Here is a 72,089-nt window from a genome sequence, read left to right as displayed (position 1 = left end):
ACTTGAAATGCATTTGTGAATATTGACAGCAACTCTACAGCAGCTGTTAATGACAGTACTGAACTGAAACAACCTTCCTGCACTCAGAAAAGACAAGAGTCCCCGTTGTGCCCAAATTAATGAGCGTTAAAGGCTTGACTCATGGATATTGCAGGTTTTAAAATAATTTAACCAGTAATTTTAGCAGTCTCTATTATCTCCCATTCCAGTATACATTTATCTGTTTAATACACATGTAGTGGAAATGGAATTAAGTTGTTTTGTAAATGGGTTACATGTATATGGAAATATTTTTAATAATTAAGTTTTTTATTATATGGGATATTATTTTATTTATATTGGAAACATGAGAATACTAGAAAACAAACCGAATAGAGTATGAGGCATAACGCAGTTATAGGGACGTTTACGATATACACAACACACACATAGACTATATTGGTATACACAGGGTTGAAAATTCACATAAAACTCCTCATCGCCAGGAAGGCCAGTGTAAGAAAAACCTTACTGCATGGACCTTCTCAAATTAAACTACATGTAGCCCTCCAATTATTGCATCAAAATTTAACATGCACAGCCAAAATAAAAACTAGAATGTTCTTTGTTGATTAATAATCATGTGCACATTGTATATATAGGCCATTTGCATAAAAAAAAGGAAGCTATGAATTGGCAGTGACTTACGGTTTCGCCAGATGGTAAAATGAGTATGGTGCCATACCCAAATTTTTGCTAGATTTTTTAAATTTTTTTTAAGAAATCCAGTATAAATAAAATTATCATCAGATTATACAGATTAAATATCATTTTTAATACAGGGGTGACGACAGCATGCTAGAACAGCCAAGGTTTGCAGCTTCACTTGCATTTTCTCTGAAGTAATCGATAATACATTATACAGGGCACAGATTCTAAACGTAGAAAGTCTACGCGTACTTTACCATGGCTGTTCTATCAGTTACCTTAATACTTGTAGGTTAGTCGTTAGTAGACCTATCCATCGCTCTGGGCCCCTGCGCGTGCTGTAACCTCACCGTGGTGCACGGGTGTAACATTCTCTTTGAGAATGGCCAATACAGCACAAATTGAAGTTTAGAGTAAAATTCGGTGTCCGTAAAATTCTGTGATATTTGTATTTGTATTTTTGCACAGTTCTTTACACTGTTTTTGTTTAAACCTTGAATTTTTATATTGATGTTGATCATCACTTTATTTATTTGCATTACCATAGTTTGACACCCAATAGCCGATGTATTTTTCGTGCTGGGGTGTCGTTAAACATTCATTCATTCATTCATTCATTCATTCCATCGCTCTGGGTGGGAGCCGGTACCAGGCTGCAAACCCTGTACCTACCAGCCTTATGTCCGATGGCTTAACCATGACACCATCGAGGCTGGTTTTTGAGGCTATAGTCCATTTATGTTAAAAGTGAATTGATGAATTTGCATGTAACTTTATAACGAATAAATTTAGGTAAAACTCATGAATATATAAACATACATATATTATGTTTTAAACCCATACCAAATAACGTTGTTGTTTTTTTCTTCTAAAAGTCCATTGTACATAAAAAAAAAGGTGACAGACAGCTCTTATTGCTGAGGTGTGTGCCAAGGACACCGTGCTTGAACCATAACTGGATATAAGCATTAAAATAACTTGAAATTAAATAGCCTCAAAATTCATATTTTCTGCCTCAGTCAAATGTAATCTGTGTATGTGTGCATGTGCAAGTGTGTAATTTGCATATTGTAAAGGATACAATATTACTAATAAAATAAATATCAAAAAAAAAATAAGTCTGTGACAAAAAACCCAACCCAAACATTTTACCAAAATATAGAATGTACATTGTTGTCAAACTACAAAAGCATACAATCGTACTTATTGTTTATTACAGTATCTTGAGGCGATTAAAAAAGAAAAAAATGTTTTATTTAATGACTCACTCAACACATTTTATTTACAGTTATATGGCATCAGACATATGGTTACAGACCACACATATATTCAGAGATAAACCCGCTGTCGCCACTTCATGGGCTAATCTTTTCAATTAGCAGCAAGGGATCTTTTATATGCACCATCCCACAGACAGGGTAGTACACACCACGGCCTTTGATATACCACTTGTGGTGCATTGGCTGGAATGAAAAATAACCCAAAGGGCCCACCGACGGGGATCGATCCAAGAATGACTGTGCATCAAGCGAATGTTTTACCACTGGGCTAAGTCCCGCCCCCATATTTCTAGTCAATTAAAAATTTATTAGCAACTATAGTAGTCTGTACTGTTTAAAGTTTTAAAATTGTGTAGCGATCGATGAAACTTGCATTTAGCTAATCATGTCACAATATTATACTGAACAAAATATACCCTGATGATCTTCTACTCCCCCACTCTCGACTTCGCTACAAGTACGATTACTAGATTAGTGCCATGCATGCTGCTCTGAGATAATAAAAAAACCCCAAAACAAACCTAGCCCAGGATTATTATTACTGTGATTTTTATAAATTAACCCCACATTAGCACATTAAAATTATTATGGCATACCCAGTCCATTCCAATAAGCCGACAACTTTAAGATTAAAACAAATGCATGTACGGTACATGTAGTGTCTCCAATAAGTTTTTAGCTTTATTTTTAGAATGCCCTGGCCCAAAACCACAGATCTGGCCTGGTGCTTCAGTGGCAGAAATTAGGAAATATTTTCACTGGCCCGGGGGACTAGTAGCTGTGTAAAGTTACTAGTCCCCAGGAAAAATCACTAGCACCCCCACTTCATTACTGAAGTAATTTGAGAAGATGAAACCTATATGGGATCTAGCAAGTTGATCAAGGATTGAAGATACATTACTATGTTGCTTGTACTTTATCTTTAATGGTGCAAATAAAACTCAGGAATTATCTTTACTGTTACTGAATTATATTATTCTGTCCTAATATACTCGGATGTCCACTGGTAAACTCGGAACTCTCCACTCAAGATGTTTGGAAGCAGCTAGTTAAAATTGATCGATGGCAACATGATCTATTACAATGCATTTAATTAAAGACTGTATTTATTACCGACAAAACGAACACAAAGCACCAACACACAGACATACATTTTCCCTTCGGAATTCAGAAACAAAAAACGGAAAGTTCTGATTGTGTTTGCAGTAAATATCTGGATTTATCAAGACCAAATGAAACTGCGATGCTTTTGACTTTGTCACATTGTCAAAATAGTTTGACTGTCTGCATCATGAATCTGGGTCACAAATGTGCAGTATTACTTGCCCGGGGGACAAGCACCATTTAAATTATACTCGCCCCCAGGGATTTCTACTCGCCCGGGGCGTGGGGGCAAGCGTTTGCTTCTATCCCTGTGCTTATATATAAAACTTCTTGAGTCTAGACTCTGAGACAGTAACACCATGTCAACGCCATACAAATCGCATAAATGTGACAACATTTGCAATTGAGTCTGGACTGTAAAAGTTTTATAAATGCGGGCCGAGATACTGGCTCTGTCAAAATATAGGGCATGTTCTATGTTGTCTGCTGCCAGATCTGTAGTTGGCGTCAGCACAGACAAAGTGTGTTTTGTCACATTCAATTTCAGTGTGTTTCTTTTCTGATTGGTGCCATGCTCTAAAATCTATGGATGCCCTACGGGCTATCTTTGTCAAATCATAGCTGCCAGTAGCCAAAAAAGGTCGCCACGGGTGACCAGGTGACTGTAGTGCACAGGGCACGTTAAGTCAGTATACTTTTCTTAACATACACAGCGAGATGCTTCCCTCTACTTAGCAAACTTAACATGGCGGGGACATTTTTTAAGGTTGGTGTTGAAGATTTATTTTGTTAATAATGATTCAAGTACTTCGATCAGGATTTTGTGAGTACGGTAGGTTATACATTTTTGGTTTGTGTCCATTTGTTGCACTATTTCAGTTGAGAAACATGGTGCCACAAGTTTTGAATATAGGCTATATATAGGGTATGTAACAACATCCAGACGTCCCCTGAGACGGAAGTAAAAAACACACTTACTAATACTACGTCCCTCCGGATGAACTACGTCGATCTTGCCCAACGTCAATCTCGCCGTAAATCCTATTTCCTACTGGGCGAAATCGTGGTACAATTCCAAGTTAATAATTCATTATGTTATTATTTAAATTTTTGTGGCATATTTTATATCCTAATCGGTTCCTCAAAATAAAATGACATTTATCTTTTATTTTGACAGATTCAAATCTCACGCAGTGCGTGAGCACGCTAAATATCATCATTTCCTGTTAGGGCATGAAATGACATGATGCACGAATATTGAGTACACTAAATGAGAATAAGTCTATACATTAATTAATTTTAGTCATGACTATAAACATTTTAAGCATTGTTTATCCATTCCATTTAAATATAATATGTACGCCGACTTCGCCCAATAGGAAATGGGATTTACGGCTATCTCGCCACGGGCGAGATCAACGGGCTCCCTCTGGACTAAGGCAACTGCTAAATTTCAACCCTGTATATGAACATGGCTCCTAGATTGGCTATTTCGTGCCTACTAAAACAGAAGTAAGCATCATCTGGCTCCTGAACAGAAAAAAGTATCGTTGATGGCTGACTGCCCCTTTATTCATTATTGTTCAGTGTTCGAGATTAACAGTATCCCGATATCCCGGGGATACCAGAATTTAATTTTGGATACCAGACTTCAAGAACCCAGTATCCCACCGGGATACCATATAATACTAAATTTTCAGGTGGGATACCAGATTATGAAATGTTAGTATCCAACTGGGATACTGCCCCAAAATTTTAAAGCTGCACACCCTAGTTCCATCCAGCGAAAATAAATTATAATTTGGTTAATCTACAAACCTGTAACACACTTAGATCACGTTTTTATCAAACGGAGTGAAAAAGCAGGTTTTATATCGATAAATTCCATGGGAATCCCCATGTCCCAATTGCTTGAAATAATTTTGAAAGTTAGTATTTTGATGTCACCGGTAGATGTCGCTCGAAGCACAACAATGACTATGTCATGACAAATTTCACAGACTTGGGGTGCGTTTCTTTCACCTCTCCTGGACATGTTCCAACTGTTCTGTCCTGGTTGTATCCCCTCTCCAGATATCGTAAGACTTAGCAAAATTATTGGTTTTAAGGGTTTGTAACGTTTTGTATTGAGACACTTACTTGTCTGAACTTTATTGTTACTGAAAATGTTCACGAACTGTGAAGAAAAATCTCACAAATGAACAACAACAAATCGGATGTTGATAGGGCGAACCGTGCACGAGAAAACAAACCGAACCAAAATGATAACGGTCACGTGGTATACTAGTTACGGTATTGTAACGGAAACTTTCGCCTACGTCTCGGTTACCGTTATGGGATATGGATGCCATTTCTTCGTAGCAGCGCCGCCACAGATCACAGCGGCACGTTTCCCGCCAATATTATCGCACGTTTCGTTCAAATAAAGTTGTAGTTGTATACATATTGAAGTTTCTTCATGACTGACACGCATCAGGCGCCATAAAGATGTCTTATGTATTGGTAAGCCCTTAAAATTCGCAATGTACAATATCGTCTGGCTATTCTTATCCCTTGACTACCATGTTGGTTGTAAGTAGTTTTCTCCGCTATCTTCTTCGGAGCACCGCAGAAACTGCGTCGAGTAATATATATTTGTTTTTTTACATACATAAAATTATTTATTAACTTTTGGTATTTTAAAACCATATACTGTCCGAGATGAGCTCATGAGGAATATTTGGCGATCACTAATGGTAATACAGTGCTAATAATAACACTAAATTGATTAATTAAAGTCCAAGACTACACTACTAGCACAAAGTTAATATTATTTACAGTTCTTCATCTCAGATCTGAGATAAGCCACTGCAATAATGCACAAAATACACACTAATATTAAAATGACATTCTACCACTACACTAGCTACTAGCAAACGGCCAGCACTGTAAGTACTTTAAAAACAACTACGGTCGACGACGGTCACTTTTCGCACCCTTATTTTGGCTTTGTACACAATAAATATCCAACAGTAATGTCACTTGAAATCTATATTTCGTAAATAGTAGGGTTTTTGTTAATCACAAGATTTTCTTCAGAGTGAAGTGCATTAGTAATGTTATTAAAAAAAAAGAAAAAAAAAAGAAAGAAATTCTATAGCCAATTTTGTGTTGAAATATTTCCAGCGTTCTTTAAACGGAAACGTCATTCACCCAGTTTATTGTTCTTGTAAAGAGATGTAAAGTGACGTCATACAAAAAAAAAAAAAAAAATCTAAATTATTACAATGCTTCGCCACATTAAAATAAAAACTGGTCTACTTACCTTGACCTCTATCAAAAAAGTTCCAAGAGCAGACAATGCAGTTTAAATGTCGGTATGTTTTTATTTTTCATTATTTTAGACAAACTATTAAGTTTTAAGTTTTAAAAGATAAAACAAATAAAAAAATACATTTCGTCAAATATACCATAAAACAAAAATTACTCTAGTAGATTATATATTTTCATGTATGGATATTTCACATTCTCACGAGATTCTCGTATTACCTGTCATGGCTGCCGAAGAACGCTTTTAGTCTTGATCATTGTTAATCTGCATTGTATTAATTATATTTGCAACAACAATTAATTTAATATATATCAACGATATCGAGTAAGTGTTTCGAACAAAGTGTGAATGTGTTTTTTTACAGAACACTGAAGTTTGTTTTTGCTACACATGGGGTATATGCCTCATTTCGTAGCGCTGAACAGAAGACTGTGTCGATGTCAGTGCTACGTTATCGTATCTAGTGGTATACCAATGTCTGTGACATTGAAATGGAAATATCCCCTCTAAAAATAGATTAGACCTTGTCTGCTCAACGTTTTTTTCTCAAACGTGCGTCCGTTTTTAAGAAATACGAAAAATGTATTTTGTGGTATTACAAACACCAGGATTACCAGGATTACCAAAAAACACTTCAGGTGAATGGAAATGTATATTCTAAATAATAAACGGTAGTAAAGTGCAATTTTATTTGTGAAAAAATGGGTTTAATAGCGAAAAACAACGCCGTAATGGTTAACAACTAGCCGTAACTAGGGTGTGTCCCTTTAATCTCGAACACTGTTGTTACACTAACGGAATTTGGGACATCGAAACCGGTTCCATCTGGGAGAATACTTACCTACTAAAACAGCGATGATGATTCCGGGCACGATAAATACAGTATTGTCGATCGTCTCCTTTACTGGACCAGACCCAAATTCTACCATTTTCTGCCACAAAACAGAGAAACCTGGCAAAACCTGGTTCCAACAACACAAAACTGGCAGACGCTTTTCAAAACCGGACCCGGAAACAGGAGTTACACGTAATTACGTTTTTTTTCTTCTGTAAATCCCGCCTTTCTTCGCGAACCAAGTTCGTACCAAGTCATGCGGCGTCCTGAAGACTTAGTGCTAAGAGTCGTAGGATCGATTCACTTCAATAGACATGGGTTATTTCCCGTTCCAACCAGTACTCCGAGCCGTAGTATATACTGTCCTGTTTACGGAAACACGCATATAAAAGATCCCTTGCTAGGAGTTGAAATTAATTATATTACCACTATCCTAGCTCGAGTCACCTCCAGACCTCCCCTTATTGATATTGATATTTAGGGGAAGGTAGAGGAAACTCTATGTAATGCTTTGACAATCGCCGGCAACCAAGCTTCTGCGTCTAAAATGCACACTTTTTCCTAAATCTGATGCCACAACAAGTTAGTTTGATTATTCTCGGGTCCAGTCATGACATTAAACTTACATGTTGTTAAAGGGACAGTCCTGAGCTTGCTACAATTTTTAAAGGGACATTCCTGAGTTTGCTGCATTGTAAGATGTTTCCGACTAATAAAATATTTCTACGATTAAACTTACATATTAAATATATTTTCTTGTTTAGAATATCAGTGTCTGTAGATTCAATGTGTTTCTGGCCATCTTAATATGTGTAAGTAGCCCAAATTGGATTTTGTTTTCAAATAATTTCGTACGTACGAAAAAAATTATTTTAGGAAATATAATAAAATTTAACCTAGTACAAATATTACAACGACCAGAAACACGTTTAATATACAACTACTAATTGTTTTATGCAAAACAAATAATATTTTGTATGTAATTACAATCGTTAAAAAGTCTCTGTTAGTCGATAACGTCTTAAAAATTGCAGGAAACTCAGGAATGTCCCTTTAAGATGTTATCGACTAAAAGAGACTTTTTAACGATTGTAATTACATATCAAATATATGTTTCTGCATAAAATATTAATGGCTGTATATTAAACTTGTTTCTGATCATTCTAATATTTCTGATATTAAATTTCATTTTATTTCCTAAAAAAAAAATTTCTCGTACGTAGGCCCTACGGAATTATTTGAAGACAAAATCCAGTTTGCGCTTCTTACAAATATTAAGACGACCAGAAACATATTGAATATACAGACACTGATATTCTAAACAAGAAAATATATTTTGTATACAAGTTTAATCGTAGAAATAGTTTATTAGTCAGAAACATCTTACAATGGAACAAACTCAGGAATGTACCTTTAACTAGTACCAACACTACACGAAGAAACACACTTTGCTCTACGTCACCATAAGAAAGTACAGCGCAGGTTCGCTTCGTATAGGGGCGTCGGGTTTGTTTTGTTTAACAAAACCACTAGATCGCATTGATATATTAATCATCGGATATTGGATGTCAAACATTTGGTAATTTTGACAAATAGTCTTAGAGAGGAAACCCGCTACATTTTTCCATTAGTCGCAAGCGATATGCACCATCCCACAGACAGGATAGCACATACCACTGCCTTTGATAGACATGCCATAGTGCATTGGCTTGAATAAGAAACAGCACAATAGGCTCACTGACGGGGATCAATTATTATTAAATAACCATATTATTGTTGATATATGGCAACAAAATAATTACATATATATATAGAGGTTATTACAAGAGTGTTTTTGGTATCGTCAAGTATCAGAAAATCAACAATCATTATGATATGTAGTTTAGACCGATTTATTTTACAACTTTTATACAGCTAGGCCATTGCTATTGTAAGTATCCTAGGTATGAATGTTATTGTTAGAATTTGGGACACGCCCACCATATGCTTGCCAAACTTCATGAGTTAATATTATGTAATATTAACTATCAGGCACTGTTGTTTCACAATAATGCGATGGCACGATGTCACCGTACGTCAGTAACAAAATAGAGGGAAAGGAATCTTTCGTATCGTATTTATTTCTGTTCATATATTAAAAGATGGGATTGGCCAACAGGCGTAGCGTATATAATGACCTTTCCCTATTATACAAATGAAGTGATGTCTGGTCAACATGGACATGTTGAGAAAAATAGAAGATGTGCATTTAGTGCTGAAAAAAGTAAAACTATTGTATTTTTAATCTGTCAAAATACATGTATATATATATTTGTATATAAATTATACTGGGTTCGAACTGAACCCGAAACATAATGCTCGCCAGAGGTCTTGGACGTACAGTCGAACCTCCTAAACGGACCCATTGTATTTCTCCCCATCTGCTACTCGTTTGTTGTTTGTTTGGTGTGGGTGGGTGGGTGGGTGGGTGGTAGGGTGTGTGTGTGTGTGTGTGTGTGTGTGTGTGTGTGTGTGTGTGTGTGTGTGTGTGTGTGTGTGTGTGTGTGTGTGTGTGTGTGTTGTTCCTTAATTGCTTTAAAAAAAAAAAATAACTATATTTTTTTCTCATTTATTTACCTGAACACCCAACATTTTTTTTTTATTATCCTGGCTTGTCGTTAAACTTTCATTCATTCATTCATTCATTCATTCATTCATTCATTCATTCATTCATTCATTCATAGTTTAAACTATATTTATTCCCAATTATAATGCTGGTTGGGGATTGGCCAACAGGCAAAATGCCTATATCAAGGCCTCTCCCTACAATTTGAAAATGTAATTCAGGTTTACACAAGATGACAGACCGATGGCAGCCTAAATTCCATGATTCCAAGCATATTCCCACGGACAAGTTTACAAATCTGTTTGCAACCCCAGGTCTACCAAGGATTACAAATAAAAGTAACCTAGTTTACTACTGAGATGGAAGAAAAGGTGGGCTATTTCTATAGTCACGTGACAACCTCCCGGAAGGGGGATTATATGCCTTTAAACTCAAACTCAGAATGTATGTGTATTTTATTTAAACGTTTGACTGTTAGTGTAATTTTAGTTTAATAATAAAACAAAGATCTAAAAGGTAACAAATTCGTTACGCGGTTTTTTTGACAGACGAACGGGATTGTACGCCCCTCCAAAATCTGCATTTCCTTCGGCTGCGTCTCAGGAAATACAGATTTTGAAGTGGCGCACAATCCCGTGCGCCTGTCAGAAAACCGCGTAACTAAGACATGAGTTGTTCCCCTTTGTTTATAAATCGTCTGCTTTTGACATTAGAATGTCGACTGTTAGACTTAATACCCAATAGACTTCTTTCACATTCCACTGCGCATGTGCCCGTTGCGGAGTTACTCGAGGACGCAAACCGCGAGATTTCGCGAGATCTCGCCAAAATAGACCTATCTGCAAATTGTGGGGGGCAAAAGCAATGCGAGGCCACGACCATTGTTCAATTATTAACTGTTCCAACCGCATATGTCCGGGAAATTCGTTATCCTTCCATCGATATCCAGCCAATGGATATCGGAAACGATTGTGGGTAATCGTTTCACGTAGAAAACGATTTTAATGTTACTCTAAGTACGAGGGTTTGTTCGGCACATTTTGTAGGAGGGAAGCCAGTGAACGCATAAGGGACCAAAACCTTACCGGTTCTGTACAGGACGTTCCTACACAGGGCGGTCTAGTATACTTAAATATGGTGGAAAACACATTAACAGTAAAGAAAATAAATATATATTTTGTATATAAAGAAAATATATGTATATTTCGGATTATACTCAATAAAATATATAACGTGTGCGTGTGTAAATATATAAAAAATATATGTAGTCAGGACAGCTATGTACAGAACGTTCCTATACAGGGCGGTTTAGTATTCTCTACTTAGATATGGTAGTAAACAGTAAATAAAATAAAATTAATATCTATTTTGTATATACAGAAAATATATGTATATTTCGGACAATACTCAACAGAATATATATATATATAATATTACATATATATATATATATATATATATATATATATATATATATATATATATATATATATATATATATATATATATATATATATATATATATATATGAACTTTTAATGTTATTATTACTCAGTATGTTTCAAATTTAATTATAAGTATTGTCTGTTATTACTTTACGTTCATCTAGGTATGAACAAAAAAATCATCCGCAAACTTATGTGAGAACGGCTTCGCCGATTCACAAAATTTACGGATGATTTATTTTGTTCATACCCCGATAAACGTAAAAGAAATAACAGACACTCCTTAAATAATAATAATAATAATGATATATAAATATATATAGAGTGATGACGGCTCTGTACAGGACGTTCCTACACAGGTCCGTCTAGTATTTTATATACTTAGATATGGTGGAAAACACATTAACAGTAAAGAAAATAAATATATTTTGTATAATACTCAATGCGTTCATGTTGACACTGTATAAAAACGTGTGTATGGGTAAACAGAACGGCACCTACCTTCAACCCCCCCCCCCCATCCCACTTTTTTAAATTCCCACTTTATGGATATACACGTAACAGCATAATTTTTTTTTTTTTTTTAACTTTTCCCAATTAGATAGACACTAAGAAAAATGCAACAAAACACCTTCTGATAGTACCCATTCAGTCCCGACATCTCCACAGTGTATCAATTAAGGAAGTATGAATCTGACATGCATCTAATTGCCTCTGGGCAGGCTACGCTTGACATTTGTAGATTCACTTACTATAACAATACATCGCATGAAGTCGGAATTAAATAATTAAATGGAAAAAGAAAACAAACTTGTGGAGAACGGTTAATTTAATATATTCTATTTGCATTATTTTTGAAGGAGACAACATGTCAAAAGTTGATTTATAGTCAACTATGAAGCACACATCCGTTAATTAGCAGTACAGACGGTAAAATAAGAAACAACAACAAATGTTTTAAAGACTATATATGTGGCAACCTGTACTCAGCGGCCACCTGTCTTAAGCGGCCACGTTTATCTACTCCCTTGTCTGGCCGCTTAAGACAGGTTTGACTGTGTGTGTATATATATATATATATATATATATATATATATATATATATATATATATATATATATATATATATATATATATATATATATGTGTGTGTGTGTGTGTGTATATACTCTCTCTCTCTCTCTCTCTCTCTCTCTCTCTCTCTCTCTCTCTCTCTCTCTCTCTCTCTCTCTCTCTCTCTCTCTCTCAAATATATATATCGATCGATGCCATAACATGTCGATGCCATAACATATGGAATCTGTCAAATGTTTTGTTTATACTTTTTACGAGATAGTCTTTTAATCTGGCGTTATCAAAACCCTCGGATACAAGTCGCAGAGACTTTGTCCAAGTTGTTGCACTGCTTTTTAATTTGAACCATTCCGCTGTAAATTTCAGCGGACCGTTTTCTACGGCCATTATACCATCTAATTCGAAATATGTACATGTTAGTTGCCAAAGTTTAAAAGTCTCCTACGAAGCTACCCAAGTCGCCCATAACAACCTGTCTGTCACGCCCCCCAATTTGTAAATAGACTAGTTTCAGTCTATTTTGTCAAGGGACGTTACTCTTCGCGCGCATGCGCAATAGGAATGTGAAATACCTCTATTGTTAGAAGAAAAAAAAAAACATAAAGTAAACCCCCAATAAATTTTGAGGAATTTGTTGACATGTTATGTTGATAAAATATATTAGTCTACAACTCAAAATGTTTGTTTAATTATAAAAAAAGCAGATCTAAATTGTAATAAATTCGTTACGCGGTTTTCTGATGGCGTACGGGATTGTACGCCCTGTCAAAAAACCGTGTAACTAATATTATATCACTAGTTACGTTGTTTTTTGACAGGTGTAGGGGATAGTCCGCCCCTCCAAAATCTGTATTTCTTTAGCCCAAGTTCTAACACAGTAACTGATTACGCAATGCTATATTCTAACATCAGCTTTTAATACGTGAAAAACTACAATCTAGCATATTTTTGGGCCAAACGTGTTAAAGAAATCTTCAAATAAACAGTAAAAATAAAATTTACCGAACTGTGATATTCCCATTCATAATGAATTTAAAACTTTTAACACATTTAATCAGTTAGGCGTGTTGGAGAAAATTTCGTCGGTCTCATCTGCAGTTTTTATTTTCGTACAACCAGTAGAGAAAGTCACGTGACATTTCGTACACCCCGGCAAATTCTATATTTTCCCGCAAATGACACGGTATACTTGTGGTATGCAATGACTATTGACCAATCCAAACGGATGAAATTTACCTAAAGGGCAATACATGTGCATGTATGTTAGGGGAAAGTGCTCAAAAGGCACCCCCCCTAACATCGATGACATGTACACCCCGAAAGTCTCTGTTTATAACCACGCAAACTACAATAGCCCATTTAATTAATAATCATGTTTGGATCATGAGAATGATACGTGTATATTATTTTCTGTTCTTAATTAATGACAGAAAAACAGGATAAAGGTTTTGCATAAAGTCGGGCTTTTGTGAACATCGTTCTCAAGAGGCAGCCCTCTGTTCATAAGACACATTCCATCATATTTTGTATTACTTCAATATCATAACAGGTCCACTCTAGGCTCTGACCTCTTAAACAACACTTAACTCTTATTAGACGTCAGTAACCAACATGTTTTATCGTAAATTCATGTGACAATAAACACCTGAAACATTTGTTTTCTTGTATATTTACAGATATAACTACATTTGAGATTTAACCACACAGGTCACAAACGGAAAGCCCATTGCCACATGCTTCATGAATCTATTCTGCGCAAGACTGGCACTGTAGCCAATCTTCTGTCGGAGGATGACTGTACTTCTCGTGATAGAGAACCCACCTCTTGTGACTAATTTTCTTTTTAGCCTTTCCTTTTTTTCTACCATAACTCTTGCTGCCCCAATACCACTTGCGTCTTCCCTCCCTCCTGTCTTTCATCTCCCTGACCCCCTCCACTACTTCTTTCTCTCAATGCAACTTTCTCTGTCAATGCGTTTTTATATGGAGATGAAGTTAACAGCTCAGCTGCCTGGGCTCATCGGTTACGTGGTTCGGCCTTAGGAATTGGGGAAAGTGCCAGTATTGAAAGGACTCGAGTACCCGTGCAAGGAAGAACACTTTCATCAGGCGCGGGCCAGGATTTTTAATAGAGGGAGCCCAAAACCCATTGTAGTTTTGAAAATAGAATTTAAAGGTCCTTGACAGGTGGACGTGACAACTTAGAATTTTTGTGAATTCTGTAATATATATTGTTTCAACAAAAATAGGAGGGGGTAGGGGGCAGGCCCCTTGGGACCCAGCCTGAATCCGCGCTTGTTCATTTAATTATATTTCGTTACGTCATTTTGCCAAACTCTTGCAGCCAGTAAAATTATAAGGCTATGAGAATGTGTGGAATGCAATACAATGGCATGATTTGGCACCAATGCTCAGCGCTGGAATTAACATACATAATGCTATTTTACTTTATTCCTTAATCTCATTATCATCTAGTGCCAGCGTCGGGTACTCGGGGCCCGGTTCGAGTTTGACTCTTGTGTACTAGAGTCAACTATTTTGAATCTTGGCGGCCTTAGTGTCTGTACATCCAGTTTATTTCTGATTGTCCTATGGGTTGGAAATGCCCAACTTTATTTTATTTCCCACTATATATTTGTCGAGTACGTGCTTTATTGAGAGATATACCGGCCTCGGTGGCGTTGTGGTTAGGCCATCGGTCTACAGGCTGGTAGGTACTGGGTTCGGATCCCAGTCGAGGCATGGGAATTTTAATCCAGATACCGACTCCAAACCTTGAGTGCAAGGCAAGGCTCAATGGGTAGGTGTAAACCACTTGAACCGACTAGTGATCCATAACTGGTTTAACAAAGGTCATGGTTTGTTCTATCCTCCCTGTGGGAAGCGGAAATAAAAGATCCCTTGCTGCCTGTCGTAAAAGAGTAGCCTATGTGACGACAGCGGGTTTCCTCTACAAAAACAGTGTCAGAATGACGATATGTTTGACGTCCAATAGCCGATGATAAGATAAAAAATCAATGTGCTCTAGTGGCGTCGTTATATAAAAGAAACTCTTGTTTTATTGAGATAAAAAATAAAACGATCATACACACACTAAATATACAGAACAATATCTTTATGAAGCAATTTTAGCCACTGAAGATGTTTCATGAATTGGAAACGTTATAATGGCAGCAAACTTTAGATAGTCCATTTAAGTTAAAGTGGAGATGTTTGTAGTTTTTTGTGTGTTTTTTTGTGTGTGGTTTTTTTTTTTAAATAAAAAGGTAAATAACGAACACAATGTGAAACAACAACAATCGTAAATTATTTTAATCAAATGTAATCTAATCTTATCGTGTTTACTAAAATACCCACATAAAAGCTATACAAAAGTGGCCAGTGTTTGTCAAAGAAACAATGGAAGGTGAAATATAAAACCAAAGAACGGAACAGAACTGTATTCACTCGAAACACCATCGGTGTTACATTTGAGGTTTACAAACATTTTGACAGCAAGTATACAGCTTAAAATATATAGTAGACATCCATTCGGATGTACTCCATTCATACGAGTCAATGGCGTACAGTTTGTAGCTCAAAACGATACCTAACATAAAATATGAACTGTTTTTACAGGTATCTCTGCATGAACACACCAAAAGGTATGTTTTCCAAGCAAGTATCTGGTTGAGATCCACAGAAAATCTTATTTGTGCCACAAACCCATTACAGTTTTGGTTGGAAGCTTAAAGATGGAAAGTGGCTAGCCGTGTGGTCAGAGCTCACACCAGTGTAGGTGTAGGACTTCCCCACTTTGCTGCCGCAGCTGTCGTTGCAAGAGGGACTGGAATTTGCCATGTACACAGTTGTGTCATTGCAAGGGATTGCTAAAGCCCATTGCGTTTTCATTTATCAGAAAGTAATTTTATTTATCAGAAAGCAGATTGTAAGACATTTTGCAGCGCATACGTGAAATCAAAACCAGAAATAACACTGTTTACTTGTTATTGGGAATACAATGCATGTCACTTTCTTTGACATACCAGTCGTCGTGCTCTTGCACGAACAATAAATAGTCCCAGCAAATTAGATATAAACCATACAGCTCATAGTTCATAATTTTAATTCAAAACCCCCACAAAAGGTACCCCCCCCCCCCCACAAAAACAACAACAACAACAACACATAAACCATATAAATTCAATTTATGCTTGTATACTAATACAGTTTCATACGATCGAACAAAAACCGACAACAACCCAAACTATGAAGTTGTAGCAATAGCGTCATTGTGTCTTCCCTACTCGGGTACAAGTTTCGGAAAAATGCAGGATTTTTGTTTCTTTAGTTATTAGCTTCGTTCTGCCCAAGTTATTAGCTTCGTTCTGCCCATCGTCACCTTTCTTCTTTGTTTTTCTGTAAATAAATGTAATAAATATAATCTATGATTTATTCCTAATGTTATATGACAAAAAAATAGCATATAATATTTGTTTATGATATCAGAATTATCAATGTGTTATGATATCAAAGATTAACATTGAACTAACTAAAATAAAGAGGATAATAAATTATTTAGCAATTACCAAGTGTTTGTCCTTAAAGGGACATTCCTGAGTTTGCTGCATTGTAAGATGTTTCCGACTAATAAAATATTTCTACGATTAAACTTACATATTAAATATATTTTCTTGTTTAGAATATCAGTGTCTGTATATTTAATGTGTTTCTGGTCGTCTTAATATTTGTAAGAAGCCCAAACTTGATTTTGTCTTCAAATAATTTCGTACGTACGAAAAAATATATTTTAGGAAATAAAATGAAATTTAACCTAGTACAAATATTAGAACGATCAGAAACACGTTTAATATACAGCTACTAATATATTATGCAGAAAAATATATTTGATATGTAATTACAATCGTTAAAAAGTCTCTGTTCGTCGATAACACCTTAAACATTGCAACAAACTCAGGAATGTCCCTTTAATGAATGCCGAACGAAACGTATTTCACGAGTGACATAAATATGATAACAACTAACTAGCATGTTAAACCGTCTTACACACAGTATACGATTGCTATGACTTCCTTTAAAATTTTTATTTTAATTATTATTATTATATGTATTTTGTTTTCATTATTAAGCTTCTTTTTTTTTCATTTGAATATTTTATTTTAATTTTTGGTCACAATTTCACACAGTATATATATATATATATATTTTTATACATACATACACAGATCAAAATTAATATACTATGAAATAAAACAACAAACCTCTTGCCAACACGTCATTGAACCTCACTCAGTACTAAACACTCAAATTATTTTTTATACATGTATATATATGGTAATAAATACTTAAGATACTGTCAGTAGTGGATGACCTAGAGATAGTTATTCAAACAACTTATGGTATACACTCCATCTTTTAATAAATTCATTATCTTTGATGTTATTGGAATACATTTTTTTTTCTAATATATAATAAGAATGTATATGAATTTTTTATATTTTAATATCTAGTGATTTCTTCAGAAATTTTGAACTATATATAAATTGCTTTGTCAAAAGAGCAATAATGTCAATTATGATATTGTTCTTTGAGTGGCCAATAAGAAAACTGGTACGAGAGAAGCTAACTATAATGTCTGCCGATTCTTTTATCCATTGCTCGACTTGTTTAATTAAATTTTGGACGTGTACACAATCAAAAAATAAATGCGTATACGTTTCAATAGACGCATTACAGAAGCTACAATTTGGGCTGCTTATCACTTTAATATTATAGAGAAACTTGTTTGTAGGGAGAATTCTTTGGATTATTCTATATTGGAACCATCTCAGTTTGGTATCCTTAGATATACTGAACACATTGCTGTTGATACTTTTCCACCAATTGTATTCTTGTTCCAAATTTAATTCTCTTTCCCATTTAGATATATTTTTTGGTGGAAAAATGGACGACTTTATATCGGTGTTATATATATGTTTTGACCCCTGTTTGTTTTGTATTATGGTATTTATATACTTTGGCCAAAATAGAAAGTCAGCTGAAAGTGGTTTGGTGGATAAAAATGGCCATGTATGTAATATTGCAGCCTTTAGCCCTTCAAATGTAGTAAATGGTGGATGAAAGCCATAAAATTCACAAAATCCATCATATTTAAATACGTTGCCATCTGGGTCATACATATCATGTACGTTTGTTATACCAATTATATTCCAATTCTGGTAATAAACAGTTTTGTTACCAATTTTAATTAGGGAGTTGAACCACAGTGGTTCAGAACTTATATCATTTTCGTTAAGTTCCACTTTCTTTTTGAATAATGCTAGTATATTGAATACCTGTTTCCAGAACATATTTGTAAATTTTTTCCCACACAGTTTATGGTATTCATCTCCTATATTAGTAAATAAAATATTTTTGTTTGGGAGGTAACATCTAAGGACATGATACCATAATGAATCTTGTCCATTTATTGCTCTTCTAATCCATGTTAATTTTAAGGAATTCATAAAATATTCTAAATTTACCATTTTTAAACCACCATTTTCTATATCCTGCATTAGCGAATTCTGAGAAATTCTATCTATGGAACTCTTCCAAATATATGAATAAAAAATCTTGTTTATTGTTTTTATTATGCCCTTGTCTGGATTGGGGATACTGAGAATAAGGTGAACAAGTTTAGATAGAGCCAAGGATTTGACAACGGTAATTCTACCCAGCATAGTAAGATGACGTTTAGACCAGGTATTCAGTAACTTTGAAATCTCTTCAATTTTGTCAGCATAATTTAATTGTACAATTTGATTAAATTGGACACTAAATTTAATTCCCAAGAAGGTAAAATTCTTTTGTGACCATTTTAAGATTTTATCTTTATATAGATTATGAATATTATTTGAATTTGATCCGATCCAAATAGCAATAGTTTTTTCAATATTTGGTTTCAATCCTGAGAATTTAGAAAATTGATCTATTAAATTTAATGTGTTCCTTAGTGAAGCTTCTGTCCCATCGAGTGTTATAGCTGTATCGTCTGCATACTGCATTATTTTATATTCTCTTTTTTCTATTACCATTCCTTTAATTGACTCCTCCTTTCTAAACAAATTTCCCATGATCTCAGCGCACAATATAAAAAGATATGGTGCTATTGGATCACCCTGTCTACATCCCCTCCCTACTGGGAAAAATTTAGTAAAAACACCATTTTGAATTACAGTTAACATACAGTCCTTATTTAATATATTAACCCATATTATAATGCCATCGCCATAGTTAAAAAAAATTAAGGTTTTGTTAATAAATCCCCAAGATACTGAATCAAAAGCTTTCTCAAAATCTACTAACAAAAGGAGTGCCGGAATATTATTTTCACTAGTGTAATTCTTCAGGTCAAATAATAATCTGGTATTTTCGGCTACACACCTGCCTGCTAGGAAACCCTTTTGATTTTCATGAATTAATTTATCTATAGATTGCTTTATTCTATTGGCTATACAGCCAGAAATGATTTTATAAGTGGTATTTAGTAAAGATATTGGTCTCCAGTTTTTTTAGAACATCACGGGGTTTATTTCCTTTTGGCAACAGAGTAATAGTGCCTTGTTTTTGAGTTATTGACAGCTCGCCAATTTCAAACGAATAGTTAATGCTTGGAAGTAAATATTTTCCAACGTCCTGCGAAAAGAATTTTAAAAATTCGACTGTGAACCCATCTGGCCCCGGCATTTTATTATTTTTCATATTTTTTAATACATACAATGCCTCACTTGCTGTTATTTGACCTACATATTCGCTAACATTTTCAACTTTGGGAATATTTGTATTTCTAAAAACCTCATCTAAATCAATATCTATTAGATTTTCTTCCTGTGACATATATAGTTTCGAGTAGTACGATCCGGCTTCTTCCAATATTTGATTTTGTTCAATAATAATGTTACTATCCTCACAAACAAGTTGGGTTATTGTTTTATTTACATAGTTTCTTTTTTTCTAGATTTAAAAAAAATATTTCGATGGCTTTTCTCCGTCTTCTATCCACCTAGCTCGGCTTCTCAAAATTAAACCCTTCATATATTCCTTTCTATCTAATTCCTCCTGTTGTTTCTTTTCTTCCAACCATGCAACAAATATCTTTGCTTCAGGATTTTTATCCACTAACTCAGTTAAAAAATTAATTTGATTTTCCAGTTGTTTTCTTTTTAATTCCTTTTCCTTTTTAAGAGCTTCACTAAACCTGGACAAGGATTTACTGTTACGTGCAGTAGACCGTGAAAAGTAGGACACCGTGAACTAGTAATAGAACTCGACACCACGCCATCCCAAGTTATTCCTACATGTGAGGTTTGATGGTCCTGTATGCATCTATATGCGCACTATGGTCCAGACAAGGATTTACTGTTATGTGCAGTAGACCGTGAAAAGTAGGTCAGTTACCTAGTAATAGAACGCGACACACTGTCATCACAAGGTGTTCCCATATGTGAGGTTTGATGGTCCTGTATGCATCTGTATGCAAGATATGGTTCGGACATGAAAAGTTAAGAGACGGACGTACAAACGGACGGACAACGCCATACAATAATGCGACCCATAGATGGGCGTATAAAAGTGAATAAATTGCCATGAACGTTATAACTTGATATGTAACAGTACATGATAAAGCTGTATACAAAATTTCATCTCAATATCTTCAGGGATAGCATGCGAAATAGTTTTGATATATTGTGTTTTAAGATCTCGTAAGTTTAACGCACATGACAAAATGGGTAAATTGCAATGAAAGTCGAACTTGATCTGTAACAGAACATAAAAAAGCTATACACAAAATCCAGCTCAGTATCTTGAGGCATTGCAAAACAAAAGTCTGAGGACCATACATGTAACTCGATAAAAAAAAGAGGGTAAATTACCATAAAGGTCAAACTTGATCTATAACTGTATATGATAAAGCTATACAAAACATTTTATTTCAAAACATACAAAAAAACACACAAAAAACCCACACAAATTAATAATAATAATAATAAAAATCAATAATAAAATTTTAAAAATCAGGAAAACGATATGCGGGACAGATGGATGAACAGACAGAAGAACAGAGATAAGACTTATAGCCCTCTCCAGTTCATACTAAAAAAAGCTCGATTTAGCTCAGGATAGCACCTTCTGGCTCTAACATGTGAAACTATTTACCTGTGAAAAACACTCCTGAGTTTACGATTTCTATTAAACTTCAAGGTGCAAGTTGCTTGTTGATCTCCTGAATTACAGTGTGCACTGGTGTTGGTTATCTCTGTTAGACCATCTGGTACTCTTTCTTCAGACTCGCCCTGTATCTGCAGGGGAACACTAAGAACGCTTATAAAACTTTAGAGGCCAGACTCAAATCTCAAATGACGTCACGCGCATGCTATTTGTATGGCGTTGCCATGACGTTACTGTCTCAGAGTCTCAAGTCTAAACCCTTAAAAGTTTTATAAGCACCAGACCAGTTTACAAAAAAAAATAAAAATAAGAAATATAGCAATTATGTTGATACAGTTTTAAATTACGTTCGTTTGAATATCTACACATGCATGTATTTTTCAGGATTGTAAATGTTTTAAATAAATAATAACAAAGTGAGTTGTAGCAACTGATGTAAAAAGCTTGCATATTTTTTTTCTGTATCAATACAGCTGGTGAAACGCTAAGTCAAATTTGTAGGCTCAAGTCGTGCACTTCTCCATCTACATTAACTTTCAGAAAACATTTCAACAGAAGAGACTAATAGTTTTTGCCAGTCGTCCTTTTGTCGATGGCTTTTCTGACACTTGTCTCTAGAAAATCAACCTTTGGTAGTTTAGATATACTTATAATTTAAGTATAATTATTTTATGACTGCATTCATTGGCAAGATAAGATGACTAGATACATCTCTATATTTTGGTCACTGACACACACACACACACACACACACACACACACACACACACACACACACACTTCAAACTGTCTGTAGCACCATCCTCACTTTCAAATACACTCCGTGGGCCCTGTGCACAATTAAAAATTGAAATTATTGATTAAAAAAAAATAATTAAAAAAAAAAGAAAAAAGAAAAAAAAGAAAGAGAGAAAGAAAAAGAAGAAACAAAAACAGACAACAAACAAGATCAATGGGATATAGCTACTTGCGAACCCATCAGCAAATGTCTACATAACATACACACACAAAAAAAGAACATATAATATTTCAACTAATTTTATTGAAATGAAAAAAACCCGCCACCCCCCCACCCCCCCCAAAAAAAAAAGAAAAAAAAGAAAAAAAGAAAAAAGAAAAAAAGAAAAACACAACAAAAACAAACAAATAGAAGAAAAACATTCACACACCGAGAAGGGATATATAATATAGGTGTTTCACAATGACATCTCCTTCTCCAGAGATTCACGGTTTGTTTTTGTTGTTGTTTTTGTCACAGAATCAATCCTTTATGAAGTCTATAACCATTACTTGTGGAATGCCCCATCTTTTGAAAACAATCAGAACTTTTCCTGTTCGAACAGTGCCGAACAAAGTAATTTTCGAAGAATTGCCCCAGAATACACTACTGGACAGATGTTTACACCGAGGTTGTTGTGTATATAGTACTGGAGTACCCTCCAAAGGAGTGACAATTCCTGGGCCTTTGCCATTATCAGATCGTAGCTGATTATATCTGTGCAGTCGGTGCACATTTTCTCAGTTTGTTGGCCGTTAAAAACAAACAATTCGAACAAAAAAGTATATTACATACAGGCCTAATCAGTTTTCCAAAATAATAGGAACTACGAAGTGGTATATTAGACAAGAGTCTGAGCTGTTTGTGGTCCCTTTCCTGTCCTAGACGAAAACACTGAATTTGAAGGCTCATGTTCTTATCTGAGCTAAAATTGTTTTAGGGTGTATTCCAGAAAATCAAATCCTAAAGACCACAGTAGTAACATATGTAGCCTAAAACTCCTACATGCAGCGTTCCAACCAACATATACACCATGATTTTAAATATTATCACCTTTCACCCTTAAAAGTAAATAATAACAAAATGTTGGTTTGTACATTGACACTAGTTCAAATTAAATTACAGGAATTTACTGCCCAGATGAACCAACAGGTTATCACAACTTTTATTAGAATTGAAAGACTTTCAAAGATCTAAAAATCTTATCTTTTTTTCAAAATCAAAGACTTTTAAGGAATTCAAAGTCCGCTACGAACCCTGTGTTATTGTATCCCCCCAACCCGCCCCCCCCCCCAACAAAAACAACAACAACAACAACAAAAAAACAACCCCAAAACAAACAAAAAACAACAACCCCACAACAAAAAAAACAACAAAAAACAACACCTGGCGATAACACTCGTTATCAGCTCAAAAAGAAATTACCCCCATCCCCCAAAAAACAAAACAAAAACAAAAAACAACAACAAAAAACAACAAAACAAAACAAACAAACAAATAAAAGACGCCTCCCAAAACACGTGAATAAAAATAAGGCTTTATAATATATTTATTTGGTACAGGAAGTTGTGGTTCGGGCCAGCAGAATGTCCAACAGGAATCTCAGCCAATTTCAGACCCTGTTTAATACTACATAAATTTACTATTTACATTAATTCAAACGCTAGTTTAATACTACAAAAAACGACTATTTACATTAATTGCGACAACAATACACTTGGGTGTTTTTCGCAACCTTGTTACTGGAAAACCACCACCAGTAGGTTTCTCTTTCTGAATAAGATGTCAAACGTGTTCAATACCCCCCCCCCCCCCCCCCCCCCACGCACTAACGTTAACCAACGCCTGAGCTCGTTCTGCAAATGAGTTTTCAGCCAGTTTATTTATATTAGATCGTCATCTTATTGATTAAATTAAGCAAAAAAAAAAAAGAGTTAGTGTTGCCAAATATGTAATTATTCATCAATGAATAGATCAGTCGTGAATTCGAAAGTTGGAGTATTTTACCTCTGGGTTATCCCCGTTTACGGTTCTTGCTAAACTAAGCAATTTTAATTGAGTAGTTCTCGTTAATGACATTAATCACTGAACAAATCTTGTACTTTTGCGTGTATTTTTAAATCAACCTTTGTGCATCCAGTTACTTTTCGTTGTCGATGAGTCATATATTTTAGGAAAACATTTTGCGCTTGCATATTATAGACGAAAGAGTTCACGCCAGGTTTACACATTTCTGTTTAGGTGTTATTTTTAAATGTCCTATAACTTTTATTTAAAACATTATTGCGAATGTCATAAACCCCTATGTTGATCAGTAAGCTTCATAGAATATATTTAACCTGGAGGACTGTTTTTAACATTACAACGCCATCACATGCTGGGTTTTTTTTCTAGAGGACTTGCATGTGTTTGGCTGGTCCACTATGAAGATAGTTACAGCTGACGAGGATGAGTTGTCTAAGTTCAAGATTGTCCAAAAGTCCACTGAGTTCAGTAACCTGTCTTCTTTTTTTAAAAGGGATATTCAGCCATGCATGAAAAAACTAGGTTTTTTGTGTGGATACAATGAATTTTAGCAAGAAAAGGAAACTTCAAATACAAGCTTATATTCTGACACCGGCCTCGATGAAGCAGTGGTTAAGCCATCGGACTACAGGCTAGTAGGTACAGGGTTCGCAGCCCGGTATCGGGTCCAAACAGAGCAAGTTCGTTAGGGCTCAATGGGTATAACCACTACACCCTCTTCTCTCTAACTAAACACCAACCAACTAACAATTATCCCACTATCCTGGACAGACAGCTCAGACAGCTGAGGTGTGTGTCCAGAGGACAGCGTGCTTGAACCTTAATAGGATATAAGCACGAAAATAAGTTGAAATGAAATGAAGTAAATATATTCTGACACCGACCACCGAGAGGCCTAATTATGTCAAGGTTGCTCATTGTTGCACGTCTGTCACCTGACACAGACATTTGCGACTGCTAACAAAGGCATAATGAAACCATCTGTTAATCATATTTTTTACAAGAGTCAAGTGATAAAATATTCTTGAATATCTTCCAACACAAACTTGCAATATAGCACATTGCATCTTCATGTTTGGAAACTGATCAGTACACAGACATATATTGTAGACTACTTGATGCAATGGATGTGATACAGAACATTAGGGCAGTAAGGTCTCACTACACAGTTGACGTCCGGGTGACAGTTCATTCATCACAGTCCACTATAGTTCCTAATTGTGACACATGTTATGGTTTACATAGTTACTTCTAGGAATTGGGGAATAATTAAAACAATAGGTATGTTTACTGGTAAGCCTTCTGGCTGTATTTTGCCCATGTTGTTTTGTAATATTGTGCATTGACATTTTGGGACATGGATGTACAGCGCAAGAGACAGTGAATGGGTTAATGAACGACCTGTTCGGACTGGTACTACAGCCAGATGCGCTCATGTAGCAAAACAACGGATACGGAAATGTTCTCAATTTTGGAGTGAAAATAAATGCTTATATAATGTATGTTCGCAGTGGTGTATGTTGTCAGAGCCAACGAGAACCCATTCTATTGGCAGTCTTCATTTGAAGTTGGGCAATTTAACGTGGATTTCAGTGGCAGATGACATCTGTGTAGTGAGACATAAAGTCTTTTGACTCCATGAACAGTTTATGCTAATATCCATCAATAGTTTATGCTAATATCCATCAATTCAACTGGTGCTACATGTAATTTATTTAATTGCTTCCCTTAGTTTCCTTGGTGTTATCTCTTTTTTGTTATTTTATTCTCTTGAGGAAGTTTTAATTGTTTTTAATGAAACAGTGGATTTAAGATAGTTTTTAACGACAGATTTAATATATTTTAGTATATGGTAGTATATCTACAGGTACATACCTTGTATGTCCAAATACAGTTTGGGAGGAGGTAGGTACAGCTTCCAGTCACTGAAATACTGAATGGCAGAGTAACTGTCGTTAGCGTGGTCAGATTTTCATCTTTTACACCATACGGAGCTGAAACAGAAAACAGTTAAACAGTAATGTGAACAGATAACATCCAATAAAAGATTTGTAGATGATTAAACTGTTTTCCTATCACCATTAGGAATTGGCCAGCAACTTTGAATCGTTCAAAATCAAGTCATCTGTAATATTCCCTTGATCTGAACCAAGCTGCACCTATGACGTGGTCATCCTGTGTTTGAAATTGTAGTCCCATGCAGGGTCGGCAATGTTCCAGTGAGGCTTTCCCATCAGGGTGGCAAATTTGTATATTAATATTTGTTTCCATTCTACATAGGACTGGCGTTGTGGTTTTTTAATGTTTGATTTGTAGTGTTAATTGTTTCTGCTGTTTTATGCATATTGTAATCATGGTTTAACTAATGTATACAATTTGGTAGCAAACGTTTTTGTTTTCACTTCTATATATGCTGCTCCAGCCAGTGCACCACGACTGGTATATCAAAGGCGGTGGTATGTGTTATCCTGTCTGCGGTATGGTGCATATAAAAGATCCCTGGCTGCTACTCAAAAGGAGCAGGTTTTCTCTCTCAATATCTGTGTGGTCTTTAACCATATGTCCAACGCCATATAATTATAAATAAAATGTGTTGATGTGTCGTTAAATAAAACAGTTCCTTCCTTCCTTCTATATATGCTGTGAAACTTTGATAAATAAATATGGCTTTAATGTGTCATTAAACAAATTATCTCATATATCATTAATGTTCCTAACTGTGTTAGCTTTTAAATTCCATTATGTAGGTTTCATTGTGTAAGATTCGCACAGTCAAAATCCAATATATTGTCATCTACGTGTATTGCACTGTTTTAAACGAAGCTAGTTATTCGCGTTTTTGATGTGCATAGTTGAATCAAATTGTCCAGTTTTTTTATTTGATTTGTTACACATCTGTTGATGAGAACACAAAACATGTGCAGGATTAAATTGAAGTATGCAAGTCACAAGTTCATAATGAATAAAAAACTAATGGTAACCTGTGACGGAACATGCTCTTAATTTTGTTTTCGTCTGTGGCGATATTAATTGTTTTAGAGGGCCGTGTGCAGTTCCAATATGCACTTAAGCCCAGGTAGGCACTTTGTTACGTAATACCTCTGCGCGACGGTCGTCGAGCTCTTTCTAATACACACCCAGACCAGGTGCGGAGGCCATGTGGCCAGTAGTTACGTAATACCTCCGCTAGTTCGGTACGTTCCGGGTATTGCTGGCGAACTAGGCGACGACCAGTCTAGGCTTGTAAGAAAAAAATACCGCTTGGTCACTGTGGAAATATACACATCGTAAGGTTCGGTTCCGCGTACTGTCTCCGGACCAGTCTGGGATTTTATAATAAATAGCTAGGGTTTTAGAGATATCGGGGAGAAACAAAAGGAAGGCTCCAGGGGATCGTTGTCCGTCCGGACTGGTAAATATTTTATTTCTGCTCTGTGTATAACCTTGATGTGATTGATGTAACTTTAAATATTTTAATACTGTATTATACCAATATTATTTAGACGGTGCTGCCGGTCATCTGACGCAGTAAACTGTAGGCTCACTGTTCTATATATATATATATAAAGCTTAACCAGTCATCCTAGAGGACCTAGGTAAACTGTAGGTTATTGTCTTTATTGTGATAGGTACCAGTATTAATTCTGTGTTACAAGGTTACTGAATGAGTAGTTAAGGGTTAATTAAAAATTAACCAGTTAGGAATAGAGTTGTAATTCCTTTATTAATTAAGTTCCCTTGGAAGCGTTTCTCAATTATCACACGTGTGGGTGTTGTGTCACGGTGAAGTGATTAGCATATTGTGTAAACTAGACACCTAGAGATTTTATTATTTGTTATTGTTAATTAACTACTGCGGCAGTACATTTGTCAGCGTAGGTTAATACAGATTCCAAAGTGTATTGTGTTTTTGTTGTGTTTTCTAGTGAACTAAACGTGCTATAATAATATATACTTTATATAAGATCTTATCTCTGATCATACCTAGACGAGCCACGCGGGTTGAACTGCCCGTTACAGAGAGATCTAATAGATATACAGTTAGGAGAGATATTTGGATAATCGTGTTTCATTCAGTTACGGGTATTATAGGATCCCCGTGACATAACCACTGAAATGACAAAACTTACCAGCAACTTTGGTTCATCGTTTATATTTACTCAACACGGCAACGTGTAACAGCGTTATTTGGAGCGAACAGCGGACAAACACATCACTAAAGACACTTAACTGAGTTATAACTTTGCATAAATAATGCTACCTCGAATTACAGATTTAAGATTTTGATTTATCAAAATAGTTACAATTTTAAATTTTATGTTATTACACCCACCCCTAACCAACAGGATGAGTAACTTGTTTTTATTTTGAAAATGTAATGACATTTTGTGAAGTTTTATTGTCAGTGGGATCTGGTTTGTTATTACCATCAGTATCGTTATCACGTTTTCCTATTACAAAAATAAATGTGAAAAATAGTCCGTATATAGTTTCTTTTTGCCAATTACAATATTTTTCTATAAAAATTTTCTATAAAACTTGCACGGACAAGTTGACATGACTCGCCAAAATGGAAAGTAAAAAAACAAAACGAATTCTAAGTGCACGCCCTGCTATGCATTAATGGTACAAATAGAATTTTAAAAACAAAACGGTGCTCCACAAGAAAACGAAAATAAAAAAAGTGTCTCGTACTTGTAACATCGTTTTCTTAACGTTTCACGGTGACATTGGCAATTCCATTGGCAGACGACTTTACTCATAACTCATCCTCTGCTTTCAGTACAGATGCTTTTACATCTGTTTGAAATAAAGCTGAAAAGCAACCCATCAATTTTTCATCTGAAAATGTTGAAGTCTACAACAGACCCTTCTCAATTGAGGAATTGCAGGATGCTCTTCGTAGAGCCCATGATACTTCAGTAGGACCAAATGAAATTTATTATCAATTATTAAAACATTTACCTGAATTATCTTTGTTGGTTCTTTGGAATATTTTAAACAAAATCTGGATTTCTGGTGACTTTCCTTCTGATTTGAGGAAAGCAATTATTAGTCCTATTCCCAAGTTTAGTAAGGATCCAACTAATCATACTAGTTATCACCCTATCACTTTGACAAGCTGCATTTGTAAAACCATGGGACGAATGATCAACCGTAGACTTGTCTGGTATCTTGAATCCCACAAATTGCTTACTAACGTGCTATGTGGGTTCAGATCTAGACGTAGCACCGTCGATCAACTTGTTAGATTTGAAACATTTTGAAGGGAAGCTTTCATCCATAATTAGCAGTTAGTATCAATGGGTTTTTTTTTATTTGGAGAAAGATTACGATACCATATGGAAGTATAGAATTTTAAATGACCTCCATGACATGGACCTTAGAGGTCGACTTCCTGTTTTTATTTCTCAATTTTTAAAAGATAGATCTTTTAAAGTCCGGGTGGGGTCGACTTTGTCCGATATTTACACATAAGAGACGTGTACCTCGAGGTAGTATCCTGTCTGTTACTTTATTTTCTGTGAAAATGAAAAGAATCACACAGTGTTTAAAACCTGGTGTTGATTGCTCGTTATATGTCGATTATTTTCAGATCGTCCAACATGAGCATCATTGAACGTCAGTTGCTTCTTTCCTTGAACAAACTTCGTCAATGGACAACTGACGATGGTTTTAGGTTCTCAAAGTCAAAGACTGTTGGCATGCATATCTGCCAGAAAAGATATCACCACTTACATCCATAGTTGTTTCTGGACAACAACCCAATCCCAGTTGGGGAGGAGATCAAATTTCCAGGGATTATTCTTGACAGGAAGCTATCTTTTGTGCCCCAACTTAAATATGTTAAAATGAAGGGCTCAAAAGCTCTAAGTTTAGAAGTTATTGGTAATGCGGAATGGGGATCAGCCCAAAAGGTTATGCTCCATCTGTATAGATCTCTGGTGAGGTCAAAACTTGATTGTGTATGGGTCGGCACGCACATCTTACTTGCAGATGTTAGATTCATTACATAACCAGGGACTTAGGCTTTGTCTTGGTGCATTTAAAACATCTCCTGTAGAGAGCGTGTATGTTGATGCCCACGAACCTTGTTTGGATGCTAGACGTGCAAAGCTTTCTCTGTAGTGTGCCATCAAGATTAAATTATTACAGAAACATCTTAAACATAATGCGGTGTTTGATAACAAATATATGAAGTTAATTGATACTAGTCCTAATGCTATCCTTATATTTGGTGTTCCTATTAAGCGGGGTGTTTTTTTTTTGTTGATTTCCAACATTGATTTAACTGATTTTGGAAACTCCTTCATATGTAGTTTTAAAACCTTGGTGTATTACAGCACCTAAAATGGAGTTTGATCTTGTGCATCTGAAGAAAGATCATACAGATGCTCTTGTGTATAAACAATTTTTCATGGAAAATCAAGACAGGTACCGTGATTATATTCCTGTTTATACAGATGGATCACGGGATGGGAATTCTGTGGCTTGTGCTACAGTTTTCCATCAGATACAATAATTTCCATAAGACTCAACGTCAATATTTAGTGCTGAAGGTTGGGCAGTCATTAAAGCCTTGGAAGAAATAAAGGATTATATTGAATCCAAAATTATTATATTCAGATTTGCTTTCATGTCTCCAAGCTTTACGAAATATAAAGCTGGACCATCCCTTAATTGGGATGGTGATACGAAAGTGTGTCTTTTATCCATTGCCAATAAAGATATTGTATTTATTTGTGTGTGCCCAGCCATGTTGGCATCAGGATACTGAAAAGGCAGATTCACTGTCAAGTCTGCTTCAGATTTGCGTCATTCCGGATACTTGGCCCATTCATTTATCTTGAAGAAAGATCCTCTACCTCAGTGTGACCACTGTTTATTATTATTATTATTATTATTATTATTATTATTATTTTATTATTATTATTATTATTATTTTTTTTTTATTGTCCCCAGAAATATTTGGCAGTGTCAGGGTTGAGGTGCCCTGAGCTCATTGGCGTACACATATTTTAATTATATTTCATATCTATCTATCTATCTATATATATATATATATATATATATATATATATATATATATATATATATATATATATATATATATATATATACACACTGTATATACAGACTATTTACATGTACACAATGTTCATGTTTAAAACATATACTGCATTAAAAAAAACCTCTCTCATCCACTCACTTACTTAACCCCCCCCCCCCCCCCCCACCCCACCCCACACACACACAAATATCCATGTACATCAGTTTTCATACATGTCGGTAATTAGTTTTAATTATTTCTGGGAGCAAGAAAGAAGAGAAAGAAGAAAGGGAAAGAACGAAATATCAGAAGTGAAAGAAAAGAATAACGGGTTGCAATTTTATCTTTTAATATTTGTCTCTAAGCCAGCATGTTAAACGACAGTTGAAAAAGTTCATGTAAAATTGTCAATAAATAAATTATATCATTTCTTCCAATATGTTTCAAAATATTCGTATTCACAGTTTTTAAGCAGAATACACCTTTGAATTTCTAATTTGTTTTTAATTGTCCATTGTAATGATCGTAAGTTCAATTTTTGTTTTTGCATTTTTATAGCATAAATATAATATTTTATATTAATAATCATCCAATTTACTACACTGCTGTTTTGTTCATTAGGCGAACCTAAGATAACTATATGTTTATCAAAAGTAATATGTTCACCCATAGTATTTGTTATCCAATTTGCAATAGATTTCCATAGGTTTTTTTTTAACAAAATGACAATCATAGAATAAGTGTTCCATTGTCTCTGGCCGCAGATTACAGAAAGTACATTTATTGGTATCTATACAGTGAATAGTATATATATATAAAAAATTATTAGTTGCGAGTATTCGATGCAATATTCTGTACTGAAACCACTGCAAAGTTGTATCTCTAGTACATTTAAAGGGTATGCTATAATATATTTTCCATTCCCTTAATGAATAGTTAAAACCTTTTTCCTGATATTTTAATTGTGATTTTGGTATTTGTGATGTTTTGCATAGCAGTTTATATTGTTCCTTGCAACCTTGTTTCTCTTTTAAAATCTGCTTTAACTTTTGTGGATAAACTGCTTTATAATTAGGGAAAAAATTCAGTTTGAAAATTTAATTTTCCATATTTTTCAATGAAACATTTTACTGCTTTAATTAACGACGTATAATCTAAAAAATTCGTTATTATATTACACTTCACCATAAATTCGTCAACAGTTAGTACACCAATTAAATCATTTATAAAAATAATTCCCTTTTCGGCATACTTTTTGTAGAAAATAGGATTTTTATCTTTTAATATTTTACTGTTGTGCCAAATATTGACACCAACTATGTCGTCTATACTTTCAAGGATTTCTTCACACTGAATTTTTCTCCAGCTTTCAAGAACATCTTTCCAAAAAGGATTACTTATATTTTGCATTTTCTTGCTAACAAATTGATCCCCATATATAATTAAATCATGTATTGATACCTTTGTAATAGATGAAAAAAGATGTATCCATTTTGAATCATTTGTAAGTAGTCTTCTTATCCATGTTGATTTTAAAGCTGTTATATAAATTGAAATATTAATCATTGTTAAACCTCCGTTTTGATAATCTTGAATTATAGTTTCACGTTTTATTTTTTCTGGTTTATTGTCCCATATAAAACTATAAAAATTTTTTTTTTTAACTTTTGGACTAATTGTTCAGATGGAGTTGGTAATGAGATTAGTAAATTTATTATTTTGGGTATTATTAATGTTTTTAAAACAGTGAGTCTGCCTAATAGCGTCAATTTCGTGCACTCCAGATTTTCATTGTACTTTCCATTTCTAATACTTTTGGTTCAAAGTTATCTTTAACTATATCTTTTAGATTTAAAGAGAAGCGAATTCCCAATAAAGTAAACTTAGTTGAACCCCATTCTAATTTCCATCTAGTATGATGAAAGACTTCATTTGAGAATTTTTTTCTGCCAATCCATATTCTCTTTGATTTAAAATAATTTAGCTTCAAACCTGACATTTTTGCAAAGCAGTCTAGAGTAGTTAGTGTGCCGTACAGTGACTCGAGAGATCCATACAAAATAAAAGTAGTATCATCTGCATACTGCGAAATAAGATATTCTTCTCCATCAATATAAATTCCCTTAATATTCTTGTTATTGCGTATTAAAATGGCAAGTATTTCTGCACATATTATAAAAATGTAGGGCGATAACGGATTGCCTTGTCTGCAGCCTCTGTATAACTTAAAACTTTCTGATAGATGTCCATTTTGGATTACAGCTGCAACTGAATTTTTATAAAGTATTTGTATCCAGGTTTTTACTGAACACTTAAAACTAAAAATGTGTAGAGCTTTTTGAATAAATTTCCAGGATAAGGAGTCAAACGCCTTTTCAAAATCGACTAATAATAGCTGACCTGGTATTTTATATGTTTCTGTGTATTGCATAATGTCATATATCAACCTTATATTTTCTCCTATGTATCTTCCCTTTATAAATCCTGTTTGATCTTTTTCAATAATTTTGTCCAATACGTTTTTTTTTATCCTATTTGCACTGCAACCAGATGCTATTTTATAAGTACAATTTAAAAGGGTGAGTGGCCTCCAATTTTTAAAAAATTGCTTAGGTTTGTTTGCTTTTGGTATGCAGGTTATGATGCCTAGTTTTTGTGACCACTGTTAGTGTATGCTAACCATATACCACATTTTGGTGGAGCTAATTATTTCAAAGAAACTAGAAAAGATATATTTGAACAACGAAATGTGATGGAATCATTTTGATTCCATCCAGACCTTTTATTACAATTTCTACGTGATACTGACTTTTATTCTAAATTTTAATTTGACATACTATGTATATGTGATATTTGTATTTTCACACAGTTATTTACACTGTTTTTGTTTAACTCTTTGAATTTTTATATTGATGTCTATCATCACATTATGTTTGCATTTACCATAGTTTGACATCCAGTAGCCGATGTATTTTTTGTGCTGGGGTGTCGTTAAACATTCGATTATCCATTCATTTCTTAAACATCTATTTTATTCCGTTTGTACATATACTGTAGAGAGGATGATTTTCCATTTCTGATTTGATCAAATTCTGGGGTTTTTCTTAATACCTGTAAACATTTTGGTTGAAACAAACATTTAAAAAAAAAAATGTTATGTAAGGTTTACTTGCCGCTAATAAAGACACAAAAGTGATGTAGGTAGTACATGTATTGCATGTTATGTATACGGTCTTTATCCAATTAACTCGTACTGATAGTAGTAATAAAATGGAATCAGTGAACTTTCAAGCTGACGAAAGCCATCTTTCAATGTCACCATTGATAGATAGATATCTAGTTTAACGTGCCCATATACCACTAGGGTTTCGAACACGCCCATCCCGAGTCCTGCCTTCGATAAGATCGGTGGCCTGACTCGGGATGGGGGTGGGGGTGTGGGTTGGGGGGGGGGGGGGTAGAGTTGAAAATGGGCAGAATTTCCAAAAATAGCAATTAGTAAAAAAAAGTTAATAGAATTTAAAAAAAAAAAAAAAAAAAAAAAATTACATTAAATAAAGCCAAAAATAAAAAGAATTGACTGTTCGGCCGAATATTTATATAATTTGGAGCATTTTAGAAGGACAGTCCTAAAATAAATAAGAGATAGAAGAGAGGATCGGACTATTTAATAATTATTAAAAAAAAGAAGAGTAATTTCGACATAAAATTTTGAATGAAGGTCTAAAAGTCCATGTGAGTGGCCTCATTAAGGCTGGTTGGGTGCACAGCTTATAGGGACGATATGGGTTGCATCCAGTCAAGAAAACCCCACCATTGAAGTACATCATTGTCTAGAGCTTTGTGTTTTCTTCAGTCAAATTTTGACACCTGTCATTGAGTAGGTGTTTGTACTGGCTACATGACCATTCAACATCCACACTGATAACAAACATCCATATGGCCTTACTGGCTACCACAGCAGGGCATAAGCATACGAGGCAGGAGGGGGGGGGGGGGGGGGGGGGGGGGGGGGGGGGAACTGCCCCCTAGTGCTGGAGCAGGACCTCAAATTTGGGCAAAATGTGCTAACTTGAGTCCTTTTCACTGTTTATTTCCATCATTTTACCCTCAAAATGTATTGTAATGCATATAAATATGCGTAGTAATTCGTTTGCAACTCTACATAATTGTTTGGCAGTAATGATATGAATAACTGTTATATTCTGGTATTGGGCTACCAGAAAGAGTCTATGGAATTGCACCAGTTTTACAGTGTATAGTGCATTTAAAGGTTTGTCAAACTCCGAAAAAATGCTATAGTCCTTTATGTCGTGAGACACTGTTGGAAGTTCTATAATGGAAATGCTGGATGAGAATCGATCTGCTTTGACAATGTTTGTAAAGATTTCACAAAGATCTAATTAAAATCATCAGCTGCTTTTTTGGGGGTGTTTTTGAGGCTGCAAATCCATGAGCAAAACATCAGCTTTTGAACCAAAATGATATTTTGTTGTTCCAGCTGTAAAATATGCCCACAAATCCTCCACATCGTTGTATACACGTGTTGCTAAAGGGCACTCTGTTGCCTCCAAGCAAGTCAAGGACGAAATGAACTAAAGGGAAGTATGTTGCCTCCAAGCAAGTCAAGGACGAAATGAGCTAAAGGGAAGTCTGTTGCCTCCAAGCAAGTCAAGCACGAAATGAGCTAAAGGGCAGTCTGTTGCCTCCAAGCAAGTCAAGCACGAAATGAGCTAAAGGGCAGTCAGTCGCCTCCAAGCAAGTCAAGGACGAAATGAGCTAAAGGGCAGTATGTCGTCTCCAAGCAAGTCAAGGACGAAATGAGCCTATCACAGTTCTCTTCATCAAAACTTAAATGCAGCCTCAGCTTGTTAAATGTTGGCCGGTTACAATATTGTTTGTTGTTTGGTGAAGGATTCGGTCAACGGCATCACTTTTTTCTTATTTAAAACCCTCGTGGAGGTGCATTTGGTGTGCATGATATTTAGAAGCATTAAACCAGCTGTTCCATCGTGTACTGACCAATTCAGGGGGAAATCTGACTTCACCAGCGGGTAAGTATTCAACCCAAAAATACAAGTACCGTTGTTTTCGTCCAGTTTATTTATTTATTTATTTATCATTATTTTTTTTTAAACAAGGCTGACTTCAACATTGGCATTACGTTCAACTGTGTTACATCATCTAAAGTTTAACAGTTAGTAACTAGCTAAATGGATGATGCACAACACATGAACTGACTTTGTAAATATTGCCAACAATACATCTTTATAAATACTCCTTTTTGCAATAAGCAGCAGAATCTGTGACTATCGCTGCCACGTGATCATATTCTATCTCCATGTTGGTGACGGCCCGTATTACAGCCTAACTCAAAATAGCATGGTTGCACTTATCCGTTTTAACAACAGCAATCAAATAGGCATGTCCCTGCGACAATGAAATGCTTTTTAGAATGCTATGGTCACGGAAATCCGTTGTGTGTTTGCTACGATACTAACGGTCTTGCCTTTCAACACATTTTTCAGTTTTAAAATGTTCGTCAAGTGCCTTTGTTAAGTATTTAAGCTTCACAATGTGGCAATTTGTGGAAGAGCCCCACCTTGTTGACAATGTTTTTCGAAAAATGGACTAGTTTTTTCGTTATAGCTAAACTTAAGGTATATGTCAGACACTGTACACAATTTAATAAAATCAAGAATAAACACTTCACGTTTATCTTTAGACTACAGCATGGTAGTGACTGTTGCCTGCTTCATTTTTTATTTACTTGAGAGAGCTCTTTCTTTCACAGCCAATTGCTTTTCACTTTTGATGTGGTCTTTGGTCGAATCGATGCAAACATGACCAAAGCTATGGTGAATTCTTTTTTTTACAAAGTAACAGGTACCCATCCGTGTACATGTCCTCACCAAATCCAGAGCCTCTTACATCAGGAGTGATCTTTGCAACTGGTAATGTATGGCGACGTTTTATTTTGTTCGTCACAATATTATTATGTCCCTCACAATAAATGTTGTGTTCCTTTACAATACTGTTGTGATCGCTCACAATATTATTCTGTTCCGTCACAATATTATTGTTTTCCCTCACAATATTAGTATGTTTCCTCACAATAAAATAAATATGGTTTTCCCTCATAATGTTATTAAGTTTCCTCACAATAATAGTGTCCTTCCATATAGTGAATGTGCAAAAACATTAACCCGCCCGGTGTTACTGTTACAACATTTGCAAAATATAAATCAAACAAGACTGGGTGAAGTATCCCTCCCTGAGGAGAATGCATGGAGTCATTCAAAATGGCTAACTTGTGTTATATTAGCATATTACTCCCATTTCAACCATGTTATATATAGTAGGGATACCACCAGACTCGTCAGTACACATCCCTCCCCAAAACCCACTTTGATTAGTTGTGATACCGCCACTGGCGTAACCAGGGATGGGATTGGGGACAGTGTTGTCATATTTGCAGTTATAAACAGTAAGAAAAAGGTTTTGCAAGTTTTGGGTTACTCCAAAGACGGTGAAGTGGTAAATAGTTTAATTATGAATGAATGAATGAATGAATGAATGTTTAACGACACCCCAACACGAAAAATACATCGGCTATTGGGTGTCATCCTATGGTAATACAATCAAATAATGAATGAATGAATGAATGTTTAACGACACCCCAGCACGAAAAATACATCGGCTATTGGGTGTCACACTGTGGTAAAAGACAAACAAATAAAGTGATGATCAACATCAATATAAAAATTCAAGATTTAAACAAAAACAGTGTAAAGAACTGTGCAGAAACACAAATATCACAGATAGATACTGACTTTTACTCAAAATTTATCTGTGCTGTATTGACCATTCTCAAAGAGAATGTTACACCACTGCAAGGTTACAGCACGCGCCGGGGAATAGTTTAATAAGTGCTGATTTAACATGAAATGCCCCTTTGATTCCAAATAACAAGTGCACATGGCATATTAGAGACAAAACATCAAAGCGACAATCAGACGCAACATTTTGTCGCATTTTTTTGTAATTTTTGTTGCATTTTCGCTTTTATTTTGTTGCATAGTAGCTTTGTAGTGGTTGTTTTGTCGCATTGTCGCTCCAGCTTTGTCACATTGTTGCCCTCTATTATAAGCGCGACATAGCGAAAATGTGACAAGGCACAAATCAGCCACCATAGATAACGGTTTTATTGTTCACATTTCATGTCTGAAGGGCAGTGTTTCCAGGCTACTGAAGTCCAGATTAACAAGGCCTCACTTTATACTGCACTTCTACTTAAACAAACTTGTTATGTTCTAGATATATTTGTACTACCCTTACCTGACAATGTAATGTTACAAGAAAGAGGTGCTGATACAGGTGTGTAATCAAGGCAAGTCCATTCTGTATCGTGTCTGCCTTTAGCAAAACTCTTAATCAACATTGTTGCAGACACTGATGGAACTCCTACAACACTGTAACGCCGAGGTTCTATCGAATAACATGCCATAAAATTAGAATTACACAGCACAATGGGTTCTTTACATTTGGATATAAAGATGTCTTCGTCAATTGTTCCACTCCTGAGAACACAGGTCAGATTCAGCGCTATTCCATCAAACCAATGTAAAACACATGGCTTTATTTCAAGTACAGCCTCACCTGAAAATATACATATTTTAAAGGGACATTCCTGAGTTTGCTGCAAGTTTTAAGATGTTATCGACTAACAGAGACATTTTAACGATTGTAATTACATATTAAATATATTTTTTTCTGGATAAAATACTAGCGGCTGTATATTAAACGCGTTTCTGATCGTTCTAATATTTGTACTAGGTTAAATTTCGTACGTACGGAATTAATGAAGACAAAATCCAGTTTTGGCTTCTTACAAATATTAAGACGACCAGAAACACATTGAATATACAGACACTGATATTCTAAACAAGACAATACATTTAATACGTAAGTTTAATCGTAGAAATATTTTATTAGATGGAAACATCTTACAATGCAGCAAACTCAGGAATGTCCCTTTAAATTATAATAAACATGAAATGTTGTGGTCATATAAATCTTTCACTTCAAACATCACCAAGGCCTGGTTGCTCGAAACCCGAGTTAACACTGGTTAACACCAACTCCGAGTTAAATTCCTTAGCCTGGTAATTAACTGTTTTTGAAACACCCTTCTAACTCTGCTTACTTGGGTTAGTTTCCACTAATTCACGGTACAGTACTAGATGGCCAATTAATAGAAAATAAATACCTTCCAACAAGTCTTTGGTGTATTTACTTCTGGCACCGGCTTACTGAGTATGGTTATACGTTGTGACAGCAAAAAGCTGTACTCTCTACTGCGTGGTAACCCCAGGATTTCCCTGTACATCCGATGCAAACTTCCGTTTTGTTTCCACCATCGTCTAAGCACTGGTGTAGCCAAACCATTTTTATTAGGGTGGGGGCCACTAGAGTAGCCCGAGGGAAGGCCATGACCTCTTCCTTACACTTCTGCCTCCTCCCCACTCCACCGTTTACATTTTTCTTGGGCTCCATATCACGACTCATAGACAGTGTTGTTGGTCCCTCCTCAACGTGAGTGCCCCCCCCCCCCCCCAATTCAAAATCATGGCTATGCCAGTGGTAGCGGTAGTCACTCAACCAAAACCCCACCCTAGTAAATTCTGTTACGATTGTAAGACAGGTATGTGCTGTCCTATACGTGAGAAAGTACATATATTATATTCTTTGCTACTACTGGAAAAATATAGCAAGATTTCTTTGAAGACAATGTATAGTATCAATGACTGATTAATCAATGTGCTCTAGTGGTGTTGTTAAACAAAAAAGAAGCAAGACAAAGAGGAGAAACAAACCGACTTCCACCTGTTTCGTCGGTTTGTTGAATGATGGCCTCAGTTAAAAAAAAAAAAAAAAAAATGTAACTTTAATATTAAAAGTCTGTTAGGCTTTATTATATAGGTTAAACAAAAAAGTTCATTTTTTTTTTCATTTCATTTTTCATTTTTTTTTTTTATATAGGCAGGGTTGGGTTCTCAGAAACTCAATAAACAAATTACTGAAAATATTACCTTGCTCAGGCCCGTAGTAACAGGCTTTCAAGCAAGATTTTGTGAAAAATAAGGGCTTTTTGTTAGGGCAAAATTCTTAAAAAATAAGGGCTATTTTTAAGAATTTTTAGGAATGTTTTGACAAAAATAAGGACTGAAATTCAATAATCAATATAAAAGAAAAACATTTTGTACTCACCTCCAGGGAGAACATAAATACAAAAGCTAATTACCAACTCAGAAGATCATGCCAATGGTCATCATCAACAGCGATATTCAGCATATCAATACAACCAGATTAAAGTAATCTGATATGGTGCAAATCCATGCTGAATATGATGCTGATAACCACCAAGATGTCTTCTGAGAAATACATTAATTCAACATATTCATTATCTGAAAGTATACTAAGGCTAGATTTAATTAATTCCAACACTTATTTTATGTTGCATTTATCAAAAAGATTTTAAATTTTAAAATTTAGGATTTTCACCAAACAATTAAGGCTTTTTAGGATTTTGAAGCTTTAATAAGGAATATTAGGGCTGCTGTCAAAAAATAAGGAAAATTAGGAAAATAAGGGCCCGCTTGCAAGCCTGCTAAGTAACGATATGTGAAGTGTGTGCGTGTGTAGGCTATATGTTTGGGATACACACTATAGTAGAGCACAGCAAAGTGAATGTTTTGGATCACAAGTAGGGTGTACAGCCCCCCACCACCCCTTACGGCTGTAACACCCCATTAGTTCATACGGGCCTGCTACTTTTATTGAAACAACTAACGAACTTTATTAGAAATGAGTAAAATAAAGTTTGTTTTGTTTAACGACACCACTAGAGCACATTGATTTATTAATCATCGGCAATTTTGGAGAACAAACCCGCTACATTTTCCCATTAGTAGCAAGGGGGTATTTTTATATGCATCATCCCACAGACAGGGTAGCACATACAACGACCTTTAATATACTAGCTGTGTTGCACTGGCTGGAACGGTAAATAGTCTGGTGGTTTCAATTAAAGAGACAGTACCATTTAGTTTGGCAGTTTTAGGACCGTTTTGATATATATTTTTTTACTCTTTTTCCCCCCATTCTATTAATGATTACACATTTTGGTAAAATGGGCAACATTGCACATTACCGTCCATTTTTCACAGACTATAAATTATGTAATCACAGCAAACGTGATTGTTCGTTAAACCACTAAACTATATGATAATACTTAAGTTGACTTTTAAATTTGTTTAACGTGGATATATCCTGTTAAGGTTGACGCACACCGATCCTGCACATGGCCTCTGGTATTGCCCAGCGACTAATTCTATTACAAAAGTGTATGTGCATGTGATTACGTTGCTGGATCAGTAGAGCTTCTACCTTTGGACTCGATAAATCAGTTTGTCTCTTACTTCTACACTTATTAATACAAAACTATTGGAAAAGTGGCACATGACAATTTAGTGACAAGAAATGAATTGCTGATTTGTTTAAAACAGATAATCATCAGTTATACATCAGTACACAATGCTGAAAATAATAATTAATTTGCCTTGTGCCCTAGTATTGCACTTGATATTGTTGAATGGGGAATTAGATAGGCAAAGCTGCGGTGCTTCTTTTGCGACTTAATGACCTAGTCTCTGAACGTTTTAGAAAGATTTGTTCTAATAATAAGTTAATAGTAAGTTCCATTAATTTAAAGTAACCATTGCTGTCAAGTAGTTCCTATGCCAAAACGTGATATGGGAATGTTGGTATTGACATGATGATGTGATTTGGAGACTTCATTCTGTCGAAGTGATACACATTGTTAACTTGCTGTAATAGTCTGGAAATAATGTTTCAGTCAAGCCATTCATTCAGCGAGGCAAGTCGGGAACAGACTGACAATAGCATCGTCTGTACTGTACATTGCTATCATTTGTGAATATGATTCTTGATCCAAATATTAAACAGTATCAGGTCTCATTGTCACCCAAGACACAAACTATTATATAATGACATGGGCATTCCTATCCCAGTAACACTTCGTGACAAAAAAATACAGTGGATATAGTAGATAATAAACGAATTACTAGTTGTCCCGAGTGAAATAATGTTCACTTGTCGCGACCTTTAGCGAGTGATAAGTGAACATTATTTCACGAGGGACATAAATTTGACAATAACTGGTACCGAGTTTGTTATTCTATTTATTACCCCACCTATTTGAGGTTTTTAAAAGCCTTTATTTTCAATATAGCCTACATCGGCTACACATCCATGTATGCAGAAACAACGTAAACAGCTTTACTGTTCTGCATATTGCTTTAACTTTGAATTTTGTTCACGGTTCACAGATAATTTTCAAAACCCAAAGTCCTATATATTCTGTAAAAATATATATATAATGAAATACATTAAACTACCATTTTATTACAAGTTTAAGCTGAAACCAGAAAGACGCAAACGCTTTAAACTACGTGCCGTCATTGTGTGTGTGCTTTGCCAAATCGTGATACGTCATATTTTGTACTGACAAGGTGTGTTGGCGTCAAATCTTCCAATGGCAGTGTACGTTAAGCCAATGCATGATAATTTGTCAGTGAGAAATTATGATTTTCATTTTCCCCGTTATTAGTGGCTGCTTGGGTAATAAATCTCCATAATCAATCACCAAGGACATACGGCAGATCAAAAGTGATTTCATGGATGGGTGTGTTATCCAATGCAACTATTACAGCAAACGGTGCTACAGACGGAACTGTGGAAAGCTTTAGTCATGCAGTATACGTTACCAGAAGCAATAGAGTTCATGAAAGCACAGCTGCCTCGCTGTAATGTTTGCAGACAAAAACATGTAACACTCATAATCTCACTATTCAGAAGACATTCGTATTTTGGAGAGTGTAGATAATGTACCTCATGTTCATATATTGGTCCACGTTTCTTGACTTAATGATAACTGTAATGATGTTTGTGTGGATTCTACTGACATCCAACTTCCATATGTATGAAGAGTCAATGGAAACATCGGCACTTTGAATTAGACCATTCCAGCTATTCCAAATGGTTCCATGTACACATAAGAGACACTTCCAAATGTCCAGTTGATCATTCCCAATATTTGTGTTGTGAAAATGATAATGAAATGTGTTGTCTTAGGTCGTGGTTTGAAATAGAAGAACAGGTTTTGGGGGTTTTTTCTTCTGAGTTCCAGGTTTGTTTTTATTAGTATTATTTTATGATTAGCCAGATGAGAATTATATACAGGGCATTTGTAATTAGACGCATTTCTTTCGTTGTTCAGGATATCCATATTTGTGGGCGAATAAGGTGAACATGTATATCACTTTCTTTTTATATGCACCATTAGATTCATAGTTCCTTGAAACATGAATATAGGTTTTCGTATAACAGTTTTATGTGCATTAAGCTATGTCTCCATATGCACGCATGCGTATGCGCGAACGTATGCATATCTAAAAATTCGCTTCTATATATATAAATTGTGGTGTTTCCATGTGTATAAATGCGTATGTGTGAGGGTCTGCGTAAAAAAACGTACGCACAGAATCGGTACATGTAGCAAATTTTTCTCTACGCTCACGCAGTACTGACACGTACATTTCATAAAATTACGTCATCGGTGAATGTCCTGCTAAATTTGAAGCTAACACTGTGTGTGTCTTTTCGTAATGTCAATCTTTTCAACATAAAAAGCATTAAAGTTTCAGAAAAAAAGCCTTGAACAGCTGTTGGAAATGGTCAAAGACAATATTTGCATATACAATCCTAGAGATTCAGATCATAAAGATTCGATCAAACTGGTTAACATTTGGACCAATATCACCAAAAAATTGGAACCATCGGTCCCAATATTATTATTATTATAATTATTATTATATATATTTACTATTGTTATTTTTATTGTTGTATTATTATTATTATTATTATTATTATTATTATTATTATTAGAGCCGAAATATCAAAGAAAAAGTGCGAGACACTGCGAGACACATATGTAAGAAAAAGAAGAGAAATGCGTTCTTTCAGAAGTGGAGTTGCCAGATGGAAGTGGAAGTAATTGGATATCATGAGTTTTCTGGACAAGTTTATTGATGATGCCCTGTAAGTAGACTTTTCATGCTGTACGTTTTAATTTAACCCCATGAAACACTAATATTAATCAATTTGGAAAAAAAAGTAAACTGATAATAATTATGTTCATGCAACTTCATTTATTTACAAAACAGAAACCAATCTGCGGTTGCCGGAATTCATTGGGGAAGAGGAGAAAGTTTTTGAAGATGTCTTAGATACTTTGTCCGAGCACGGGTTTGATGTCACTGATGAAGACAATGCTGCCTCGGTGACCCTGTAAGTATCAGTAGTTGCTTTAAAATAACACGAAAGTACCACGATTAATATGAGCATTTTGCCAACTTAGGGGATGATAAACGAAATATTCTTTGCACAGGTCTCTAAATTGCACTGTATCATGTGTAACTCTGTTGCCACCGTACTGCAAATCAATCAGACCGTCGGGATTCTTCTGAGTGTCATGCAAAAGACTTGTAACTTCAGCTAGGGTTGTATGATTTTGTAGCATACTGTGAAGACAACACGATGCCGTCACTATTTTGTGTACCACCTATTTTGGTGTAGAAAACTCTCCATCTTACTGCTAACATGCCAAAAAGCATTTTCAACTATACGCCTAGCCCTAGAAATACGATAGTTGAATGCCCGCTCATCGGTGGGTCAACTTCTTCCCGGATAGGGCCTCATCAGGTGCGTTTGTAGAGGAAATGCCTCATCTCCAACTGCAACATATGGCAGGGGACCAAGTTGATCTGCCTCTTCAATGGGTGTGTTTGTTGGAATGTTGTGTAAGTTCCTGGATAGTGCATTGCCTAAGTTGGAATTGGAAAATACACCTCCATCACTGTTCCATCCATAAGCTCCGATATCAATACATATGAATCTATAGTTGGCGTCCATGGGTGCAAGTGATAGGATAAAAAAAAAAAAAAAATCTCTTATAACTGAAATACATAAGAACCACTGTTCGGTGGTGATTTCATAACGATATGCTTTCCATCGATAGCTCCGATACAATGTGGAAAATTTCACTTGTCTTTGAAGTTTCTGGCTATAAGCAGCCAGTCCTCGTTTGTTTGCGACATTTTGAGATAGGTCGCAGACAGCTTCGTCCATATTGCATCACATACTTCATCCAGTATCCTTGATATACTCTGTATGCCTACCCGGTAGCTGAATGCAAGATACCTGAATGTTTCTCATGTAGCTAAATATCTGTAAGTTAAAAAAATGAAAACACTACACAACTAGATGAAATACATGTTTAATAAATACCTTCATTTCATTTATTTCAACAGATCTGGATCCATTCCACCTACTCATTCAGAAGGTTCTGTTGAAATGCCCCCATCCGTTGCATCGTCTGCTCTGAAAAATACGTCTGCACGTCCATATTTAAATAAAGGGATGAAAAGAAAGAGGTCACTTGGAAATGAATCAGTGATAGATTTATTAAGAAACGTTTTTGATGACCTCAAAAAAAAAAAAAAAAAAAAAAAATGGCAGGAGCGAGATGAAACACAAAAGGTCACGGAAGTGGAGAAAGAGGCGGCTCGCCAACTGTCACAGAAGACACCTGTTGATGTATTTTTTAAATTTTGTGCTACCAGTGTGAAAAATCTGTCACCTGGCATACTGTCAGTGGTTGAAATGCAAATACAACAAATATTGTTCAAGGCAGAAAATCCCAATCTCCCACAACAGGAAATCATGCGTCTTCCACGAGAATATATGCAACTGGCACCAGTGATGTCCAGTCAGGAGATCCCACCAGAGAGTACTGCACCAAATCAAGATAGTTTAAACCAGTATAGACTGTCTGCCCCAATCGATATGCCTAGTATGATTAGCCAACCTGTAAATGATGATTCGGATGAAAGCTCCTCGATTGCGATTACAACATTACCATGACAACTGTCGACAAAACTGGTAGCTAAAATCCTAATGACAATCACTGCATGTAAGGAACACTTTTCTGGAAACATAAATGTTAATCACCATTGCTGTCAGTTTGAAATCTGCATGTAATAAATAATTTTATGGATCATTTATAATTTTATTATTTGTATTATTACTACTAGTACTCCTCCTGCTCCTACTACTACTATTGATACTACAACTATTGATCATTTATAACTTTATTATTTGTACTACTACTACTACTACTACTACTACTACTACTACTACTACTATTGATACTACAACTATTGATCATTTATAACTTTATTATTTGTACTACTACTACTACTACTACTACTACTACTACTACTACTACTACTATTGATACTACAACTATTGATCATTTATAACTTTATTATTTGTACTACTACTACTACTACTACTACTACTACTATTGATACTACAACTATTGATATTACTACTTACATTAAACTGAGCGCTAGGCTTCCGGGTCAATGATACTTTGGCAAGTAGGGGCTTAATAAGGTGAAGTACATTAGCAAATTACTCCCTCGTCAGTCGAAAAAATTGGTGGAAACACGTTTCATCTAGTAACAATTCAGCTACAAGATGATGGTATGCACCATATTGCTTCCTTTTTTGACGGATAGGATGAACTCACCACCGGTGCTTTCTTCTCCCCCTCTTTCTTAAAGTTGTGGCAATTGTCAGCGCCATTCACATGTCGTCATTCTCTTCTTCGTCCAGAAGGGCTAGAACGTTTCCACTACTAATATTTCATGGCCAGTTCTTCAATTTACACGTTGTGAGGTCACGCCAAAATGTTTTACGCATTCTTCTACGCAAACATGAAGATAGTCACTAGGCATACGCGTAAGCACACATGGAGACATAGCTTTAGAACAAGTGTTTCAGCACAAATTAAAGCTAATGACGGCCATTTTGAAAATCAAAATAGGGACACCAGGGGGAGATATTAATTTTTTATGTCCTTATTTTAAATTGAACCCACAATGATACAGAATATCTGTACCAAGTTTCATTGATATTTGTGCATTGTGAACAATGGACAGTAATGTAAATCATTAATAGAATAATAAAAAAATAAAAAATAATTATAATTAAAAAAAAAAAAAAATAAAAAAAAAAATAAACAGTTAAAAAAAAATATATCAAAAGTTTAAACGGTCGCATGCAAGTCTTGCGCTATTTCCTAAAATTGCCACTCGTTTTTTGTTTGCTTAATGACACCATTGAAGCTTATTGATTAATTAAACATTGATATTGAACATTTTCTTCAAAGAAAATCACTACATTTCCCCAGTAGTAGGAAATAATATATTATAGCCAAAGTACTTTCTCACGTATAGGGCAGCACATAGGTGAGGGGAACACGGCCTCTTGGTCACATCTTTTTTCCTTTCCACCTTATAATTATATATACTGGCCTGTCATGGCCTGGGGTTTTGCTTAAGTAAATGCCGCCACCACTGGCACAGCCAGGATTTTGTATTGGGGGAGTGGGGAACTAAATTGGGGAAGGGAGAAGTGTGAGGGAGAGGTCATGGCCCCGCCTCTGCTACTCTAGTGGCCACCATCCCTATACAAACATTTGTGGCTACGCTAGTGCTTAGGCGATGGTGGAAACAAAGCGGAAGTTTACATCGGATGTACAGGGAAATTCCCGGGTTACCTGTCGCAGCTAGATATTTATATAGATAAATCCCAGTTGAGACATTGAGCAATTTTGATATCGTGGCCGCAAAACTGCGGATTTGTCATAACTTTGTTAAGTGCACACGGCAGTTACCACGTAGTGGACACTACAGCTGTCACAGCTTATAACAAGTGGCGCATCCAGAAAATCCATTTAGGGGAGGGGGGGGGGGGCAATGACATGAGGCGGAATGCTAATGGAACTTTGGGAGAGGTTTGGAGGGGATCGTAAAAAAAAAAAGAAAATTAATATATAATAAAATTAGAACTCACACAATTAAACGGGGGGTGGGGGGTGGGCGGGCCCTTGGCCCCCTCCCCAGATCTGCCTTTGATAACCACGCTCATTAAATCGGCCCTGGTGTAGTTACATCTGGTTATCAATATCTATTTGTCTGTACTGCTACCATATTAAAAAAAAAAAAAACGAAAAAAAAAACGAGCAGTAATAAATGAGGCATGTTCATGAATGTATTTATATATATATATATATATTTACAAGCCCCTTTAAGATCGATGACAGAACATTATGACGTCATCCGTTTGGCTTTCTACACCATAAATATAATCTTACTGTGCTATTTCTAATTGTCATGTTTGACAACGTGAATAGTGTTTAGCTTTCATTAAAACATTTTTTTTTAAAGAGGTTTAACAATTTAAAAACATATACCAAACGCTGCTGTTGTCCGCTCAATGTAAAACAACATTATTTTGAAAGGAAACGAAGACACCATTGGCAATAGAAAAAAACAAATCACCGACTTTCTGATAGATGGCACTCGCGGACGTTACACAATTTCGGCTTCTAAATGTTTTAATTTCATAAATGTTTTCATTAATATCTTATACAGGGGAATGAGATTGCCCGTAAGAATATTTAAAGTACGTTTTAGAACTTACCAATGAAAACTCTAGAAGAGACTTAAAAAAAAATATATCCACTGTATATACATGTATATTACTTTTTTATTTATTTACAATGTTTAAATTTAATAAAAATTCAGCAATTCAAATTTTCAAAATATCTCTATTAGTTTGTGGGAGATGCTTGTTAGGGTCACTGTACAAAGTTTCAGAACAATTCAATCAAAACTGTAGAAGATAGACTTTAAAAGAAAAATGGACGGAAAACGCCAATGTATTCATTAATTCGAAAATGCAGTCATGAATAGATTTTGTAAAAATTTATGAAATAATGCAATGTTTATTAAATTCAATTCTACAATTACAATTCTTTCATTTTAATATCATCTTTATATGCCTGTATTTTATTTTTAAATTATATTAAACGGAATCATTCTCAATGCGCCTGTTAACGGGACAGACCCTAGTTTCAGCCAATGAAAATGAAAACTAAGTTTAGTTAATCTACAAACAAGTAACACATTTGGATAAAGTTACAACTGAGTGAAACAGGAGTCTGTGGCTTTGAAATGGTGAAATACCCTCTAAAAATAGACTAAAACCCGACTCCATAACTGTTACTTCTCAGACGCACGTGCGTTTTTAAAAATATGAGAAATGCATTTTGTGATATTAAAAACATCAGAATGACCATAAAAACACGAATGTACGGAAATGGATAATCTAAACAGTTAAAATTTATAGTAAATTATTATTTCAGTTATCAAAAACGGCTCCAATAGTAAAAAATATGTCTTAGTTTTAAAAACTAGGGTATGTCCTTTTAACTGCCAGAGTGGCATTACAGAATTCCTGCTCTACTAACCTTGCTCTACTAACATCTTGTGGGAAAATAAGTAACAAGACCATTGCAATCTGCCAAATCCAACACATTTTAAGTAACTTAGACTTTCAGATGCTCAGTGTTATGGGTAAATAAGCAGTACTTCTGAAAAGAAAGAAAGAAAGAAATGTTTTATTTAACGACGCACTCAACACATTTTATTTACGGTTATATGGCGTCAGACATATGGTTATGGACCACACAGATTTTGAGAGGAAACCCGCTGTCGCCACTTCATGGGCTACTCTTTCCGATTAGCAGCAAGGGATCTTTTATTAGCGCTTCCCACAGGCAGAATAGCACAAACCATGGCCTTTGTTGAACCAGTTATGGATCACTGGTCGGTGCAACTGATTCATATACCCATCTAGATTCGCCACAGAGATGTATATCAAAGTTTACAGAGTGCACTGGTCATACAAACATAAACAACACTAACAAAATATCATTATGTGAGTGTTTAAAAATTATTATAGCCTACCTGCAATATAGACTGGGGGAATACATATTATACAGAAGGAGTGCATATTATACATATAATATAGACTGGGGGAGTGTATATTACATGTATAATGTGCACTGGGGAGTGCTTATTCTACATATAATGTTGACTGGGGAGTGCAAATCCAGGGGACTGAAATTATATGTGACACCGGTCTTCCTGAAAGATGCTTGCAGATTGACAGTAATAGGTATTTACGGTTTCCTGAGATGTCACTTTTGCACGCATTATTTCCAGAGATCTCGATTTTTGTGCTTTCAGTTCAGCCCATCTCTTCATAAAACTGTAAAACCACTGTAAAGATAGTTTTTTGTTTTCCTTCTCTTTCTTTCCGATGTTAACTGCAAAATCAGTAGCAATACCTGTGACCTTCGTACGGGTATAGCCGTAGCCTACAGATGACATGAATTCAATATGCTGGAGGGGTGAGATGTAGTCCAGTGGTAAAGCGCTCGCTTGATGCCCGGTCGGTCTGGGATCAATCCCCGTCTGTGGACCCATTGGGCTATTTCTCGCTCCAGCCGGTGCACCACGACTGGTACATCAAAGGCCGTGGTATGTGCTATCCTATCGAAAAAGTAGCCCATGAAGTGGCCACAGCGAATTTCCACTCTCAATATCTGTGTGGTCCTTAACCATATGTCCGACGCCATATAACCGTAAATAAAATGTGTTGAGTGCGTCATTAAATAAAACATTTCCTTCCTTCCTTCAATACGAGCATAGCCGTAGCCGACAGATGACATGGATTCAATATGCTGGACTAAAGTCTGCTCCTCTTCCTGTGATAACAGTGCTTCTGGTCCAGACCTGGTGCATTCAAGCTGAATCTTGAATCTTACCACTCACACGATCATGAAGTGTTGAATATGGTACTGAAAAGACTGCAGCTGGGGTTTTTTAAATTGGCATTCCTTCGCTACACATCGATTGATATGCATTTCCCAGTGATTCATAAGAGTACTGTTTGTAGGTGGCTTTTGGTCGGTTAATCATAGCCTAAAAAAACAAAGAAAAAAAAGAAAAAAACAACAAAAAAAAACAATTTTTAAATGTAAATTTTACTACAATGGTTACGGTTAAATTTCCTTTTATTTAAAAAAAAAGGTGCAAAATAAAATAATTTTCTCATACATAATAATATTATTTTATTATTTTAAAAGTCCACCTGCAAAAATCACCTCAATTTGTAATAAATATAAATGTGCATGTGTATAAGCCACCTATCAAAAATGATTAAAATAAATGTTGCAGTGAAATGGCATAAGAGATAACCTATCTAACATACCACAAATATTATTGTTCAGTATAGGACCACGTGGTACATCACGCGACAGACAGATGGAACGTCAATGCAGCAGACGATAACTGCATGAATATCTGATGACTACATTCTTCTATCTGGCGCATTTTATTAATACCAAAATACTGTATTAATAAAAATCGATAAAATGCACAATGTATCGGTATATGATATTATAATTAAAACTTACTGTTGGCAGTTTGACTCGAAGCATTTTCAGTCCAGAGAGACAAAAAACAACCCACTTCCTTGTTTACGTTTGGGCTATCGGTGGCGTCAAATCTCACACGGTCTCACGATACATGCAATTACAAATGGAGTATCGAAAACACATGTCGATCGAAATTGTTTGACGGTACGATAAATAATTTCTTATTTCAGTTTGGTTTGACATAGGCCTAATGATGGTAATTTCTTTTAAAAGGGACCCTGGTCAAGTAAATTTTCAGCAAAACTTCCACCTGAAAATATGGTTTTAACACATCATTTGTTGATATAAATATCGTAGGCCTATTCCAAAAAACCCAAAACAAAACCAACAACCCCACCATGAAATAGCCATATTAAACTAAAACGTTTACAAATTTAGGAAAATAACATTACTCACTTTCAATATGGCGGTCAGGTAATACGTCATTTGCAGATCATACGTCATAGGCGCCATGAGTTTCCAGCCTTCAGCGACTCCTGTTGAGAGATATCGAAACGAGGCTGGGCGCTGGAAACAAACCACTTTAGCGCATAGACTACATTCCGGACACACAGCCGGTCAAATGATTGTCAATAGGACTACATCCTAGAAATAACTTGTTTACGTTTGAAAGTACATTGCCGGTGTATTTTGAATAAAGTGTAATGTAAATAAGACATGTATTTTGGTTAAATACTTGTGGGATATCACTTGAATTTAGTAATCCTATATGAATCAAATGTGAAACACTAGCGTAGGAATGGGGAAGGGTGTGGGTGGCCGGCTGGCATGCCCCCCCCCCCCCCCCCCCCCCACACACACACACGTTTTAGCAGCAGCGATGGTTTTTATATATTTATACATGCATTTATATATAATTAAATTTCCGTTACATTCATTAGAGTATAATTCCAATCTCTAAAAATCCCTTTATTATAAACCCTTGGATTGGTCAAATTCGTATCACGTGATGATAAAAACTGGCATTCATAGCACCATGAATCTCAGTTTAGCACTATTTTTGGCTATATAGCCGGAACTACTTTATGAATTATGTCAACAAAGGAATGCCCGAGGAATTTCCTTGAGATTCTGTTTTTAGACATCAAACAGTAATCGTCTGCTGTCAAACTTGTAAAGATCTAAAAATCTTCACATAAAAATTATACCATACAAAAAAGGTCGCTTCAGACATTTTTATTAAAGGTTAAAAGTTATTGAAATTACTTACGTTACATGTTTATAGTGAATTCAGAATCCCACAGCTAAAAATCTATTTTGTCGATCCAAAAAAAGTGTATAATTCCAATGGAATTTGGTCTTTTACAAAAGCGATTTCAAAAACAAAATTCAGTCAGTTCATGCGAACCATTAGCAGTAACGCGCATACAACGGCATTGTAGTATGACGTACACAACGCATAGCCACTGCGATCCAATCTTTAAACGACTCGGGGTTTTGAAACTAGGTATATCATGTACATGTCGGGACACAGGAACGAAGCTTCAATTCGAAGCTACAACAGAGAATGTTCCACTTTCCAAAAACGAAACATCAGCATGGCACTGTCAAATGTCACGAATACTTGTGTCGCACCACTTGAAGTCACACATGCCAAAACCATCCTGTGTTGCCACTTCCACAATTACAAGGCCAGTAAACACAGAAACTCGCGACACACCTGTTTCATCCATTTCCGGAAACATTGAAACCACTTTCTCCATGTCAAATCTATCAACACATGGCATTTTCACGCACTCAAACATTTTATAACTGTAATTTCAACGTCGTAATTGGTAAATCTGGACAGTAATCAAAAAATGGCGCCCATCCACAGTTCGTAGTTAAATATTCATACACCAACCGCTTCAAATAAATTATACCATACAAAATAGATCGCTTCAGACATTTTTATTACAGGTTAAAAGTTATTAAAATTACTTACGTTATATGTTTCTAGTGAATTCAAAATGTTTCTAGTTGGTATTGATATTTAATGCAAAAAATTAATATGAATTGTATTAATGATTGTAACATTGTCATTCTCTCATTCGGCTATTGACGGAAAAAGCCGAAACCACCATAGGGATTCGCTAATGTTGAGTATGAATTTCGTGTTAATAAAATAGTAAATATTTGGAAAATAGAGTTCACTTTTTATTTTAAAGAGGTTTACATTAATGACATGGTTATGTGTTTGGAATTATAAGAATTGAACGTGAATGTTTTTGAGTTTCATGCTAGTATGAAACGCAAAACCGCTTTACACACTTTAGTATGAAGCGGTTTTGCGTTTCATACTAGCATGAAACTCAAAAAATTTCACGTTCAATTCTTAAATAAAGGAAGGAAGAACATGGTTTATTTAACGACGCACTCAACACATTCTATTTACGGTTATATGGCGTCGGACATATGGTTAAGGACCACAGAGATATTGGGGGGGGGGGGGGGACCTGCTGTCGCAGATTCGTGAGCTACTCTTTTTCGATTAGCAGCAAGGGATCTTTTATATGCACTATCCCATAGACAAGATAGCACATACCACGGCCTTTGGTGTACCAGTCGTGGTTCACTGGCTGGAGGGAGAAATAGCCCAATGGGCCCACTGACGGGGATCGACCCCAAAACGACCGCACATCAAGCGAACGCTTTACCACTGGGCTACGTCTCGCCCCCTCATTACAATATAACGTCATCCCATTGGTCTAGACGTAGCAACGGGAGTTTGTTTATTTCTCGAAGAACGTAGATATTACGTCTTCAGGGAACGTCATATCTCATGTTTGGTATTTTGTCTTATTGAGCGTTATTGTTTTAGAACAAAACAAAATAAAAATAAAAATAAAATAAAATATGAACTTATAGCGTTAGTAGTAGTAAGTGCAATCTAATTAAAATTTGCTCCACTATTACATGTGGATCTAACAGCAGCCCGTTGGATCATGTCCAGTTGACCTTTCATTCGACCAATCAAAACCTTACTTGCAAAATCATGCCAGTGATTTGAAAAGAATTTGAAAACATTCGGGATTATGCCGAGGATATACGAAATGATTCGGGTGAATTACGAAGTATGCCGGAAACTAATTTCAATATAAAATTTTATATAAAATTTGTTTGAAGACGGAAAAAAACCCCGTGATGGTATTGAAATAGACCAACAAGTTTGCATTTTGCATAAATAGTCTCGACCGATATGTTTTTTAATTTGTATGCTCCCGAATAACGTTATAAAAGGCGAAGTGTAATTGGTCGATATTTAAATTGTTATTTATAGATGAAATGTCACCTGGACATGGGAGTCGATGTAATGCTATTAGATCTACTGGCGAGACCAGTAGAGCTAATTTTAATCAGATTGTAGTAAGTGTGTTTTAAATTTAATTAAAATTGTATTTAGCTTGAGATTATATGCTGATGATATTATTACCCTCGTGTGGTTTGGTATCATCAATTAGGGATTGTCTGTTATTTCTTTTACCACTGGTGTTGGAAGCGGGGAGGGCATGTGCTTCCCCTCCCAGCTTTTCAGATATTTTGCTTTATAATAGTGTAAAAGTGTGTAAATATAAAAGTGTGACCCCCCCCCCCCCCCCCCCAACTCTTTTGGCATCTTCCTACGACACTGTTTTACGTTCATCGGGGTATGAACAAGACCAAAAAAAAAATCATGCGCAAACTGTGTGAATCGACGATGAATTTTCCTATATCTGAATATTTAAAGTGACCACCTCTCTACAGTTAAGCCATTTATTCGAACAAGACTGACGATGAAATGCGTTAATATATTCAAAAGTAATACAGCTTTTTCTTGTCCTCTGGACAGGGTTAATCGGCTTTTACACGGTGCTAGAAAAATCTGTCTGACCCGGGGGTTAGATAAACCTGTGCGACCCGAGGGCTAGACGATTTCTACATACGTGTGACGTCATAACTCATGCTTTACAATGATTGCCGTCAGAATTCTCTTTGCCATTTCACGTTGTATCATTGTTTTAAAAATATTTAAACAAATTAATATTTTCAATTATCTATTTTTTGGTAAGTTGTTACAGTTTTATGTCGTTGCATGAGGTGGACTATATTTTCCCTAAGTATGATTAAATGAGTTTGTAGGTAAAATGTTTTCGAATCGTTCTACAATAAACAAACCGTCGCTTACAAAATTAATGTTTTGTTACTGAAATTAAATGGGCAAGAAAAAAATCTATCACCGTTGTGAGATATAGATAAGTAATTCCAACCCTCGGGACAAAATGTTTTTCGTAAGGGCCTCGGTAAACCTCGACCATCACAAAAAACATTTTGTCCCTCGGGTTGGAATTGCCTTATTTATACCTCACAACGGTGATATATTCTATTATTCTACACAAATCAGCTGTACCCTATCACATTTTATGGTTCCATCCCCGTGTGTAGGAGGAATACCAATACAGTAGGTATATCCTATTTGATATTTTTTCCCTTACCACATTTAGAAGAAAAACAAAAGTGAAGAAAAAAACAAAACATTTTCATAATTTATGAATCGAATAGTTTATCAATCCCCACCCCCAAAACATGCCACAAAACGAATATATTATTATTATTTATGAAACAACTACTAGATCATAGATAAACGTCCACACAAATTATGTCAATCATCAACTATATTCCGATACAATTCTCAATATACAGGCATCATTTTAACACTCGATCTGGATATCGCATTTCTTTGTGAACATGTTTCACAGTGTATGAATATTAATGAAGTATGAATATTAAAGGTTTTAGTGTATATACCTGATCATATTTCACATTTTTGTGATGTCCATTTTGGGTCATTTTCTATCTGATTATCAGCTTCCTACAATACTGCGGCAATAAAATATACAAGATAAAAACATCTGTGGGATGGTGCATATAAAATGATCCCTCGATGCTAATCCAAAACAGTGGCGTAGGAAGGTGCCAAAACGTGTGTGGGTGGGGTGGGGGCGGGGGGGGGGGGACTTTTATATTTACACACTTTTACACTATTATAAAGCAGATATACAGCAAAATATGTGAAAAGTGTGTATGTGTGCGTGTGTCGGGAGGGGGGGGGGGGGGGCACATGCCTCTTGCTCCCCGCTTCCTACGCCAGTGCAAAAGAGTAGCCAATGGAGTAGCAACAGCTGGTTTTCTCTTGCATTATTTCTGTGGTCCTTGTAATCCCACCACTACACTCCCACGCAAATTTCCTAATAATGTCACTTTGCACGTCCATGTCACTACAAAAATGGACTTGACCATTTTTAATGCAATGTGGCTAAACAACAAATACTCTATCGGTATGTTATAATAGGAGACAAAATAGTCCGAAAGGACGTAGAAACTGTGGTTCTTTCTACGTCCGGATATTTCTACATACCCTAATAGTGCAACAAATGGACACACAAACCAAAAATGAATAACCTACCGTACTCACTAAATGCCGATTGCAGTACTTGCTATTATTAACAAAGTAAATATTCCAACAACAACATAAAACAATGCCCGCCATTTTAAATTTGCTAAATAGTGGGAAGCAATTCGCCCTGCACATTAAGACTTAATGTGCGTTCTGTATTAGTGACAGAAGGGAGTAATTGTCAAAGTGGTATGTAATGTTTTCTCCATTTATTGTAAAGTAAATCAAGCCATTCATGTCCATTTTGTTATTATTACTATGGCAGGAGTTTTTACTATTTATAATTATATCACAGCCGTTATTTAAATCATTAGAAAGAAAGAAAGAAATGTTTTATGTAACGACGCACTCAACACATTTTATTTACAGTTATATGGCGTCAGACATATGGTTAAGGACCACACAGATTTTGAGAGGAAACCCGCTGTCGCCACTACATGGGCTACTCTTTCCGATTAGCAGCAAGGGATCTTTTATTTGCGCTTCCCACAGGCAGGATAGTACAAACCACGGCCTTTGTTGAACCAGTTATGGATCACTGGTCGGTGCAAGTGGTTTACACCTACTCATTGATTCTTGCGGCGCACTCACTCACGGTTTAGGAGTCGATATCTGGATTAAAAATACCATATCTCGATTGGGATCCGAACCCAGTACCTACCAGCCTGTAGACCGATGGCGTAACCACGACGCCACCGAGGCCTGTCTTAAATTATTACAATTATTGTACGTTTAGCATACAAGAGTTGCTGATTACAGAATGTGCTGGGTTAGGCATTAAACAAAATTGTTTTCTTTTTTTTTCGCTTAAAAAGTGTCACCGGCCTCGGTGGTGTCGTGGTTAAGCCACAGGACATAAGGCTGGTAGATACTGGGTTCGCAGCCCGGTACCGGCTCCCACTCATATCATGTTTTAACGACTCAGTAGGTAGGTGTAATAACACTACACCATCTTCTCTCTCACTAACAACTAACAACTAAAGACTAACCCACTGTCCTGGACAGGGCTCAAGTAGGTGAGGTGTTTGCCCAGGACAGTGTGCGTGAATCGTAATTGGACATAAGCACAAAAATAATTTTGAAATGAAATTATGTTCGATTACCAAATTAAACAAAAAAATACTGTTATGAAAATCTAATGGATATATATATTTACTTGAGCTGTCTGTCCAGGACAGTGGGTTAGTCTTTAGTTGTTAGTGGTTATATATAAAGAGAGGATACTCCCCGAGTGTCTTGTGATATAATTTATCAGCACAAGTTGATAAAAGTATGAAATCCGAGGCTTGCCGAGGATTTTATACTTTTATCAACGAGTGATGATAAATTATGATATCACAAGACACAAGGGGGGGGGGGGGGTATTCTTTTCATCATCCATTATCATTATTTTCATTTGCGACGGTTGTCAGTAATGTGGGTTGAATGTCAGCGGTAGGCAGGGCAGTTGCATGACGTCAAGGTTTAGCGCTCGTGACGTAACACCGTCTTGTGATTAAAATTTGGATTATAAGAAGTTTCGCAAGATATCGCAAATTATAGTGCCAGCGATATTTCTAATTTAATGGATCATATACATATATTATATATATATATATACATACGATATATATATATATTTATCATTTACTGACACCCGCAAAACAGATATTTTTCAATATTTTGTGATTAATGAAAAGATTTTTGGACTTAAAATGACAATTTATGATAGGAAGCCATTGATTGATACTTTTGTCCCCCCTCGTTACACATACAATAGCAGAAACACACAAAAAAACGTTCACTATATGCTCAACAGAGAAGAACAAAAGGAGCGAGCGTTGGACATGGTTCAAGAGGGGACTTCGTAAAGCCTTAGGACCTTCAGAGTCCATCCAAACTATTGGAACTCTTCATCATATACCGGGATTCATAATGGTCAACGTCGTTACGACACGCCAGTAGATCTAGTTTCAAACTATAAAACACGTGGAACCGGCATGCATCTCTATAATTAATAATGTTAGACTACAGCATAGAATGGTAAGGGAGCATACCCTAGTTTTTAAAGAGCACGTAAGGCATAACGGTACGCTTGTTTAGAACTTCGGTTTTGGCGACGGTTGTCTGATGGTATGGGGGGCAATCAACTGGAGTGATCTCATCATTGTCCACGATGCCCTTACAGACAGCCCAGCGTTATGTTGACGTTATTCATACTTTTGCGCCGTCACTTAGATTTTGACAATGTTACAAGATTACTCAGGCATTCCTGCATACACGGTTCAAAACCCAATTGAACACATGTGGGATTTTCGGTCATCCTGCGTCGCTGATTTTTACAGGCGTTGCAAGGCGTGGAGGAACATTTCTGTGGCTTATTTGAGATGTTTGTGCCAATCCTTTCCCCGTCGTGCATGCTTTACGGACCAATGTGGACACACCAGATACTGACCTTAATATGGGGTGGTGGTGGTGGTGGTGGTGGTGGTGGTGGGGGGGGGGGGTTGAAGTTTTCGATTTCGTATGGAACTCGATGATAACTGGCCATGTTTCCATGTGAATATACCAGTCATTAATGTCATATTACATTATCCATCAATTCATTAATAGTTTGTCGTTATTCGCAATGAACAGTTCTTTTTGTTTTTTTCATTGTGTTTCAGTATATATATATTATATATATATATTATATATATATATATATATATATATATATATATATATATTGTAAGTTGTAGAAGCATCACGAGGGGTATATGGCTTTTTATGTACCCTTTGTGTTCTTTTACCCCGAGCCGAAGGCGAGGGGGTAAAAGAGCACACAGAGGGTACATAAAAAGCCATATACCCCGAGAGATGCTTCTACAACGAATTTATCTTGCCGACATGTTAAACCATATAGCCAAATAATCAAAATAACGTCAGACAATAATTGTTAACAATTTATTAACGGAGCCGTACCACGCGGACGCGAACGAAACCATCCATCGATAAACGAGTTTTTAACTTCAAATGTTTGTAATACGAAATTGTCTGAAACAGATATTAATAAAAATAGAATAAAAAGACAACTTTTTTTTATCAGAAATGTATGTAGTAAAAAAAAAAAAAAAAAAAAAAAAAAAAAAAAAAAAAAAAAAAAAAACTGTTGCTAATCGCGCATTAATACAATAACACCACGACCGTAATTAGGTGGCCGAGTTCAACATTGCAGCTTTTAAAAGTATTGAAATATTGTATTTTATAGTAAAAATAAAATTAATTATGTATACTTGATTGATTATCAATGTTATTTATAATCTAATTATTGCTTTAGCATTAACTGGGGCGGCTGAAAACTGTTGGAAATTACAGACGGGGTATAAGAGAATTTGGCTCCGCCCACAGGGGGATAAGGGATTTGTCCAACGGCAAACAACCAATGAGATCAAAGAATTTTACATGAAGGCGAGATAAATATATATATATATATATATATATATATATATATATATATATATATATATATATATATATATATTATATATATATATATATATATATATATCGTTTGGAAACCAAATCGCAACACCGGTGTTTGTGGGAGCAAGTTTTAAGATATTTATTGTAAAAACAACAATATTTGACATACTTGACACCAATGCATTATTCATTTACAAACTCATTCGAACCACTTAATCAATATGAAGGAAACAGCAATTCATGAGTTTGTTTTTGATGGCTACTCTTGGCAATCTGCAGGTAACCTTTTAGTGTTCAGTCTCCCCCCCCGTTTAAAAATCCCACAAAAAAACAACCAACAACCCAAAAACCTTAATTTTAATCTAAAAATGAACTCTTCATATATATTATTCATAATTTGTCGACACTGTAGATTAGTTTAAACTATAAAAAGGTGGAACCGGCATGCATCTCTATAATTAATAATGTTAGAACGCATATTAAAGGGACATACCCTAGTTTTTAAACACTAAGGCATATTGTTTTACTATTAGAGCCGTTTTTGATAACTGTAATCATACTTTACTTAGATTTTGTTGTTCAGATTATCCATTTCCATACATTCAAAGTGTTTTTGGTCATCCTGGTATTTTTAAAAACGGAAATTCTGAGAAGTAACTTATGTGGTTGAGTTTTAGTCTATTTGCACCCATCAAATTAAAGCTACGAAATGTGTGGTTTGTAGTATAAACCTAGTGTTAATTTTAACTAAACAGGGTCTGTCCCTTTAACTCGCATCTTTTTTGTTGTTGTAATTTCATTAAAATACTTTGCGTGATGGCTATAAACAGAATAAACTTTAACATTTTTGTACGGAGATAAACTTTAGGCTTTTATTATGGTTTCCATTCTTTTCATAAAAAAAAAAAAAAAAAAAAAAAAAATTTGAAAATTATTGACGTGTTGCCTTTTTTTTTGTGTATAACGTACTGTTAATGCCTTTAGCACTTTTTAAGCTACGGTGTGTGGTATGGAGTTGACAACTTGACACCAATGCATCATATTCAGTTACTAAGTCAGATTGCTCATTCGATGTACCACTTTATCACCAAGATGAAGGAAACCGCAATGCTCATCAGTTTGTTTCTCTTGCTGGCTACATCTTGGCAATCTGCAGGTAACTTATTATCTTTTAGTGTTCAGTCTCTATAGTTTTATTATTTAGAGTACGCCATTAATAATGTGTGGTATATGTTTACTATTTAACTATTCAGATTACACCATCAAGATTAAAGCTACGGTGTGTGATATATGTTTTTAGTTTGTTTAACTATTCAGAATGCACCATCAACATTAAAGCTGTTATTTTTATTATGGTATTATATTATATTATATTATTACTATTCAGTTAACTATTCATCATATCAATTAAAGCTACGATGTGTGGTATATGTATCTTTAACTACTCAGTTTGAACCATCATCATTAAAACTATGCGTGATATCCTTTAGCTACTCAGTTTGCACCATCAGCATTAAAGCTACGGTGTGTGGTATATATTTACTATTTAACTATTCAGTTTGCATCATCAGCATTAAAGCTACGGTGTGTGGTATATATTTACTATTTAACTATTCAGTTTGCATCATAGGCATTAAAGCTACGGTGTGATGTATATGTTTGTCATTTAACTATTCAGAATCCACGATCAATATTAAAGCTACAGTGTGTGGTATATGTTTACTATTTAACTATTTAGTTTGCACCATCAGCATTAAAGCTACGGTGTGTGGTATATATTTACTATTTAACTATTCAGTTTGCATCATAGGCATTAAAGCTACGGTGTGATGTATATGTTTGTCATTTAACTATTCAGAATCCACGATCAATATTAAAGCTACAGTGTGTGGTATATGTTTACTATTTAACTATTTAGTTTGCACCATCAGCATTAAAGCTACGGTGTGTGGTATATATTTACGTTTGCATCATAGTTAAAGTGGTATGTATATTTTGTCTATTTAACTATTAAAGCACAGTTATGTTTACTATTTAACTATTTAGTTTGCACCATCAGCATTAAAGCTACGGTGTGTGGTATATATTTACTATTTAACTATTCAGTTTGCATCATAGGCATTAAAGCTACGGTGTGATGTATATGTTTGTCATTTAACTATTCAGAATCCACGATCAATATTAAAGCTACAGTGTGTGGTATATGTTTACTATTTAACTATTCAGTTTGCACCATCACCATTAAAGCTATGGTGTGTGGTATATGTTTTCTCATTTAACTATTCAAAATCCACCATCAATATTAAAGCTACAGTGTGTGGTATATGTTTATTAGTTAACTATTAAGAATGCACAATAAGCATTAAAGCTACAGTGTGTGGTATATGTTTATTACTTAACTATTCAGATTGCACAATAAGCATTTAAGCTACAGTGTGTGGTAAATATTTATTACTTGACTATTCAGATTGCACAATCAGCAGTAAAGCTACAATGTTTGGTATATGTTTATTAAATAACTATTCAGAATGCACCATCAACAAACATTAAAGGGACATTCCTGAGTTTGCTGCATTGTAAGATGTTTCCAACTAATAAAATATTTGTACGATTAAACTTGGATATTAAATATATTTTCTTGTTTAGAAGTGTCTCTATATTCCATGTGTTTATGGTCGTCTTAATATTTGTAAGAAGCCCAAACTGGGTTTTGTCTTATTTTAGAAAATGAAATGAAATTTAACCTAGTACAAATAGTAGAACGATCAGAAACACGTTTAATATGCAGCCACTAATATTATATTTTATTTTATTTTATTACAATCGTTAAAAAGTCTCTGTTAGTCGATACAATCTTCAAAATTGCAGCAAACTCAGGAATGTTCCTTTAAAGCTACATTATGTGGTATATGTTTATTATTTAACTATTCAGAATGCACAATCAGGATTAAAGCTAAGTTCTTTTTTATATGTTTATTATTATACATCTATATATGCTATTTTCAATTGTTTTACACAACAAAGTGTTATTAGACGTTGAAAAGTGTTATTGAATGCTAAACGTGTTATTGGACGGTGAATTCCATATTGGACGCACATGCTTTTTCCGACGTTAAAGGGACGCCACCCTCGTTTATTTACAAATCAATTAATACATCAATCTATTAGTTTAACATGCTTACATCTAATTAAGGTTCAAACGCTCTCGCTGTGGGTACAAACTCTTAACAGAGGAAGAGTTTGTACCCAAAACAATGAAGTCAGGAGAATGTTTATGGCAGGCTATGTAAAAAGAAATTCTTAACTGACCGAAAACATTTACAGCTCGGCCAAAATGTAAATTATTTGGATCATTTCTGAAGGACGATCCAAAAATAAATAAGAGCAAGAAGAGAGGATCGGACTATTTAACAATGTGGCGGAAAAAGTAATTGTTACATAACATTTGTTAAACCCAATATTTATTCAAATAAATGAAGTGCATCAGCAACATAACATTTTGAACGAAGGTCTAAAAAATTAAAGTTCTATCTATATTTCCACGTATTATGTGGCTTCGTTAAGACCGTTAAGGTGCACAGCTGGTAGGAACGAGATGGGTTGCATCACTTGAAGGCCTCCCCCTCCCCGAGTCAGTCATCGGCTATTCACGGCATAGTCCTAGAGAATAAACCCGAAACATTTTTCCTGTTAGTAGCAGGGATCTTTTATGTGCACCCAGGGCCGAATTTATAACTTGGTGTCCCGGGGCAAGGGCCCGGGGCACCTCAGGTTCGGGGACTCCTCAACATAGAAATTAAATTACATGACAAATAAAACAAAGAACTAATTTTATAACTATTAATTTTTTTAAATAAAGGAAGTCCTTAGTCTGGGGGTCCCTCTGGCAGGTGGGCCCCCGGGCAATTGCCCCCTTTGCTCCCTTATAAATCCGGCACTGTGTGCACCATCCCACAGACAGGATAGTACACATCACAGCCTTTGATATACCAGTCGTGATGCACTGGCTGGAACGAGAATTAACCCAATAGGACCACCGACAGGGATCGACCCTAGACCGACCGTGCACCAAGCGAGCACTTTACCATTGAACATGTTTATTAACAATTCGTGAGGAAAATTGCACTAAACCGTTTTCTAGGCCTCTTTTGAAAATTTGTTCCACGACTACAAAACCACATTTGATTCTTAAACAATAAACCCAGACAGAAAAATATACGACTATTTGTATGTTATATATGTGTCATCTTTAAAAATATTGAAACACGTAATAAAAGTTCTAATTTTGCAGATGCAAAGATATGTCAGAAGGGTTTTGTCAGCTACAACAAAAGCTGTTACTGGTTTTCACCGAAACTAATGCTTGCATCGTGGGCTGAAGCGCAGGTGAAAACCTAATTCGTGAGCCAAAATGGTAGGGGAGGGTCATTATTTGTCAAAACTCTGTCTTCTAAGCTGACCGCACTATCACCTACCTGCCTCAACTTCCTCCACGGGTGAATTGTCTGTGTACTTCCCTGCGCCCACCTAGCAACCTCGTCCTCTGCCGCTAATATAGCCGGACTGACCCATGGCACTAACTAACGATCGCCCGTAGTATATTAGGTGGTTACAAGTGCCTATTAACAATGCCAGAAGTAACCATTGAACACGCTCCAAATTGGCCAGACTAAGCCACAAGAGACAAACACATGAAATGTATGTGGGTTGATGTTCTTGTCTTCATCAAAATATATAACAATTTATAATTGCTTCTGTACATTTTACTAAACTGAGTTAGCAGTAAAATGAGAACATCTGGTCGATTTCTTCATAATTGGATTTAAAGGGACATACCCTAGTTTTTAAACACTAAGTCATATTTTTGACTATTATAGCCGTTTTTGATAACTGAAATCATACTTTACTTTGATTGTATGGTTTATATTATCAATTTCCGTACATTCGAAGTGTTTTTATTATCACAAAATTAAAACGCACGTGCGTCTGAGACGTAACAGTTATGGAGTCGAGTTTTAATCTATTTTTAGAAAGTATTTCACCATTTCAAAGTTACAGACTCATGTTTCTCTCAATTGCAACTTTATCCAAATGTGTTACAGGTTTGTAGATTAACGAAACTTAATGTTAATTTTCACGGGTTGAAACTAGGGTCTGTCCCTTTAAGTGGTGATTTGTTGCCTCTCGAGCAGGTGAATTCTCTGCTGTGTCTGTGTCCTCAAGAACAAGAGCATACGTCTTTTTTTTTATCTCCCCGTCTGTGGACCCATTGGGCTATTTCTCGTCCCAGCCAGTGCACCACATCTAGTATAGCAAAGCCCGTGATATATACTACCCTGTCTGTGGGATGGTGCATATAAAAGATCCCTTGCTGCTAATCGAAAAGAATAGCCCATGAAGTGGCGACAGCTGGTTTCCTCTCTCAATATATGTGTGGTCCTTAACCATATGTCTGACGCCATATAACCGTAAATAACGTTTGTTGAGTGCGTCGTTATATAAAACATTTCTTTCTTTCTTTCTTTTTTCTTTTTATCTGCCAATGACAGAACGTTTGCTCAATTGCTTGTGAGTGGATCATATCAAGATGCATAGGTTGTTTGTGTCTGATGCCAGCAGTAATAGAATGTTCTTGAAACATCAAACATTAAAAAAGTTTGTTTTGTTTATCGACACCACTAGAGCACATTGAATTATTATGTTATAATTATGTTTTTGTAAGGCCCTTGGTTTTTGAGGACATACTGTGGTGTAAATGTGACTGATTTGATCTTATACAAAGGCGTATTGATATCAACATGTGGTCAATATTCATGTGGTCCAAGCATATGCTGCTTACAAACATGTCTAACTGTTCTTGGTCGATTTTGTGCAACACCTTAAAAACTTAAAATTGACATATAGCTGAAAAAAACCTTTTCGTCAGCATTAGTATTACGCCCCCCCCCCCTAGTCTCTCTGCCTGCATGTCTATATATCGTCCTCTCTCTCTCTCTCTCTCTCTCTCTCTCTCTCTCTCTCTCTCTCTATATATATATATATATATATACTCTTCAAAAAAAGAAACGCAAAAGGGTACAAATGGGTTATAACTCCGATTTTATGTTTCCTACCGGTTCATGCTTTGTGAATATAAGGTCATTGCATGTCCCAAACACATTCCCACGGTTACATTCGATAAAACGCAGCTACTGTACAATAAAGTTCCAAAATGGGAATATTCGCAAAAAACGCAGCCACGTGCAAACCATGTCACCACTGCACGTGCGTTGTCTGCACGTGCAACATGAACACCGACAGTATAAAAGTGCAGGGTGTTCGCTTGCCTGGCCTCTGTATCTGGCCGACAGTTGACAATCCAGGACATGCCACGTCTCAGTGAACCGCAGAGAAACAATGCCATCGGCCGACTAGACGCAGGCGAATCCAGAACGGCCGTTGCCAGGGCATTCCATGTGTCCCCAAGCACCATCTCCAGACTGTGGGACCGTTACCAGCAACATGGATCAACACGTGACCTCCCTAGATCCGGTCGACCACGGGTCACTACCCCCGGGCAGGACCGCTACATCCGGGTACGCCACCTTCGGGAACGATCGACTACTGCCACCTCCACAGCCGCAGCAATACCAGGTTTGCGCAGGATATCCGACCAGACCGTACGGAACCGCCTACGTGAGGTAGGAATTCGTGCCAGACGTCCAGTTCGAGGTGTCATCTTAACACCACAACACCGTCGACTCCGACTGCAGTGGTGCCAGATTCATCGACAATGGCCTCAACTGCGATGGAGACAGGTGTGGTTCAGTGACGAGTCCCGATTTCTGCTCCGACGTCATGATGGAAGATGTCGCGTGTATAGGCGTCGTGGTGAACGTTATGCGGCAAACTGCGTGCAGGAAGTGGACAGATTCGGCGGGGGTAGTGTCATGGTGTGGGCAGCCATCTCACACACACTGGCAGAACTGACCTGGTCCACGTGCAGGGCAACCTGAATGCACAGGGCTACATTGACCAGATCCTCCGGCCACACATCGTTCCAGTTATGGCCAACGCCAACGCAGTGTTCCAACATGACAACGCCAGGCCTCACACAGCACGTCTCAAACGGATTTCCTACAGAACAACAACATTAATGTCCTTCCTTGGCCATCGACATCACCGGATTTGAACCCAATTGAGCATCTATGGGACGAGTTGGACCGACGCCTCCGACAGCGACAACCACAGCCCCAGACCCTGCCCGAGCTGGCAGCAGCCTTGCAGGCCGAGTGGGCCACCATCCCCCGGGACGTCATCCGTACTCTGGTTGCTTCAATGGGCAGGCGGTGCCAGGCAGTTGTCAACACACGCGGAGGCCACACCCGGTATTGACTCCAGATGACCTTGACCTTGGTGGTGTGTCCTATCACTTACTCACAATGGACTAGAGTGAATTGTGAACAATCCTGCAACATTTGGTAATTATCGGACTCACCATTCAATAATTAAATCAATTCTCCAAATGTTACGACAATGTGTTTTTGCGTTTCTTCTTTTGAAGAGTATATATAGCTATATATATATATATATATATATATATATATATATATATATATATATATATAATATATATATATATATATATATATATGTAAACGTATCTATCTAATCTATATATCATTGAAGTATATTTTGCCTGCTTTGTCTGTCTGCCCATATTTTTGTTTTCATTCAGACATGTTATTTGCTTGTCTATCTGTCCATTTGTCTAACATATTTATTCAATCATATATTTGCCTTTTCTTTCAGATATATTTTGTTTTCATTCACATATAATATATTTTGTTTTCTTTCAGATATATTTTGTTTTCTTTCAGATATAATTTGTCTGACTTTCTATACATTTATTTAAAATATTTATTCAATCATATATTTGTGTTTTCATTTAGGTATTCTGTAACACTATGAATTCCTACCTTGTCATCATTACGTCACGCCACGAGGACAGATTCATCCGGAGACGTCTGCAACAAAGACCCCTGGGTAACATATTTAAACATAAAAAAGAGTGTATACGAACGAAGGAAATGTTTTTACTTAACGACGCACTCAAAACATTTTATTTATGGTTATATGGCGTCAGACATGGTTAAGGACCACACAAATAGAGAGAGAGAGAGAGAGAGAGAGAGAGAGAGAGAGAGAGAGAGAGAGAGAGAGAGAGAGAGAGAGAGAGAGAGAGAGAGAGAGAGAGAGAGAGAGAGAGAGAGAGAGAGAGAGAGTAAAACAGCTGTCGCCACTTCGTGGACTACTCGTTTCGACTAGCAGCAAGGGATCTTTTATATGCACCATCCCACAGACAGGATAGTACATACCACGGCCGTTGTTGTGCCAGTTGTGGAGTACTGGCTGGAACGAGAAATAGCCCAATTGGGCCACCGAAGGGGATTGATCCTAAATCGATCGCGCATAAAGCGAGCGCTTTACCACTGGGCTATGTCCCGCCCCAAGAATGTATAGGTTGTATTTGTCCTGATAAACATGTATAGTCCAATCTGTGACATGTTAATGACGTAATAATTGTTCATGAATAAGTTTTTTAGCCACGTTAAAGTAATAGGTTACTGTTCAACCAATCAAAATGGTCTCGGTTCATTTGTAACCAATCACAAATATAACCTATAATACGTAACACCGGATGTTCACCAGGTGGGTAACAAAAAGAGGTTATGTTTTCAGCTACTGGCCCAATTGAAGGGGACGACAGGATTTGTCTTCATCTGTCAGTTTGTCTGTTCATCTGTTCCACATATGGTTTTCCGGACTTTATTTTCAACATGTAGAGATACAGATCACGTTTAAGTTCCATGGAGGTATAAATCAAGTGGGAGTTTCATAGACATGTAGTAGTGTTGGTATAAAGTGCTCCTACTGGCAGTAGCTAGTGGGAATTTCTCTATTAGCTCAGTTGGTAGAGCGCTGGACTATCGTACTGAGAGTCCGTGGTTCGAATCCTCACAGTGGAGTTTGATTTTCTATGTTACATTTGGAGCCGACATAGGCACTGGGTTTGTTCTTAACACAAGAATACAATTATAACCCAGTCAAGACCCGTAACAGTTCAACTGGCCGTAGCCCACAGCTCCAGGACATAGCTTCACTTGAGTGGGGAGTATGTAGTAGTGTTGGTATAAAGTGCTCCTACTGGCAGTAGCTAGTGGGAATTTCGCTATTAGCTCAGTTGGTAGAGCGCTGGACTATCGTACTGACAGTCCGTGGTTCGAATCCTCACAGTGGAAGTTGATTTTTTCTGTTACAAATATGCGCTCAATTTTCAATGAGTTATGGCCTTTGAACATGGGCAATATTCCATTCATCAGTTTTCCGGACTTAGCATTATTTAATAACACTGAGTTGAAATTTTGCATATACCCTTTCCTGCTTAACACTTTTGGAGTGTTTAGGCCCTTTCATTTAAGCGATATTGCTACCAACACACCATTGAGGGTTTTTTCACTTTTCGTAAAAACATTTCGTGATACTGACCTAATATTTTGTGTATAGCTACAGATCAAGGTTCTCTTTCGTGGACTTAGGTCCAGTTTTGACATCACAGTAACTTGACAGTGATGCGATCAGTGATAGTGTAATTGCATTATCGTCTTTAAATTAGAAACTGATATATTTCATCCCCATGAAAATGTATTGGGAAGCATTCTCAAAACTTTTCTTTTTTTAGATTTTGTATTTTGGATTCGTGCAAGCGATCTTATGACTGATGGCAACCATGAAAGGATCATCTAAACGTTTAACCTACTCCAACGGTTTCCACTGTTATTGTACTTTTTTTATTTATTTTAAGATTCAGTTTTCTGGATTGCTGCAGACGATCTCGTGACTGAAGGTAACTGCCAGCAGATGACAAAAGAATAACCTAAAAGTTTAACCTATTCCAACGGATTTCCAGTGTCATTTTACTTCGTTCTATTTTTTTTTGAGATTCTGTTTTCTGGATTGGTGCGCACGATCTCCTGACTGAAGGAGGTAATTTAAGTGGATGTCAAAAGGATCACCTAAAAAGTTTAACCTACTCCAACGGGTTTCCAGTGTCATTTTACTTTGTTCTATGTTTTTTAGATTCTATTTTCTGGATTGCAGGAAACGGTCTCCTGGCTGAAGGAGGTAACTTTCATTAGAAGCACCTAAAACGTTGACCTATACCAACTGACACCCAGTGTTATTTTACTTTCTTCTGGGATTGTTTTTCAGATTCTGTTTTCTGGATTGGTGCACACGATCTCCTGACTGAAGGAGGCAACTTTCAGTGGATGTCAAACGGATCACCTAAACGTTTAACCTACTCCAACTGGTTTCCAGGCAAACCTGATAACTACCAAGGAGTAGAGCACTGCGTAGAAATGAGAAAGGTCGCTGACTTCAGTTGGAATGACTGGTTGTGTATCTCTCACTTTGGATTCATATGTGAACAGTTTTAGAAGACGACAAATAAATCAGTATCACACGAGTGAAGACTAGATTTCAGATATACAGTTTGTTTGTTTTATTTATTTAACAACACCACTAGAGCACACTAATTTATTAATCATCGGATATAGGATGTCAAACTTTTGGTAATGCTGACATAGTCTATAGAGAGGAAAACCTGCTACATTTTTCCATTAGTAGGAAGGTATATTTTATATGTACCATTCCACAGACAGGATAACACATACCACAACCTTTGATATACATGTTGTGGGGCACTGGCTGTAACTAGCCCAAGGGGCCCACCAACGGGGATCGATCTTAGACCGACCGCTCATCAAGTAAGCGCTTTACCACTGGACTACTCCTCTCTCCAGATATATATAAATATTATCTGGCTGATTAATGGCTTGTTTTCTGGCACTAGACGATGTATACCGGTCTCGGTGGCGTCGTGGTTAGGTCATCGGTCTACAGGCTAGTAGGTACTGGGTTCGGATCCCAGTCAAGGCATGGGATTTTTAATCCAGATACCGACTCCAAACCCCGAGATAGTGCCACACAAGGCTCAATGGGTAGGTGTAAACCACTTGCACCGACCAGTGATCCATAACTGGTTCAACAAAGACCATGGTTTGTGCTATTCTGCCTGTGGGAAGCGCAAACGAAAGATCCCTTGCTGCCTGTCGTAAAAGCGACAGCGGGTTTCCTCTAAAAAATAGTGTCAGAATGATCGTATGTTTGACGTCCAATAGCCGATGATAAGATAAAAAATCAATGTGCTCTACTGGCGTCGTTAAATAA

The 72,089-nt window shown here is 36.1% G+C and overlaps 2 protein-coding genes and 1 long non-coding RNA gene across 7 annotated transcripts in view; 1 reads left to right on the top strand and 2 right to left on the bottom strand.

The window, feature by feature from the left end:
* Positions 1–7,377, bottom strand: part of LOC121373342 — a 24,326-nt gene extending 16,949 nt beyond the window's left edge. Inside the window, exon 1 of the long non-coding RNA XR_005958066.1 lies at positions 7,223–7,377. This is a non-coding gene — a long non-coding RNA (uncharacterized LOC121373342). The remainder of the gene's footprint in view (positions 1–7,222) is intronic.
* A 9,133-nt stretch (positions 7,378–16,510) lies between these two features.
* On the bottom strand, positions 16,511–52,420 carry LOC121373601. Of its 4 annotated transcripts, XM_041500291.1 has the most exons (7): positions 52,358–52,420; positions 51,290–51,446; positions 49,928–50,050; positions 38,743–39,063; positions 26,229–26,347; positions 21,539–21,681; positions 16,511–16,738 (listed from the first exon to the last, which is right to left on the bottom strand). In XM_041500291.1, the coding sequence occupies exons 3-7, from the start codon at positions 49,941–49,943 to the stop codon at positions 16,609–16,611; spliced, it is 729 nt and encodes a 242-aa protein (XP_041356225.1). In that variant the 5' UTR covers positions 49,944–50,050; positions 51,290–51,446; positions 52,358–52,420; the 3' UTR covers positions 16,511–16,608. The 4 variants fall into 4 exon arrangements, with proteins under 4 accessions (XP_041356225.1, XP_041356227.1, XP_041356228.1 ...); XM_041500293.1 differs by lacking the exon at positions 51,290–51,446 and having other exon boundaries at positions 52,358–52,387; XM_041500294.1 differs by lacking the exon at positions 52,358–52,420 and having other exon boundaries at positions 38,947–39,063; positions 51,290–52,318.
* Positions 52,421–61,833: 9,413 nt separating this feature from the next.
* On the top strand, positions 61,834–71,325 carry LOC121373506 (perlucin-like). Of its 2 annotated transcripts, none has more exons than XM_041500175.1 (4): positions 61,834–61,974; positions 65,110–65,204; positions 68,750–68,843; positions 71,070–71,325. In XM_041500175.1, the coding sequence occupies exons 1-4, from the start codon at positions 61,851–61,853 to the stop codon at positions 71,294–71,296; spliced, it is 540 nt and encodes a 179-aa protein (XP_041356109.1). In that variant the 5' UTR covers positions 61,834–61,850; the 3' UTR covers positions 71,297–71,325. The 2 variants fall into 2 exon arrangements, with proteins under 2 accessions (XP_041356109.1, XP_041356110.1); XM_041500176.1 differs by lacking the exon at positions 71,070–71,325 and adding an exon at positions 70,800–71,011.
* The last annotated feature ends 764 nt before the right edge of the window (positions 71,326–72,089 follow it).

Source organism: Gigantopelta aegis, chromosome 5 (assembly GCF_016097555.1).
Source record: "Gigantopelta aegis isolate Gae_Host chromosome 5, Gae_host_genome, whole genome shotgun sequence".
Lineage (NCBI taxonomy): Eukaryota > Metazoa > Mollusca > Gastropoda > Neomphalida > Peltospiridae > Gigantopelta > Gigantopelta aegis.
The sequence above is the reverse complement of the archived record's forward strand: the minus strand, read 5'-3'. Positions and strand labels throughout refer to the sequence as shown.

Bases quoted from the DNA above. Each gene is read 5' to 3' on its own strand.
- LOC121373601 (XM_041500291.1), bottom strand. The intron at 21,682-26,228 runs GTATGTACCTGT...GTTCCCCTGCAG, and splicing joins ACTGTATTTGGACATACAAG to ATACAGGGCGAGTCTGAAGA. The intron at 16,739-21,538 runs GTAAATAGTTTC...ATTTATTTACAG, and splicing joins CTCAGGAGTGTTTTTCACAG to AAAAACAAAGAAGAAAGGTG.
- LOC121373506 (XM_041500175.1), top strand. From the start codon at position 61,851: ATGCATCATATTCAGTTACTAAGTCAGATTGCTCATTCGATGTACCAC. The intron at 65,205-68,749 runs GTGAAAACCTAA...GTTTTCATTTAG, and splicing joins CATCGTGGGCTGAAGCGCAG to GTATTCTGTAACACTATGAA. The intron at 68,844-71,069 runs GTAACATATTTA...ATTGTTTTTCAG, and splicing joins TCTGCAACAAAGACCCCTGG to ATTCTGTTTTCTGGATTGGT.